Source organism: Homo sapiens, chromosome 6 (assembly GCF_000001405.40).
Source record: "Homo sapiens chromosome 6, GRCh38.p14 Primary Assembly".
Taxonomy (NCBI): domain Eukaryota; kingdom Metazoa; phylum Chordata; class Mammalia; order Primates; family Hominidae; genus Homo; species Homo sapiens.
Window position 1 is genome coordinate 164,778,720 of NC_000006.12, and position 72,089 is coordinate 164,850,808.

General features: G+C 38.2%; 1 long non-coding RNA gene across 1 annotated transcript, besides 2 other annotated features; it reads right to left on the minus strand.

Moving 5' to 3' along the window:
• Nucleotides 1-14,657: 14,657 nt before the first annotated feature.
• On the minus strand, nt 14,658-43,344 carry MEAT6 (melanoma-associated transcript 6). The gene is made up of 4 exons (NR_131926.1): nt 43,219-43,344; nt 26,977-27,010; nt 26,237-26,371; nt 14,658-15,433 (listed from the first exon to the last, which is right to left on the minus strand). It is a non-coding gene; the product is annotated as a melanoma-associated transcript 6 (long non-coding RNA).
• Nucleotides 17,581-17,750: an enhancer, noted in NCBI's record as "experimental_91179 CRE fragment used in MPRA reporter constructs". NCBI's record gives its function as "activates a minimal promoter by MPRAs in K562 erythroleukemia cells, with activity observed for the non-introgressed 6:165209874 or rs77895845 variant allele {active_cell/tissue: K562}" and the evidence as "EXISTENCE:reporter gene assay evidence [ECO:0000049][PMID:34662402]".
• Nucleotide 17,666: a transcriptional cis regulatory region, noted in NCBI's record as "Neanderthal adaptively introgressed variant 6:165209874 (GRCh37/hg19 assembly coordinates) or rs77895845 in the experimental_91179 CRE". NCBI's record gives its function as "modulates activity of the experimental_91179 enhancer by MPRAs in K562 erythroleukemia cells {active_cell/tissue: K562}" and the evidence as "EXISTENCE:reporter gene assay evidence [ECO:0000049][PMID:34662402]".
• Nucleotides 43,345-72,089: the final 28,745 nt, after the last annotated feature.

A 72,089-nucleotide genomic window follows, 5' to 3' on the forward strand; every position in this document is an offset into this window, starting at 1 on the left:
ATGGTAGAGTTCTTATAAAATATATATAGCTGGGTCTTGCTTTTAATAAAATCTGAATTATTTTTAACTGGTAGGTTCAAATCATTTGCATTTAATGTGATTATTCATATCTTGGATTAAAATCTATCATGCTGCTTAGTATTTTCTATTTTCCTTTTATTATTTTTTCCTTGTTTCCTCTTTTATACCTTCTTTTATATTATATGATTTTTTAAATTACTGTATTTTTAACTTCATTTATGCTTTATTTCTTACTCTGCTCTTCAAAATTTTATTGAGTATACTAGCATTTATAATATTAATCTGTAAGTAATCACAATCTTTCTTCAAATAATATCACAGTGCTTCATACATAATGTACAAAACTCATAACAATATCATCCCAATTCCCCCTCCCAAGCTTTGTGCTATTGCTTTCATACATTTTATTTTACATATAGAAACAAACAATATGTTGGTATTATTTATTCTATACACAGTCAGTTATCTTTTAGATTGATAAAAAGAGAAAAAATGAATTGTATAATCATTTCAATTTTACAACTTTCTTACTGCAATGCTTGTGGCTATATGACATCTTATTCTTTCTGCCTGAAGAGCTTCCTTAACCAATTTTACTAGTGAAAATTCAATAATATGAGATCTTTCTGTTTTTGATTTTTTGAAAAGCTTTAATGTCCTTTTGATTTCTAAGACATATTTTTTGCTGAATACAGAATTCTAGTTTGAGGTTTTTTTTCTTTCAGCATTTAAAAAAATGTCACTCATTGTCTTCTGGTATACATAGTATCTAATAAAAAGTCTGCTGTAATATTGATCTTTGACAACTGTAAGTAATGTGTCTTCTGACTGGCTGTATTTAATATTTTCTACCTGTATCTTTGTTTCTTGCTGATATTATGTGACATTCTTGGATGTGTGGTTTCATATCTTTCATTTTGATAAAAAAAAGAACAATCATTATTTTTTCAAATATTTTTTCTGCCTCATTCTTTCTTATCTTTATCTGGGATCTCAATTACACAAAAGAAGTTAGACCCTTTGTGTTATTGTGTTATTTCACACATCTTCTGTAGTCTGTTTTTTTGTTTTTGTTTTTTTGACAGAGTTTTGCTCTTGTTGCCCAGGCTGCAGTACAATGGTGTGATCTCAGCTCACTACAACCTCTGCCTCCCGGGTTCAAGTGATTCTCCTGCCTCAGCTTACTGAGTAGGTGAGATTACAGGCATGTGCCACCACACCCCACTAATTTTGTATTTTTAGTACAGACAGAGTTTCACCATGTCGGTCAGGCTGGTCTTGAACTCCTGACCTCAGGTGATCTGCTTACCTCTGCCTCCCAAAGTGCTGGGATTACAGGTGTGAGCCACCACACCCAGCCAGTTCTTTTTATTTTTTTAATTTTTAATTTATTTTACCTTCACCTTGTTTTTTAAATTGTGTCATTTCTATTGTACTATCTTCAAGCCAATGATTCTTTTTTCAAATATATCAAAATTTTATAATAAGATCATCAGGCATTTTTAAATGTCTGTTACTATATTTTATTAGATTACCTTAGTTTTTCATCTGTGTTTTTTTTTCTGAAGAGCACCATGTATTCCTATTGTCCTTTTCCATCATATCAGAGGTTGGTAAACTATAAGCCATAGACCTTTCAGCTGTTCTCATAAATAAATTCTTATTGGGATACAGCCCTGTTCATTTATTTATGTTTTTATCTATGGATGTTTTTAGCTTAATGGAAGGGTCAAATAATTGTGGCATGTGTTGCATGGCTCTCCAAACTAAACATGTACTTCTCCTTGAAGAAAAATTTTACCAAAACCTGCACTAAGCTAACTACTACACATATGAAGAAAGCCATTTAAGACCAATGAGACCTTAGCCAAGTGTTTGTTAGAACTTTCAGCCTATCCTTGCCTTGCAGTATTATTAATTAAGTAAATGTGTAATGATTTGGTTATGCAGCACAATCTGGCTGGTATACCAATGAGCAATAGTCAGATCACAAAAGTTAGAAAAATCAAGCATTTACAATGAAGTAGAAAGTAAACAACACGAATTGTGGGCCAGGCACGGTGGCTTACACCTGTAATCTCAGCACTCTGGCAGGCCAAGGTGCACAGATTACCTGAGATCAGGAGTTCAAGACCAGCCTGGCCAACATGGTGAAACCCCATCTCTACTAAAAAATACAAAAATTAACTTTGTGTGGTGGTGGGCACCTGTAATCTTGGTTACTTGGGAGACAACAAAAAAAATAAGAAGTTGTGTGTTGAAAAACCACATTTTTTAATGAATAAATGGACTAGTGGAATAATAGAATGAACTGACATGGATAAAAGAGACTTAAGAGACCTATCATCCGAATGCAGTGAATAAACTTATTTGAATCCTGGTTCATATGAATTGACTATACAATTATATTTTAAGAAACTGGATAAAATTTTATATGAACTTTTTTATAGATTATGATAAAGGAGAATTTTAGTTTGTTAGATGTAATAACAATTTAGGGCTTCTTAAACAAGTCTACCCATTAGAGGTACATACCATATTATTTAAGGATGAAATTATAAACTATATGGGATTTCTTTTAACATATTCTAGCAAAAACAACTGGGTTAATACTTACATAAAAGAACAGAAATATGTGGATAATTGTTGAATTTAAATTATTAGACACATATGGATTAATTATACATTTGCTTTATTTTTATATATGGTTAACAATGTCAAAAATAAAACTTCAAAAATTGTATATATATATTCCTACATATATACGTATATAGAATGGGAAAAAATGGAAAAAAGATTATATGGAATAAAGCCTGTAATCCCAGCACTTTGGGAGGCCAAGGTGGGTGGATCATGAGGTCAAGAGTTCAAGACCAGCCTGGCCAATATGTTGAAACCTGGTCTCTACTAAAAATACAAAAATTAGCCGGGCTTGGCAAGCATGGTGGCATGCACCTGTAGTCCCAGATACTCGGAAGGCTTGAACCTGGGAGGCAGAGGTTGCAGTGAGCCAAGATCGCACCACTGCACTCCAGCCTGGGTGACAGAGGGAGACTGTCTCAAAAAAAAAAAAATAAAAACCTATCTAAGGCGCTGGTAAAAGACTATGTCTTGAAAGACATTTTTAGCAAAGTATCTCAATATATAACTAGATCATCAATAAAAACCTAAGTTACAAAGCTCTCCAAACATTATCATGATCAATACACTAATGCTGTTCTTTTTTTTTTTATATACTTTAAGTTTTAGGGTACATGTGCACATTGTGCAGATTAGTTACATATGTATACATGTGCCATGCTGGTGTGCTGCACCCACTAACTCATCATCTAGCATTAGGTATATCTCCCAATGCTATCCCTCCCCACTCCCCCCACCCCATCACAGTCCCCAGAGTGTGATATTCCCCTTCCTGTGTCCATGTGATCTCATTGTTCAATTCCCACCTATGAGTGAGAATATGCGGTGTTTGGTTTTTTGTTCTTGCGATAGTATACTGAGAATGATGATTTCTAATTTCATCCATGTCCCTACAAAGGACATGAACTCATCATTTTTTATGGCTGCATAGTATTCCATGGTGTATATGTGCCACATTTTCTTAATCCAGTCTATCATCGTTGGACATTTGGGTTGGTTCCAAGTCTTTGCTATTGTGAATAATGCCGCAATAAACATACGTGTGCATGTGTCTTTATAGCAGCATGATTTATAGTCCTCTGGGTATATACCCAGTAATGGGATGGCTGGGTCAAATGGTATTTCTAGTTCTAGATCCCTGAGGAATCGCCACACTAACTTCCACAATGGTTGAACTAGTTTACAGTCCCACCAACAGTGTAAAAGTGTTCCTAATTCTCCACATCCTCTCCAGCACCTGTTGTTTCCTGACTTTTTAATGATTGCCATTCTAACTGGTGTGAGATGGTATCTCATTGTGGTTTTGATTTGCATTTCTCTGATGGCCAGTGATGATGAGCATTTCTTCATGTGTTTTTTGGCTGCATAAATGTCTTCTTTTGAGAAGTGTCTGTTCATGTCCTTCGCCCACTTTTTGATGGGGTTGTTTGTTTTTTTCTTGTAAATTTGTTGGAGTTCATTGTAGATTCCGGATATTAGCCCTTTGTCAGATGAGTAGGTTGTGAAAATTTTCTCCCATTTTGTAGGTTGCCTGTTCACTCTGATGGTAGTTTCTTTTGCTGTGCAGAAGCTCTTTAGTTTAATTAGATCCCATTTGTCAATTTTGGCTTTTGTTGCCATTGCTTTTGGTGTTTTGGACATGAAGTCCTTGCCCATGCCTATGTCCTGAATGGTAATGCCTAGGTTTTCTTCTAGGGTTTTTATGGTTTTAGGTCTAACGTTTAAGTCTTTAATACATCTTGAATTGATTTTTGTTTAAGGTGTAAGGAAGGGATCCAGTTTCAGCTTTCTACATATGGCTAGCCAGTTTTCCCAGCACCATTTATTAAATAGGGACTCCTTTCCCCATTGCTTGTTTTTCTTGGGTTTGTCAAAGATCAGATAGTTGTAGATATGTGGCATTATTTCTGAGGGCTCTGTTCTGTTCCATTGATCTATATCTCTGTTTTGGTACCAGTACCATGCTGTTTTGGTTACTGTAGCCTTGTAGTATAGTTTGAAGTCAGGTAGCGTGATGCCTCCAGCTTTGTTCTTTTGGCTTAGGATTGCCTTGGTGATGCGGGCTCTTTTTTGGTTCCATATGAACTTTAAAGTATTTTTTTCCAATTCTGTGAAGAAAGTCATTGGTAGCTTTATGGTGATGGCATTGAATCTGTAAATTACCTTGGGCAGTATGGCCATTTTCACGATATTGATTCTTCCTACCCATGAGCATGGAATGTTCTTCCATTTGTTTGTATCCTCTTTTATTTCATTGAGCAGTGGTTTGTAGTTCTCCTTGAAGAGGTCCTTCACATCCCTTGTAAGTTGGATTCCTAGGTATTTTATTCTCTTTGAAGCAATTGTGAATGGGAGTTCACTCATGATTTGGCTCTCTGTTTGTCTGTTATTGGTATAAGAATGCTTGTGATTTTTGTACATTGATTTTGTATCCTGAGACTTTGCTGAAGTTGCTTATCAGCTGAAGGAGATTTTGGGCTGAGACAATGGGGTTTTGTAGATATACAATCATGTCGTCTGCAAACAGGGACAATTTGACTTCCTCTTTCCCTAATTGAATACCCTTTATTTCCTTCTCCTGCCTAATTGCCCTGGCCAGAACTTCCAACACTATGTTGAATAGGAGTGGTGAGAGAGGGGGTCCCTGTCTTGTGCCAGTTTTCAAAGGGAATGCTTCCAGTTTTTGCCCATTCAGTATGATATTGGCTGTGGGTTTGTCATAGATGGCTCTTATTATTTTGAAATACGTCCCATCAATACCTAATTTATTGAGAGTTTTTAGCATGAAGGGTTGTTGAATTTTGTCAAAGGCTTTTTCTGCATCTATTGAGATAATCATGTGGTTTTTGTCTTTGGCTCTGTTTATATGCTGGATTACATTTATTGATTTGCGTATATTGAACCAGCCTTTCATCCCAGGGATGAAGCCCACTTGATCATGGTGGATAAGCTTTTTGATGTGCTGCTGGATTCGTTTTGCCAGTATTTTATTGAGGATTTTTGCATCAATGTTCATCAAGGATATTGGTCTAAAATTCTCTTTTTTGGTTGTGTCTCTGCCCGGCTTTGGTATCAGAATGATGCTGGTCTCATAAAATGAGTTAGGGAGGATTCCCTCTTTTTCTATTGATTGGAATAGTTTCAGAAGGAATGGTTCCAGTTCCTCCTTGTACCTCTGATAGAATTTGGCTGTGAATCCATCTGGTCCTGGACTCTTTTTGGTTGGTAAACTATTGATTATTGCCACAATTTCAGCTCCTGTTATTGGTCTATTCAGAGATTCAACTTCTTCCTGGTTTAGTCTTGGGAGAGTGTATGTGTCGAGGAATTTATCCATTTCTTCTAGATTTTCTAGTTTATTTGCGTAGAGGTGTTTGTAGTATTCTCTGATGGTAGTTTGTATTTCTGTGGGATCTGTGGTGATATCCCCTTTATCATTTTTTATTGTGTCTATTTGATTCTTCTCTCTTTTGTTCTTTATTAATCTTGCTAGTGGTCTATCAATTTTGTTGATCCTTTCAAAAAACCAGCTCCTGGATTCATTAATTTTTTGAAGGGTTTTTTGTGTCTCTATTTCCTTCAGTTCTGCACTGATTTTCGTTATTTCTTGCCTTCTGCTAGCTTTTGAATGTGTTTGCTCTTGCTTTTCTAGTTCTTTTAATTGTGATGTTAGGGTGTCAATTTTGGATCTTTCCTGCTTTCTCTTGTGGGCATTTAGTGCTATAAATTTCCCTCTACACACTGCTTTGAATGTGTCCCAGAGATTCTGGTATGTTGTGTCTTTGTTCTCGTTGGTTTCAAAGAACATCTTTATTTCTGCCTTCATTTTGTTATGTACCCAGTAGTCATTCAGCAACAGGTTGTTCAGTTTCCATGAGGTTGAGCAGTTTTGAGTGAGATTCTTAATCCTGAGTTCTAGTTTGATTGCACTGTGGTCTGAGAGATAGTTTGTTATAATCTCTGTTCTTTTACATTTGCTGAGGAGAGCTTTACTTCCAAGTATGTGGTCAATTTTGGAATAGGTTGGTGTGGTGCTGAAAAAAATGTATATTCTGTTGATTTGGGGTGGAGAGTTCTGTAGATGTCTATTAGGTCCACTTGGTGCAGAGCTGAGTTCAATTCCTGGGTATCCTTGTTGACTTTCTGTCTCGTTGATCTGTCTAATGTTGACAGTGGGGTGTTAAAGTCTCCCATTATTAATGTGGAAGTCTAATTCTCTTTGTAGGTCACTCAGGACTTGCTTTACGAATCTGGGTGCTCCTGTATTGGGTGCATATATATTTAGGATAGTTAGCTCTTCTTGTTGAATTGATCCCTTTACCATTATGTAATGGCCTTCTTTGTCTCTTTTGATCTTTGTTGGTTTAAAGTCTGTTTTATCTGAGACTAGGATTGCAACCCCTGCCTTTTTTTGTTTTCCATTTGCTTGGTAGATCTTCCTCTGTCCTTTTATTTTGAGCCTATGTGTGTCTCTGCACGTGAGATGGGTTTCCTGAATACAGCATACTGATGGGTCTTGACTCTTTATCCAATTTGCCAGTCTGTGTCTTTTAATTGGAGCATTTGGTCCATTTACATTTAAAGTTAATATTGTTATGTGTGAATTTGATCCTGTCATTATGATGTTAGCTGGTGATTTTGCTCGTTAGTTGATGCAGTTTCTTCCTAGTCTTGATGGTCTTTACATTTTGGCATGATTTTGCAGCGGCTGGTATCGGTTGTTCCTTTCCGTGTTTAGCACTTCCTTCAGGAGCTCTTTTAGGCCAGGCCTGGTGGTGACAAAATCTCTCAGCATTTGCTTGTCTGTAAAGGATTTTATTTCTCCTTCACTTATGAAGCTTAGTTTGGCTGGATATGAAATTCTGGGTTGAAAATTCTTTTCTTTAAGAATGTTGAGTATTGGCCCCCACTCTCTTCTGGCTTGTAGGGTTTCTGCTGAGAGATCCACTGTTAGTCTGATGGGCTTCCCTTTGAGGGTAACCCGACCTTTCTCTCTGGCTGCCCTTAACATTTTTTCCTTCATTTCAACTTTGGTGAATCTGACAATTATGTGTCTTGGAGTTGCTCTTCTCGAGGAGTATCTTTTTGGCGTTCTCTGTATTTCCTGAATCTGAACGTTGGCCTGCCTTGCTAGATTGGGGAAGTTCTCCTGGATAATATCCTGCAGAGTGTTTTCCAACTTGGTTCCATTCTCCCCATCACTTTCAGGTACACCAATCAGACGTAGATTTGGTCTTTTCACACAGTCCCATATTTCTTGGAGGCTTTGCTCATTTCTTTTTATTCTTTTTTCTCTAAACTTCCCTTCTCGCTTCATTTCATTCAGTTCATCTTCCATTGCTGATACCCTTTCTTCCAGTTGATCGCATTGGCTCCTGAGGCTTCTGCATTCTTCACGTAGTTCTCAAGCCTTGGTTTTCAGCTCCATCAGCTCCTTTAAGCACTTCTCTGTATTGGTTATTCTAGTTATACATTCTTCTAAATTTTTTTCAAAGTTTTCAACTTTTTTGCCTTTGGTTTGAATGTCCTCCCGTAGCTCAGAGTAATTTGATCATCTGAAGCCTTCTTCTCTCAGCTCGTCAAAGTCATTCTCCATCCAGTTTTGTTCCGTTGCTGGTGAGGAACTGCGTTCCTTTGGAGGAGGAGAGGCGCTCTGAGTTTTAGAGTTTCCAGTTTTTCTGTTCTGTTTTTTCCCCATCTTTGTGGTTTTATCTACTTTTGGTCTTTGATGATGGTGATGTACAGATGGGTTTTTGGTGTGGATGTCCTTTCTGTTTGTTAGTTTTCCTTCTAACAGACAGGACCCTCAGCTGTAGGTCTGTTGGAATACCCTGCCGTGTGAGGTGTCAGTGTGCCCCTGCTGGGGGGTGCCTCCCAGTTAGGCTGCTCGGGGGTCAGGGGTCAGGGACCCACTTGAGGAGGCAGTCTGCCCGTTCTCAGATCTCCAGCTGCGTGCTGGGAGAACCACTGCTCTCTTCAAAGCTGTCAGACAGGGACATTTAAGGCTGCAGAGGTTACTCCTGTCTTTTTGTTTGTCTGTGCCCTGCCCCCAGAGGCGGAGCCTACAGAGGCAGGCAGGCCTCCTTGAGCTGTGGTGGGCTCCACCCAGTTCCAGCTTCCCTGCTGCTTTGTTTACCTAAGCAAGCCTGGGCAATGGCGGGCGCCCCTCCCCCAGCCTAGCTGCCGCCTTGCAATTTGATCTCAGACTGCTGTGCTAGCAATCAGCGAGACTCCGTGGGCGTAGGACCCTCCGAGCCAGGTGCGGGATATAATCTCGTGGTGGGCCGTTTTTTAAGCCGGTCCAAAAAGCACAATATTCGGGTGGGAGTGACCCGATTTTCCAGGTGCGTCCGTCACCCCTTTCTTTGACTCGGAAAGGGAACTCCCTGACCCCTTGCGCTTCCCAAGTGAGGCAATGCCTTGCCCTGCTTCGGCTCGCGCCTGGTGCGTGCACCCACTGGCCTGCGCCCACTGTCTGGCACTCCCTAGTGAGATGAACCCGGTACCTCAGATGGAAATGCAGAAATCACCTGTCTTCTGCCTCGCTCACGCTGGGAGCTGTAGACTGGAGCTGTTCCTATTCGGCCATCTTGGCTCCTCCCCACTAATGCTGTTCTTCTAGACATGTTTGAAATAGGGGCATTGCTATAATGAATGGCTAGCAAGTAGGACAACCTATAAGAAAGGTACACAAAATTAATACTTTAAGGCTATATTGCATTTGGCAATGGCAGGTAATCTATTGGGTATGGGTAGAATACTACAAATAAGTGCTTCATTATTTTGCATGAGTAAAATTGTAAAAGCAGAAAAGAAGTCTTCACTGATCAGATTTTAGAGCATATTATATTTTACTTGTTTCTATTTTCTCCTTCTTGCAGGTGAGCCAAGTTTATCTGTTTCGTGAGGTTACACTTGGGTAGAGCATTGGTTGGTAAGAATCTCAATCAATTATGCTCACTGGAATGAGACAAGAACAGAAGTGTACCTTCCCCTGCCTTTTATAAATTCAATTATGTGTATTTGTTTCATTCCTAGTCCTTGTTTGAATGTGGACTATTGAATATAGGGCAACATTTAAACAACCAAGAGAGACTAAATTAATTTATATTTAAATCTAATGACGGTCAGATAGTCCACAGAATGAGAGCCCAGGTTTGCATGGGCTGTGTGAACCGCAGGTTTTCTGAGGATGAGGGAAATATAGGAGAGACATGAACTATTTCTGTGAAGATTCAGGGACATTCAGGTGAATAAAGGTGATTGTAGGTCATTTTTCTGTGAGTCATAAGTTGCTATTTTATTGAGAGGCCCTTGGTAAAGCTGCAGTTAACATTTAAGTTGCTGTTTGATTCTTTTGTTCGTATCATACTGGTTTTCTTTTGAATGTGATATTGTTTAGAGACAGGTTACAAGGTAGCCCAGTTTTATTCAACTTAGAGGAAAGGCTGTCCTCCTAGGTTCTGAGTATAGGTTATCTGTTGGTCTATGTTTAGGGTTCTTCTGAGTTCCTATTTTGTTGTATTGTCTTTATCCATCTTTTAATGAAAACTAAAGAGAGGCTGTTTTCCAAATGCGATTTTAAAACACAATTTTAAAGTGTTCTTCTCTAGCCTAGATTTTTTTCTTGCGATTTAAACCATAATCACAAAAATCTCCAAAGTCCTTCGCAAACAAACATTGTTTATTCATTTTCTAGTTACAGAACAAAAATATTAATGCTACTTTAAAACACAGATTTTGATTTTTTTTCTCAAAGCAAAGCCTATTTTGCAGATACCCCATCATAAATCACTGCTATTTGTAATAGTCACATCCATCATTTGACCTTTCTACTGTATATAACATGACAACAAAAATCATGCTCCAAAGAGATAATATTCTTATTAAATTCTGTGTCCTATTACAGTATTTGGTTTTTAAAATCAGTGAACTCTCACTTCAACATTTTACTAATAACAAGTGGCTAATGCTTGAAAACAACAGAAATGACCTTTTTCGGCCCCATGTTAATCCCTGTGTAAAGGACAAACAAGTGTTTTAGCATAAACCAATCCCAGAATGTAACCATGATCTAAAATATACTAACAATTAAACAATAATTCAGAGGCTTTGATTTTAAGTACTCTGTGTAACAGATTAAAAGAACGCCATCCACGTATTCCAGGAGAAAAACCAATTAAGCCAACCATATAATGAGCAATGATGCTCTCTCACATCTGCCAGCAAAAACAATCAACTTAGTCTATCATAGACTGGTATGTTTCTACTCAGTATTCTATATGGGTGACTTAAATCAACAAACCAAGTGCACAGAACCAACACTTGGTTATATGGCTGTGAAGTAACAGCTTTAAGAACCAAAGGTCTTTCAAATGGTTTATGGCTGGTGCTTTAGATCTTGGGTCAAAGTAAGAAGAAAGAAAATTTATAATATTTTTCACGCCATATTTTCTGGATATTTGTCCTCATCTTGTGGTCCTAATATTACCTTTTAGTCAATTTGAGAAAATGTTATAAACTTTTCAAAAAGTAAGTTGAGCTTAGGTGATAGGCACTGAGTTCCACATTTTCCTAATATTGGATTTTTTCCCTGAAAATTAAGACTGAAAGTATCATTGATGTGTTATCTGTTTTTCATTTACTCCAACACTTAGATATTTACGCAATCTTAGAACTAATTTTATTTAAATCTTTAAAATTATTTCTGGAAGACCATGTCATCTCTGAGTGACTTTTTTTTGTTGCTTTGGAGGGAGGTATCAGTACTCTATTAATAATCCAAATCATGATTCATAAGGAAGAGTCATTATTGTATCTTTAGGAACCAAAGAACATGTAAATTGGGGATATTTATATTTAGTCTTTCAGTTTCTCTGGGCCAAACAAAGAAATGAGAAATGAAACACGTAACATTCAGTCATACCCTTAATACCTTTGTTCCTCAGGCTCCCCAGGACCTGAAGGAAATAAATGGATTTCCAACAACTCCAATGAGGCAAATAAGAGCAAACTAAAATTAGCATTCATTTATTCATACTCTCAACAAATATTGAGTGCCTTCTGTATTCTCAGCACAATTTTGAAATAATGCACAAATGTGCAATGTTATAACTAGATTTTCATATTAACTTTTCCACTTGGTGTATGATTTTCCTTCCGTTCATAAATCTAAGCCTAGTTTTCTGGGCCAAATAACAAAAACCTAAGAGATTTCATGAGAAGTGTGCATGTGTGTGTGTGTGTGTGTGTGTGTAAAACATACAGCCCAAAACTTAATAGGTATATAAGTATATTCTTGGTTTCTTCATTTGGGAAACTGTCAATCATGGTAAAGATATATGAGCATTTTGGCTATAATCTTACAAACTTTATGTTAGCACTTTCTCATCAACTGATGTATTATATCAAATAGTATTTCACTGCATTAATGCTTTATGTATCTATTTCACATTTTTACATGATAAAAATACAACTTAAAAAAATTTATTCATTATTCATGATTATATCTTTAAGTATATGTATATTAAATATTTATCATTTTCCTATTTTTCTATAATCCTATTTAAGGGTCTGGCACATGTTTAATTTCACTCATTTGAACATTTATTAATGTATATATTTATTAAAATATTTATATTTATAGTTTATTCCTACTGATTATTTATAGTTTATTCTTAATTTATTCTTATTATTCTTCTTGATTAAGATGTTACATTTATTGATTATATCTATACATTTTGTAAATAGTTAAATACAAAAAAACACAACATATATGATCCATGAAGACACTGCTTCTGCCTACCTTAGTAATTCTATACAGCACTTCAAAAGCAACAACTTAAGGTCAAAATGAATAAGTTGATAATTGTTGTAGGACTTTTTTCAGTGAATTGTGGAGTATTCTGATAGCCAATAAAAGAGAAGATGAAAGCATTATATGTGTGTAATATTATGAGTGGCTGCAGTTATAATTTTGATTGAGAAAAATATCCAACAACATTAAATAGTTTTGATAGTATACAAGTCTCCTTTATAAACGTACTCATTCTTTTTTCGAACACTTGCGTGAAGTACACTAAATTTATAAGAAAAAATATTGACTATGGTTTTACTTTAAGTATTATGATGACTATTATTATATATGCTACATTTCATTGTCTATGCTAGGCAGGTGCTTTACATGCAATAACTAATTCATTAGTAAAAATGGTGTATTGAGAACATACTAGATTTTGATGAAGTTCTAAGGTCAAAGGAATATTTGGTAGTTTTTAAATTTTATAAATAATTAAAGCATTATTTAAAATAATGCTGTGGTAAGCATCTTTGCTATAAGCATTTTTGTACATATTATTTATATTTTTCTTAGAAAATATATTTTTAAAAGAATCAGCAGGGCCAGATTTATTTGGTGCATCACCACACCATATATGCTGCTTTGCCCAGTGCTGCTAAAGCATGCTCCCACACTAACATACTAACAAACAATCTCATAGTTTTAAGTTGGCACATTCTCCATTTTCTCTGTGATAGAAAATCTTTTTATATTCATGGCTAGCCTTATTTCTTTTTCTACAAATTACCTGTTCAAGTATTCTTGAGGTCTCATTGAGTAGTTAATTTGCAAGCAACCTTTATATTCTCAAGTAAATAATATTGTATAGTTTTTTGTTATAACACGTTCAAAAGAAAAAGAGAGCAGTATTTGAAATTATCTTGCATATATTTGTGATGTTATTTAACTAAAATCTTAAGATATCCTTTAAATTTCAAAAATTAAGCACAACCGGCTGGGTGCGGTGGCTCACGCCTGTAATCCCAGCACTTTGGGAGGCCAAGGCGGGTGGATCACGAGGTCAGGAGATCGAGACCATCCTGGCTAACAAGGTGAAACCCCGTCTCTACTAAAAAAAATACAAAAAATTAGCCGGGCGCGGTGGCAGGCGCCTGTAGTCCCAGCTACTCGGGAGGCTGAGGCAGGAGAATGGCGTGAACCCAGGAAGCAGAGCTTGCAGTGAGCCGAGAGCTTGCAGTGCGCCACTGCAGTCCGCAGTCCGGAACTGGGCGACAGAGCGAGACTCCGTCTCAAAAAAAAAAAAAAAAAAAAAAAAAAAAAAATTAAGCACAACCTTATATTACAATTTTTGTTTATATTTATTATAGTTATCAGGTTGTTATAGTTACATTATTTTAAGATGCTTTGTGTGTATATTTTTAACAATGAAACCAATTATTGATGTGTCTCATATATTATTTTTCAAATATAATAACTTAGCTGTAGTTTAGCTATAAGAAATACTGTATATGTCAATTGCATCTATTATGTTACATCTGTCACAGTCACCATGTCCTTAGCAATATAACACATGGATAAAGTACGATTACATAAATCTTATGGGCAGGGACATTTGTTTATAACTGTCTATTTTTGGTGATTTTTATTCTTGCCCCATATGGAGTGGGTACTGTCTATCAAGTGAGACTTGGCAGTAGCTGCAGGAGCAGCAGCATCAAGAGTGAGCACACTGATGAAAACAGAAGAGGAGCTGCAGATCAGATTTCTTCAGGAGGAGGAAGGAAGTAATAGGTCAAGGGAAGGAGAAGCAGCAGACAGAGAAAAAACTGGCCAGAGTAGTAGCAGAAGATCTAAGGAGGATGGGGAAGCAGAGGGCTTTACAAAAAGCATCATGAACAGTGTTGTATGCTGAAGGGAGACTGAATGCAGGGGAGACTCAGAGTGCCTGGAATAAGCAACAAAGAGGTTCATAAGCCAAGTGGAATGACTCAGTCATAAGACAGTAAGGATACCTGAAAGACCACACTCTTTGGAGAAGTATCCCAAAGAAGAGAGGGTGATATGGAATCAGGGAGAGAGACACTGGGAGAAGAGCCTCTCTTCTTGAAAAGGCACATGGAGAAAGAGGGAGGCATGGGTAAATATGGTTTATTTTTCCTGGGCCCTGGGAAGTTAAAGGAGTTCCCACCAGATGGTCCTGACTTAATGAGATAATTTAGTGGTGCGAAGGAAGGCTGAGAAGAACGTTGCAAGTCTGTGGATACTGAAGGGAAGAGAGAGGCCCCACAGCAGCTGAGAACCACGTGTAGTGAGCATGAATTTGTACTGGGCTGATTTTCGTGATTACAGGATGTTTTTTAGCATTGAAGAACTTAATGTTTAGTGTTCTGCTGTCCTGGAGGTAAGAATAGAGAAGGCAACGTGGATGTTAAGCTAGAGCTATGTATGAGAGTTATTGCAAACAGAGGAGGAAAGGCAAGTTTAAGTGAAATAGTCACTCAGATGGGATGACCAATCGTAGTGTCTACAACTGATAGGACTTGGAAATTGACTAAGGAAACTGATGACCTGGGAGGAAACAAAGTCATTCGAGGGAGCAGTGGTCTGAAGAAGTTTATGGGGAGTGAGAACTTGAAACTCACCTAACAGTGGGGTTGCAAGGCTATGGTCAAGATGTTGGACTCTGAGGTTCTGATGATGAGGTTCAGTGCCTTAGGCTGGGTGACTTAAGAGGAGTGGAGTTGGAGATCAGGAAATCACAGGCTGACACCCCAACGCCAAACTTCAATCCACAGCTCTAGGTTGGGTGGCACTTGCCTGAGGTTTGCGCTGACATCTTTCACAAAGCTTCTCATGTCCCTCCCTCTCCCTTGGCCACAGGTTGACTTCATCTCCTGTGTCCTCAAGATTTCCTGCATATTCCTGTTTGTTCTCATGTTCTCAAATCCTTAATTCCATCAAGCATCCAAGAACCTTGACATAAGAACAACAACAGAAAAACACATCAAACATTAGTTCAGGGACATTGAAAGAAAAACAACTTAAAAATTAGTTACGAATTACACAGGTAAATAATGGATGATACAGAAAGTTTTAACCATCTTCTACCTAAGCTAACAATTTAGATTTTTCCCTGTGCAGTGGTAAGTCTTCCCTGCCAATATTCATCCGGTCATCAAATTACTAGCTATGTTGAGTCTAGACACAGAAACCAGGACCTAAGTCCTAAGAATCTCACCATACGACACGCATGGTGTGCATCTGGTCCCCGCAAGATGATCCCAACCTGGTGGCCCATTACTGGCCATCTAAATGGAAGTTAATGTTTCCATGCCATTGTCACTATTCAAAGGACACATGGAGAAATTACAAATGGCTACAATCTTAAGTCATCAGCCCATCTTCTTTTAAAAAGTAAATAAGACTCTTTTTTTTTCTCCCAGCTGCTCAGTCACTTTTTGTGACAGAAATGCCGTGTCATTATCCTTCAATGTGAACTCCACAGGAAGGCTGAAAATGAACTAAAGAGCCTGGAAAATGTGGCTTGGTCAAGATCTACCTATCAGCAAGCACTCGAGCAATGTCTGAGTGGCCTGGTAATGGAGCCCCTCACAGAGCCTGTCACCAGCCAATCACAGGCATCACTCGGAGGCATTTTCCCTTGGACGTAGCCAGCATCCTGTTTCTTCAAGTTCAAAAACTAAAGCTTCCATATACCCCACCCTCTCAACGGAGAAGCTGAATGTAAACTGTCCGTGCTAGGAAATGTGGTAACAAGCAGTGAGTAATGAAGGGTCCCCTGCTTGCTGCCTCAGTATTTCCCTGACTATTCTTTTTTCTTTCTATCATCCCTTTCTTTTAACTGGCATTCGTTTTCTGAACTATTTTCCGTGACAGATGCTTAACCTTCACTTTGCTTTCCTGAAACGTGGCCTGGAGAATCAGGTCTTTTCAATATGCTCTATGTGTTTTTCCCCCTCTGCCAACATTAGTATTTGAAAAAAATTTGGGGACCGCATAAAGCTGGCAGGACAGAGCCATCCACACCATATTTCTTTGTTATTTGTGCTTAATATATTGTTGGCAGCCTTGTCTGTTTTAGCTTGTTGGCAGGATTTGGTCTCTCTTTCCCTGGCACTATTCCCTCGTTTTTGAACATGCAGGGAAATTTATTTAGAGAGCTTTCCAACAGTCCATTTTTAGACCCATGGATGTAAAACTCACCAGTCGACCCTGTTCCATCAAACGGCCAAGAAGCAGTCCTCATTGTAATTAATCATTACAATAATCATTAATAATTACTGACATGCACATAAGTTTTGAATCTTAAAAACACAACATATATTTGCAACTTGCATAATGTCTCAGTAAAAACCTTCAGAAGACACTTGTGGCAAAGTGCAGAATCTCACAGTGAACTAGCAGCTGAGAGGCCATGAGGAGGCAGAACGCATTTGACAAAACGCAAAACGCCTTGAAATGCAGAAGAGTTTGGCAACATGCAGCTATGACAGTGAACTCTAGTATTTGTTGCATTTGGTTTTAGCTCATTATAAAGAAAATGTGTTGCAAATCAGGTAGAAGAAGCTGCTCCCTAATAATTAAAGCATGTGTCCTAAACAGGTAGTCAATTTCTTGACCGGAGGCAACCTTGAGCTGATAGCACATGTCAGTTCAGAGGATGTAGTGCAAGGAGTGAATTTCATCAGTTCTATATAAAAAGAGATTTCACCTTGATCACTGCTGTCTGCTTAATGGTTGTTCCAGTTCACATCTCATTTGATTAACAGAAATTTAGAGAAAAAAAATTAAAACTGGTGAAAAAAATTCATCAAAATGGAAAATCAGTCACTGGCATCCCCTACAGCAGCCCCACTATACTTGAGCTAACAACTTACAGCCCCTCTCTAACCTATACATAAATCGTTCTTCAGAGTTTATTCCAATCATCAAAACCTGCAAGTACATGGATCATGTACTGCCAAAAGATTCTGCATTGGCATTTAAAATACGAATTTAAAAGCTTAAAAATATATACCGCATTAAGGATGTTTATCTCTGAGATGTGGGACTGTTTTCTTTTTGTATTCTTTTGCATGTAATCCTTTTATAATTGGATGAACAATATGTAATTTTAAGAAAGTAGAGAATTTCTTTCCTCAAGTATCAGGAGAATGAACAATCTTAAAATTAAAATCAACTTTTTGTGCAAGAATTTTCCAAACACTTGAGCAATTTTTGACTTAAATCCAAGGTTTCATGACTGAAGGTGTACTTAGCAACTATCCCATGGTGCACACTCCAAAAACTCTACTCCAATATGCCAGTGAGTGTTTTCTACTCCAAAGAATAGTGAACTATGTCCTGTGAGCCCAACTTGACTGGTTCCTTCTTTTCCTATGGCCCACAAGCACATAATAATAGTTTTCATCTTTTCAAAGGGTTTATTTTAAATGGTTATTTTAGTACCTACACAATCCCTTCTGCTTTTGGTATTTTTGTTTGACAGCAAAACCTAAAACATTTATTTTCTGGCCCTTTAAGAAAGAACTCACCAGTCACCGATGTAACAAAAAGTGGTCCATATTGAAAGAATTGTAGGATACAGTAAGTAAAAACAGGAAAACGTTTTTTCACTCAATCCCTCTCAAGGCTTTAATGTGCTATTAGGTATTATAACTATAACTAAATTATAACTATAACTATGCATCCTCCCCAAACTATTTGACCATTTAGAGTTTCCTTCTAGGCAGGCTTTATGATATATTCAAGGTTATTATGAAGTGTGGTGCATTGTTATTCAACTAAAGGAAGTTTGCTCTGTACCTTTATAGGAATTCATAAAGACAAGTTACTACATTCAGGTCCCAGATGCAGCTCTTTATGGAAAATGACATCATGTAAAACAGTGCCTCTGTCTGCTCAGAGTTCACAATCATTTCAAGAAATAAAAGACTGTTTTTTTTAAGTGTAGAAATGGTATGTCTCAAAGACATCAGTAATAGAAATAAAAGCCAGTAATTAAATTTGGATTTATTCTCTTTTTTCTAGCACACAGCCTTTGGGATGGGGTAGAGAAAGAAGTGCCCTTCCTTACAAAGACAGGAAATCAGGCATCTCAGTTTTAAGAATTGCGTCTCTTTATCCGCAGGGATTGGTAAACAGACTTTTCAAAGTGTTGCTAAGAACCATAAAACTCTTGTATCTTTTGTCTATCAGGCTTCAGAGAGAACGAGGAATGAAGAAGAGCTGAAAAGAACATGTGTAAGAGATCAGGAGAGGGTGGGGGATGTGATCTTGAAGCCCAGAGCATGGTCTGCAGAGTGTTCCAGGGACAGTAAATAGCCAAGTGTGCAGGGCCAGCGCACAGTGCAAAGAGGCACCTGCGAGTTCCAGAGCTGCCAGATAAAGCCCTGCACACAAGCAGTGGGGAAAGGATTCCCTATTTAATAAATGGTGCTGGGAAAACTGGCTAGCCATGTGTAGAAAGCTGAAACTGGATCCCTTCCTTACACCTTATACAAAAATCAATTCAAGATGGAATAAAGACTTAAACGTTAGACCTAAAACCATAAAAACCCTAGAAGAAAACCTAGGCATTACCATTCAGGACACAGGCATGGGCAAGGACTTCATGTCTAAAACACCAAAAGCAATGGCAACAAAAGACAAAATTGACAAATGGGATCTAATTAAACTAAAGAGCTTCTGCACAGCAAAAGAAACTACCATCAGAGTGAACAGGCAACCTACAAAATGGGAGAAAATTTTTGCAACCTACTCATCTGACAAAGGGCTAATATCCGGAATCTACAATGAACTCCAACAAATTTACAAGAAAAAAACAAACAACCCCATCAAAAAGTGGGCGAAGGACATGAACAGACACTTCTCAAAAGAAGACATTTATGCAGCCAAAAAACACATGAAAAAATGCTCACCATCACTGGCCATCAGAGAAATGCAAATCAAAACCACAATGAGATACCATCTCACACCAGTTAGAATGGCAATCATTAAAAAGTCAGGAAACAACAGGTGCTGGAGAGGATGTGGAGAAATAGGAACACTTTTACACTGTTGGTGGGACTGTAAACTAGTTCAACCATTGTGGAAGTCAGTGTGGTGATTCCTCAGGGATCTAGAACTAGAAATACCATTTGACCCAGCCATCCCATTACTGGTTATATACCCAAAGGACTATAAATCATGCTGCTATAAAGACACATGCACACGTATGTTTATTGCGGCATTATTCACAATAGCAAAGACTTGGAACCAACCCAAATGTCCAACAATGATAGACTGGATTAAGAAAATGTGGCACATATACACCATGGAATACTATGCAGCCATAAAAAAGGATGAGTTCATGTCCTTTGTAGGGACATGGATGAAATTGGAAATCATCATTCTCAGTAAACTATCGCAAGAACAAAAAACCAAACACCACATATTCTCACTCATAGGTGGGACTTGAACAATGAGATCACATGGACACAGGAAGGGGAACATCACACTCTGGGGACTGTGGTGGGGTGGGGGGAGGGGGGAGGGATAGCATTGGGAGATATACCTAATGCTAGATGACGAGTTAGTGGGTGCAGCACACCAGCATGGCACATGTATACGTATGTAACTAACCTGCACAATGTGCACATGTACCCTAAAACTTAAAGTATAATAATAAAAAAAATTAATTAATTAAAAAATAAAAAATAAAAAAATAAAAAATAAAGCCCTGCACCAACATTGTGGCCCAGGAAATGTCACCAGGGAGGTTTGCCTTGCCCTGGCTGTGGGAATAAATAGTGCTCTGCCTGTTCTTTGGAACTTGTTTGTTCAGTTTTGATCATCACATGAATGGAATCAATATCATGCACATATGTTAAGACATTGCCAACAAAACACAGGACAGACAGACAGCAAAACACAGGACAGACAGCAAAACACAGGACAGACAGATAGCAAAACAAAGGACAGACAGCAAACACAGGGAATTGTTCAGGTTTCAAGGAGCTGAACTCTGTGAGGTAAGTTTTACGTATCTACTCATTGTAAATAAAAGTAATGTTTTAAAAGATGTTTTGCCTTGACGCAGAACATAAGCAAGTTCCCTGACTCAAAATATTCTACGCTCCACTACTTCAATTGTTCAGTTTTCGTAACTCCCCAGATCCTTCAACAGGCATCCAGGTCTGCCCAGGATGCAGCCCAGAGATTTCTGGTTTGCCCTGTTTAGAAATCCAAAAAGTCTGGCTTTTTACCTTTAGATAGTTCCAAAACAGGAAAATAACCCTATTTCTTAAGTGTTAGTAATATGAGAGGTAATAAAATTGATTAGATGTTAAAATACACAAAGTATGAGATGGTTAAATCAGACACACAAGAATTGGAGATTTTAACCTGTATCAGATCTTCCTGTACACCAAGGGATAGACATAACTAACTTTGAGACACAATGAAGCGTGAAGTCTGAGACCACCTGGCACTCATACCTCACTGCGCCAGAATGTTCCCTAGCCCAAATTAAATACATGAGATCTCTAGATGATGTTACATAAGATATTATGATACATGAGATCTCTAGATGCTGTTACATAAGATATTATGTTACAAAGGGAACTATTTTGATCATAAAATATCTCCATGTTTTACCTTCGAAGATATATAACTGTCATTGATATTTTTAGTGGGTCATGCTCCAGAAATTCATGAATTTCAGTTTGGTTCACTATAAAAAATCTAAGTTGACCAGATATAACCTGCTAAAAGCATTCTTTCAATAATGCCTCTTCCTTATACTAGTAAATGCTATCAACAATTTATGTTAGCATGTTTTTAAAAAGACCTATTAGTAATTTTTTTCTTTGTATTCTCACTCTTGGTGTTCATATGATAGAAAAAAATAGGTTATAGGTCAGCTTCGAATCCTTTCTTTCCCATTCTTCACTTTCAAATATCATTTCCTAAGCACTTTATTATGCTAGCCTTTAAACTATAATAGCTCAGGCAGCTAAGAATTGGAAAATGGAAGCGAATTACAATTGGAGACATGGCATGGACATTAAGCCTGGAAATCAGAAAAAGGTGGACTTGAAGCCTAATTGCATGCACACTAAATGATATGAAAGGGTTATCATCTGCATAATGGAGACGATGATACATGGGCCTCATACATTTCCTTAATGACTAAGTAAAATAATATAACAAAAATTTTTAGCACAATGTTATACTCTTAGGAAAACCTGAGAAAAAGTTAACTATTATTTTGTTATAGTTTTGAAGGTGATAGGGCATGGTTATTGGTGACCTTGAGAGACAGAAAAATTCAGAAGAGCATAAAAGAAAGCAGATAACTACTGCTCATCAATATCCAGCTCTCCTCTATACTGGGGCATATGGGATTCTTGTACTCCTTCATCTCCTTGAAGGTAAGTGCATGTGACTTGTCCTGGCAGCTGAGATTCTATTTCTTAAGCAAGAAGTGACATAGCCATTCCCAGGTGGAAGCACCTATGAGCCGGTGCTCACCTCTTCAGCTGACTCTTCCCAAGATTCAGTGACCATGGAAGCACTTACTGATGTGGAGGTGCCTATCAGTAACACTCAACGGAAGCAGCCTAGAATATCCTGCTAACACATCTTGTGAATGTGAGACAGCTGTCCCGAGGATTCACAAGGTACAAAATGGACTATCTTTGTGTGAGACCACACTATTTCTGAGGCTACTTCACTGAGAGTGTTTATTATTACAGAATAATGTAGACTATTTTGACTCATACAACTTGTATCGAGAGAAAATTCAGCAAATTTCTATAATTAAAGTAAGGTTGTCTGAATTTATGTGCATGCATTTTATTGTCATTTACATTTCATGCTTCCCAAAGTACAACCCAGCATACAATGTAATGAAGGAAATGGCTAAACATGCATACAGCGAATAGCCAAATTTCTTCTTGCATTTTGTGATTTCAATAAAAGTGGTATAAATGTGGTATTGTACTTAGTGTATTAAGTAGCTGATTTTGCAGACTGATTTTCATCCACAATATGCCCCTTGCACAAAGAGAACACTGCTCAGAATACGTATTGACAAATGCCTGATCCTTTCTAGTCATGATGAATAGAATAGGTTGTCATGAAAAATTGCTATTTTCTAGAACAGATTTTGAAAATAAAAGCCAATAGAGAGAATGTCAACAATCCTTGGGCTTTTCAGTTGACGATAAGTAGAGATCAATACCTTGTATTTAAATGGACATGCATTACACCTGCTATATTCTTTCTACATTGATGTCAACTTGGCATTTCCCTAGAAATTTTTCTTACAAGAAAAGCAATATTGTATCCTTTTATTCCTTCTGTCCTGAGTCTATATGCATGCTATTTCTGTAGAAGGTTTCTACAGAAGAACCTTTCTATAGAAGGTTTTAACAGCCAGTGCTACAAACTAAAATTTGAATAAAAGAGAAAGTAATTTCTTGTTAATACATTACTTTTTATTATATTTGAGATGAGAAGTTTAATTGGAATATTTATTAAGAGAGGTAAATTGTCTCAGATCATTTCAACACCTTACATGAAATATATGTACATATTTATTTCTATTTTATGTGAATAGTATGATTAACTGCCAATCATTTAGAGTTATTTATACTAAATGCTAGATTATTTTTATGTAGTATTTAAATCTATTTCTTCAATCCTAAACCAAAAATATATATTTGATTTTCTTTCAATATCTTTGTTACTTATGACTCTTATTAAGCTCAGGATTTAATGGTCCTGGTTCTGTTCCTGACACCTTATCAAATTTGTGCTGGAATTTTTTCTTGAGCAAACTGCCACTATATTTCAGAATGCAATGCCCTGCCTCATCTCGTGGTCACTCCTGCAATTCCCCACATCTCACAGCTCCACCATCATTTGAAATGAGACTTTGCTAACTTCTAAAACAGTTTCACTGTTCTTTCATTCTTATCTTCCCACTTCTGGTCAAGATAATATAAAAGTTTACCTTTTACTTTTAGATTTTGAAGCGTTACACGATTCTAAAGAATTTTGTGTAACATATGTGCTGAGGGTTGCCCCTCATTGTGTCAAATTTTTCACAAATCTATTTTAACTTCAGTTTCAAGATGGCATTGTGTCCAAAGGGGCTGGGCATGTAAAAGAGTCATGCGACACTGGAGCATGTCGGGTAGAAAAAAAGCTCCGCTAGGACCATGATGTCTGGGGTCCCTGGAGGTCCTAGCAGAGAGTACGAGATACGTGTTACGGTCATTCATCCTCCTAGAGAAACACTGGAAAACAATATCATATCCAGAGAAAGGACTCGAAAGGAACCTAAAGATGTGGCCTTAAAGTCACTTCCTCTATGATGTGAGCATGACAGACTCTATCAGCTCTATTGTTTTAGTGCAGTTGCTATGAAACTATTCTATTAAATTAGAATAGAAATTTAATATTCTATTCTATTCTATTAAAAGCCAAGACCCTCATCAGCTGATGGGAGGAGCTGGGTCTTCTTCTATGTGCCAGAAATTTTAGCCAGAGAGCTAAAAGCTTCTCCCAACGCTCAGCAGGAAACAGAGGGCATTTCTTCAGCTTCTGTGCAATTGTGATGGGGGAAGGGGCAGGGAACGGAGTCACAAAACAAGTATACAACACAACCAGCCTACCCTCTAGGTTGGGTTGGGTATCCAAACAGCTAGAGAGAGGGAGGCCAGGGAGAAAAAATGGGACACTGACCCCAAAGAAGACACAGGTAAGGGCCACAAATCTAAGAGACAGAGGGAGAGAGAGGAGAGAAAGAGACCATTCACAAATTGAAGGAGTTTGAGTGTAACACACACACACACACACACACACACAAACATATCTTTCTAGGGATTTAAAAAACAAAAAAAATAAGATTTTCTTACTATATAATTCAGTAAATGCACTGGAGAACAGCTTGGTCACCGTTGAAACCAAGGTCTGCAAAATCAAGTTAAGAAACTATTTTGAGGCATACAGCATAAAAAAGGGACTTCTGAAGGACATAAAGGAAACTTGGAAGATAGTGTAGGGTAGTACCAGGAAAACAAAATGTTTATAATAGGAGCTTCAGAGTGAAGGATCGCATATACAACTATCATCATGAAAAAGAAAAAAATCTAACCTTAGAGTATGTAAAAATTCAATGAAGACATTCCTCATAGAACACTGTTTGAGAGAAAGCTCTAGCCAAATGAAGAAACAAAAATACAAAGCTAAAGAGACAAGGATTTGTGAAGTTCAGAGAAGAGGAAATATTGGAGAATATGATGTGGTTTAATATGACACTTGAAAATGATGTATTCTGCAACTGTTGGATGAGCAGTTCTAAAAATGTCAATTAGGTTAAGGTGACTGATAATGTCCTTAGGATCTACAATGAGTTATTTTTTTTCTCTAATTGTCCAATTAGTTACAAAGAAACATGCATGAATATCACCAACCATGTCTATTAATACCTCCAAAATGTGCTGTGGATTTGTCTGTTTCTCCCTTAAATCTTGACAGTTTTGGCTTCCTGTTTTAAAGCTCTCTCATTAGACACAAAATACAGTATTTATAACTTCTTTATGTTTTGGCAGTTTTATCATTATAAGACCTCTCTCTCTCTTTTTCTCTAGTAACATTCTTTGCCTTGAAATCTAGTTTGAATCTTATTAATATAATCTCTCTTCCTTTCTGATGTTTATTGTTTAAGGAAATATTATTTCTAATATTATATTTTCAACCCATTTATGTTTGTGTGTTGTAAACTCTTCTCTTGTGGACAGAATACAATTGACTTTTCCCAAATTTATCCTGATAATTCCTGTCATATGATTGGATTATTCAGTTTATTGCATATAATATCATTATTGATATGATTGTTTTTAGGTGTGCTATTTTGCCATTTGTTTCTTTTTTATTTTTTGTTTCCCTTTAGTCATTCTTTTAAAAGTTTTTTTGATTATTCCATTTTATTTAGTGTATTGAATTTTTAGCTATTTTAAAAATCATTTTTAGTAGTTTCTCTAAGAATTAAAATATGAATTTTTAAATTAGAGTCATCTTGGAGGTATTATTCAATTACTTCAGGTAAAATATAGGAAATTTCAAAGAAATATATTTTTATTTCACATTCCCATCTTTAGTGCTTATTCTCATGTATGTTATATCCATAGACATTATGAACTAAGCTAAACTAAACAAAAACACTTTATGCTTTAAAAAAATCATATATTTTTAAATGAGATGTATAGATGAGATGATAGGTGATTGATAAATAGATGACATAGATAGATGGCATAGATAGACAGATGATAGATAGATGACATAGATAGATAGATGATAGATAGGACACTAATGGCTTCAGTCAGACAGGGTTTGGTTTGGATTACTAAAGCAGACTTATAGGACCCCGAAGAACAGTGCCTATGAAACAAGTTTACTTTAGGAAAAGGATACAACATAGCAACTGCACTAAAGCAAGGACATGAACAGCAGCCAGAGGCTGCCCCACAAAGCAAGACCCACAGCACTCAGAGTGGGCCCTAAGAGTCCTCCCCTGAAAGACCTTATAGATGGATGCACTCTCTTATTCAAATCCAGAATCACTGACATGCACCTGGATACCTACAAGTCTCAGCTAGGGCATTTTAAACCTATATATTATTAGTTTTTAAGGCTTCAGTAAAAAAAAAAAGAAAAAAAAAGATTGAGTGGCTTAAATAACAGAAATTCATTTTCCCACAGTACCTGAGGCTGGAAATTCAAGGTCAAGATGTCAGCAGGGCCAGTTCCTTTTGAGACATTTCTCTTGGCTTGCAGATGACCATCTTCTTGTGTCTTCACATGGTCTTTCCTTATTGAACATCTGTGACCTAATCTCCTCTTCTTATAAGAAGAGATTCGTATAAGGATGCAGGTCATATTGAGTTGGACACTATCCTACTAACCTCATTTTAACTTATCTAACTCTTAAAGGCCCTATATCCAAATACAGTCACATTCTGAGGTACTAGGAAATAGAACTTCAACAAATGAATGTGAGGAAAACACAGTTCAGCCCAGAACACCCTGCTCATCATGTGGGCATAGTCTTGCTATCCAACCAGCCTCACTGCCAGAGCCCTCTGGAGACCTTACCTGGATCAGTGCAAATCCTTGATCCCATTACACAAACTACCTCCAACCCCACCTTGCCCCCATGATGATGAAGCACACTATTAATCAGAACATTTAGTGCCTTCACTAGGCACCAGTGCTGTGCAGGGACAACACTTATTTCAACAAAAGAGTCAGGTCAATTGAAGCCTTCCTGTTGTGATTAACCCTCAGTGAGGAGTGTGTGCATGTGTGCGTGTGTGTGTGTGTGTGTGTGTGTGTGTGTGTATGGGAGAGTGTTTGTGTATGTGTGAGAGAGAGAGAACACATTTCTAGATCAACACATTTCTAATTGTTACCCATGGGATGATTTGCCCAGCCACTCCACTTACCATGATCAAAAGCTGATCTTCAGTTTTGACTGACCTTGCAAGGTACAGGGGAGAGAAGAAAAAAAAAGCTCATCAGAATGGGAATTCCAACAGGAGATATCTAAATAAAGGTGGGACCCTATGGAGCTGGGTTCCCTGATAATGGATAATCCCATTTTAATACAACTTCTTCCCATTAGTCCTTTTCCCAGGTGACTACAAAGGAAGTTGCCTTATTCAGGGCAAACCAGGGGAGAACAAATACATGTATGTATGTTTGTTCTACATACATACAAATACAAATATATTTGTGTGTGTGTGTATATATATATATGTAAATATGGATAGATTTACAACCACAAGACTGTGTTTGTGCATTGTGAACACTTACTTATTTAATATAAGTGGTCCAAAACATCTGTGGCCATACGTTGAATTTAAAGTGGTTCCAATTTAAGATGTCAATAGGCACCAGGCAGAGACAAATTCAAATGTTTCCCAACTGATGACACCTTGTCCTGTGCCTTAAACAATCCCCACAAATAAAATTAGCAGCTAAGTAATTAGACGTCAAGGAATCAAGACACAATGACTGATAGTAATAAGAGGAAAACAGTTTAAAAAACAGATGTAAAACTCTTTTGATATGATATTTATCAGACATATATGATAAAGCAACTGTATTAGTCTGTTCTTACACTGCTATAAAGATACTACCTTAGACTGGACAATTTATAAACAAAAGAGGTTTAATTGACTCACAGTTTCACATGGCTGGAGAGGCCTTAGGAAACTTACAATCATGGTGGAAGGTGAAGGGGAAGCAAGGCACATCTTACATGGCAGCAGGAAACAGAGTGGGGGAGGGGTGAAGTGCCAAACACTTTTAAAACCATCAGATCTTGTGAGAACTTCCTGTCATAAGAACAGCATGGGGGAAACTGCCCCCATGATCCATTCATGTCCCACCAGCTCCCTCCCTCAATCCATGAAAATTACAATTGGAGATAAAATTTGGGTGAGGACATAAAGCCAAACCATATTATTCTGCCACTGGCCCCTCCAAAATCTCATGTCCTTCTCAAATTGCAAAATCAATTATGACTTCCCAAAGTCTTAACTTATTCCAGCATTAAGCCAAAATTCCAAGTCCAAAGTCTCAGTGGAGACAAGGCAAGTCCCTTCTGCCTATGAGCCTATAAAATCAAAAGCAAGTTAGTTACTTTAAAAAAACAATGAAGGTACAGGCACTGGGTAAATATTTCCATTTCAATTGAGAAAAATTGGCCAAAACAAAGTGGCTAAAGGCCCTACACAAGTCCTAAACCCAGATGGGAAGTTGTTAAATCTTAAAGCTCCTAAATCTCCTTTGACTCCGTGTTTCACATCCAGGGCATGCTGATGCAAAGGGTGGGCTCCCAGAGCCTTCAGCAGCCCTGCCCCTGTGGCTCTGCAGCATACAGCCCATGCAGCTACATTTGTGGGCTGATGTTTAGTGCCTGCAGCATTTCCAGAGGCAAGCTGTCAATGTATCTACATTTCTGGGGTATGGCCACTGTCTAGTGGCCCTCTTCTCACAGCTCCACGAGGCAGTGCCCCAGTGAGAAATCTGTATGGCATTTCCAACCCCATATTTATCTTCTGCAATACGCTTGCAGGGGTTCTCCATGAGGGCTCCACTCCTGCAGCAAACTTCTGCCTGGACATCCAGACATTTCTATACATCCTCTGAAATCTAGGTGGAGGCTCCCAAACTTCAACTGTTTTCTTCTGTATGCCCACAACTCTAACAATGCCTGGAAGCCACCAAAACTTGGGGCTTGCAGCCTCTGAAGCCATGGCTTGAGCTGTACCTTGGTCCCTTAATTAGAGTTCTCTAGAGGGACAGAACTAATAGGATAGATGTATATGTGAAGGGGAATTTATTAAGGAATATTGACTCACATGATTACAAGGTGAAGGCCCAAAATAGGCCTCTGCAAGCTGAAGAGCAATGAAGCCAGTCTGAGTCCCAAAACCTCAAAAGTAAGGAAGCCAACAGTGCAGCCTTCAGTCTGTGGCCAAAGGCCTGAGAGCCCCTAGCAAACCACTGGTGTAAGTGCAAGAGTCCAAAAGCTGAAGAACTTGGAGTCTGATGTCCAAGGGCAGGAACCATCCAGCATGGGAGAAAGATGAAAGCTGGAATACTTAGCAAGTTTACTTCTCCCATCTTACTCTGCCTGCTTTATTCTAGCTGCACTGGCAGTTGATTAGATGATGCCCACCCACATTGAGGATGACTCTGCCTCTACCAGTCCACTGACTCAAATGTTAATCTTCTTTGGCAACACCCTCACAGACACACACAGGAACACTACTTTGCATCCTTCAATCAAACTGACAATATTAACCATCAAAGGTCCACCCCTTGTCAACTTGAACTCATACACATCTCCTGAAATTATACATAATCTCCAAATAAAGACAATAATGAGGTGATAATTTGGCTAATAAAATACAGCTATCCCTTGTACAACCAGAAGCACATTAATCCTTAACCTAAATGCTATCACATAAAGTTAACAACACTTAAATGCTAATATGAAGTCAACAAATCTTATGTCACATGAAAAGGAAAAAGAAATGAGATAAAATTAAGATTTTTTTTAGTAGAAGTGTATACATGCACAAACCTATTCTTAACAAAATAAAAAATATATTCATGACAATTACAGTCCTTGTTTCTGCAACTGGTCACATTGTCATGGCTGGTTTTAATGACTACTTTCTTCTGCTACCCATTCTGTATTCCCTTTGCCTTCTGCAAGCACCTCAGGGGGTCATGCTTTTTTACTTCTGGTGGAGTGACCCAAACCTTCATGCCTGAAGAGTCTGGGCCATTTGTAGTCCTGCCTGGGTTGGGCCATTGTAGTTTCCCATGGACCTTAATCACAGGGCCTGGTAATACTAAGAGATGCCCTATGGAATCTCCTGTATTTTATACATACTCTTCCTTACTCCATTGTGGAATAGTAGATTGATTTCATCTTGATAGTCTGGGTCAATCTCCCTAACCAACACTGTAAGATATTTTCCTAGTACAAGTGTATACATGCACAAACCTATCCTTAACAAAAGAAAAATTATATTCATGACAATTACAGTCTTAATTTCTGCAACTGGTCACGTGGTCAGTTATTAGTTATTCCTCCTACCCTTAGGGGTAGGAGGAGCCCAAAGTGCCCAGGTGGCAATTGTAACTTTTGGTTTAATGGAATCATTGTTGTATCTCCTGGTGGCAGCATTCCTCTCTCTGAAACTAAGACTTTTAGGCCAACAGAACATAAAGTCAAGGAAACAGGAAGCAAAAATTTTGCTAGTGGGTCACTAGGGGTGATGGTGAGTGGCGGCACTTCCACTTCCACTCCTTGATTCCTGGACCCATGAATCCTGACTATGGGAGAAAAAGCACCATATATTGCATGCTGATTCAGAGCATACACAACCTCCTGGAGACCTTTGCCCCAGCCCTGCAAAGTATTGTTACCTAGTTGGCATTGCAATTGTGACTTTAAAAGACCATTTCACCAATCTATCAATCTAGCTGCTTCTGGATAATGGGGAACATGATAAGACCATTGAATTCCATGAGCGTGAGCCCACTGCTGCACTTCTTTAGCCGTGAAGAGGCAATGTTATGTGGAATACCATGATCATAGATAAGGCATTCTGTGAGTCCATGAACAGTAGTCTTGACGGAAGCATTGCATGCAGGATAGGGAAACCCATATCCAGAGTAAATGTCTATTTCAGTGAAGACCAACTGCTGCCCTTTCCATGGTGGAGGAGGTCAAATAATCAACCTGCCACCAAGTAGCTGAGTGATCACCCCAAGAAATGGTACCATATCAAGGGCTCACTCTTGGTCTCTGCTGCTGGCAAATGAAGCACTCAGCAGTGGCCGTAGCCAGGTCTGCCTTGGTAAGCGAAACTCCATGTTCCTGATCCCATACATAGCCTCTATTCCTGCCACCATGACCATGTTTTTCATGGGCCCATTGGGCAATGACAGGGGTGGCTGGGGAAAGAAGCTGAGTGGTGTCCACAGAGTGAGTCACCATTTGATTATTAAAATCCTCCTCTGCTGAGGTCACCCACTGATAAGTATTCACATGAGATACAAATATCTTCACAGTTTTTGACCACTCAGAGAGGTCCATCCACCTACCTGTTCCCCAAATTTCCATGTCACCAATTTTCCAATTATACTTCTTCCAAGTCCCTGACGATCCAGCCAAACCGTTGGGTACAGCTCATGGATTAGTATATAATCACACATCTGGCCATTTCTCTTTTCAAGCAAAGTGCACAACCAGGTGTATTGCCAGAAGTTGTGCCCACTGAGATTTCCCTTCACCACTGTCCTTCAGAGATGCCCTAGAGAGGGGCTGTAGTGCCGCAGCTCTCCACTTTTGGATGGTGCCTGCATATTACGCAGAACCATCTGTAAACCAGGCCCTTCTATTCCTCTGTCAACTGATCATAGGGAACTTCCCATGAGGCCATCAATGCAGGCTGGGGAGAGAAGGCAGGGTGGAATGAGTGGCAACCATGGGCATTTGAGCCACTTCCTCATGTAATTTACTTGTGCCTTCAGGACCTGCTTGAGCCCAGATCACGTATGTACCACTTCCATTTGATGATGGAATGCTGCTATGCATGCCCAATTTTGTGGCTAGATGGGTCAGGAAGCACCCAGTTTATGATAGTCAGTTCAGGTCGCATGATGACTTGATGACCCATAGTCAAGCGTTCAGTTTCTACCAAAGCCCAGTAACAGGCCAAGAGTGGTCTCTCTAAAGGACAGTGGTTATATACAGAAGATGGCAGGGCCTTGCTCCAAAATCCTAGAGGTCTCAACTGTGAGTCACCTATAAGTGCCTGCCAAAGACTCCAAACAGCATCCCTGTCTGCCTGAGGGATGCACCATCAGATTTGCTGGGTCATATGGCCCAAGTGACAGAGCAGCTTGCACAGCAGCCTGGACCTGTTGCAGAGACTTCTCCTGTTCTGGACCCACACAAAACTGACAGCCTTTCAGGTCATTCAACAAATAGTCCAGAGTAACACACCCAAATGAGGAATGTGTTGCCTTCAAAATCCAAATAGGCCCACTAGATGTTGTGCAACTTTCTTAGTTGTAGGAGTTGCCAAATGCAACAACTTATCCTTCACCTTAGAAGGAATATCTCAACAGGCCCCACACCACTGGACCCTTAGAAATTTCACTGAGGTAGAATGTCTCTGAAGTTTAGTTGGATTTATTTCCCATTCCTTGGCATGCAAATTTCTCAGTCCAGTGCAGTGCATTTGCTACATCTAGCTCAATGGGTCAAATTGGCATAATATCATCATTGTAACGGACCAATGTGATGTGTTTTGAAAGTGAAAAGCCATGAAGATCCTTGCAAACAAGATTATGACACAGAGCCAGAGAGTTGATATACCCCTGAGGTAGGACAGTAGAGGTATATTGTGGCCTTGCTTCTGGCAGGCATTATAGACAGGAATGGAGAAAAAGGCATTTGCCAAATCAATGGCTGCATACAAGGTACCAGGAGATATGTAAATTTGTTCAAGCAATAAAACTACATCCAATACAGTAGCTGCAACTGGAGTCACCATTTAGTTAAGCTTGTGATAATCCACTGTCATTTCCCAAGATCCAACTGTCTTCTTCACGGGCAAAATAGGAGAATTGAATGGGGACATGGTGGGAATCACCACTCCTGCGTCTGTCAAGTCCTTGGTGGTGGTACTAATCCTTGCAATCCCTTCAGAGATGTGATTTTATTTGATTTACTATTTTTCTAGGTAGAGTCACTCTAATGGCTTCTATTTTGCCTTTCCCACCATAATAGCCCTCGCCCTACCAGTCAGGGAGTCAACGTGGCGATTCTGCCAGCTGCTAAGTATGTCTATGCCAGTTATGCATTCTGGCCCTGGGGAAATGACCACAGGATGAAACTGGGGACCTACTGGACCCAGTGAATGTTGAACTTGTCCTAAAACTCCATTAATTACCTTACTCAATAAGCCCGTACTCTAACTGAACTGGAGAACCACAATGATGTTTTGGTTCCCCTGGAAACAACGTCAGCTCAGAGCCAGTGTCCAGCAGTCCCTGAAAGCTTTTATCATACCCCTTTCCCCAACGCACAGTTACCCTGGTAAAAGGCCAGAGGTCTCCTTGGGGAAGGATAGGAGAAAGATGAACAATATAAATTGTCGGTATGTGTAGTGGAGTCCTTCCTCAAGGGGACCCAACTTCCACTTCATTCAAGTGTTTCTGGGTCTGTAAACTGGTTCAAGTCTGGAAATTGATTGAGGGGTCGTGATTCTCTATTTTTATAATTTAAATTAGTGTTTTGTCCACTCGACCTGGAAGTTTTCTGCTTATACGAATTAAGTAAGAATGCAGTAGGCTTCCTATCAATTTCACTTCTAGGAACACCATGATTAATTAGCCAATGCTAAAGCTCTGCATGAGTCAGACTATTCTGATTGCTGCTTTATCTATGCTGTTCATTACAGTAACTACACCCACATTGCCCTTGATGATTGAGTGCCACCACTTGGCCCCTGCCAGCTTGGGATCCAATTATTCCCATTGCTTTTAAATTTTCGAATTGAGTAACTGTTGTTTCCACTATAAGATCTGCCATACACAGAAGAGCAATCACAGAGCTCTTCAAAAACTCAGGTGCTCCTATCAAAAATCAATTTCACAAGGTTATGATCATGGATATGTCTTCTGGAACCTCCCAGCTGGGATGAGTAGGTCTAAAGTGACTAATCCACATCACCATCCCAGTCTCCCTAAGCTTTGGATCTCTTCCTCTACATTAAACCAAGGGAGATTAGACATTCCTAGCTCACTCACAGTGGGCCATTTATTTATTCACATTTCAGCTAACCAAGCTAATAAACTATGATAACTTTTTTTTAACTCCCCAACCTGCAACATTAAATTCAGAGTCCATGCTAAGTGGGCCCATATCAATAAATTCAGCCTGATCCAACTTTATGTTCCTTCCATCATTATCCCACACCCTTAATATCCATTCCTATGCCTGTTCTCCAGATTTATGCTTATATACATTAGAAAACTCAAGAAGTTCTTTTGAAGTGTAGCACACCTCCTCATGAGTCACACTCTGAACCTCACCTCTAGGAACCTGCCAGGACTTGAGTCTAGTCTATAAGCAAATAGGTGTGTTGAGGGTGAGTCCTGAGGAGAATCACCTGGCAACTGCCTCAGAGGAGGCCATCACTGTTGCCTCAAGCAGTGCATGGTTTATCTTATCAGACTAAGGTGAAAAGGCTGATGGCAGCATGGGTGGGGAGGGTATGTTTCCACCACTGGGGGTGGGGGCAAAAAAGCTCCTGTTTCCTCTGGCAAAAAGGCCTCATTAGAATTTACAAGCTCAGTGTCTTCAACTTCATTAGGGTCTTCCCACACACCCCCATTTCAAGTTGCAGGGTCCCATTCTTTTCCAACCAATGCCCTGGCGAGACTGAGAAAGCACTTTTCATTGATGGTCAGCCACTCGCATGAAAAGAGCTTGTGTCTGATCTTCCACAATTTCAGTCCTTTGTCTACAGGAAATAAGACTCTCACTCAAGGCAACTGTAGAAGACTGGAGGCTCAGTATGTGCTTCTGGAACTGGGCGTAAGAATCCCTGAGCTCGTCCTTTTCTTTCATAATTTTCTTCAGCAAATTTAGGAGCAACTAATCAATTTCATTATATTCCTTGGTTCTCCACATACGGTTGAAGGTACTATGTATACAGTCACTAAACTTCTTGCCTCTCAAGAGTGGTAAATCAGAGGTTTTAAATGCATTTATTTTGAATAACTCTTTAAACAGTTCATGTCAGGAACTGTCAGTGTTCTCCATACTATTAAAAGTAGAGACCCTAGCATTTTGGGTCTAATTAGATTAAGCAGCCAACTTCAGAAATCCCAAAACCAGCAACAAAAAAATCCACTCTTAAAATTCTGTTCCTCTAGAACCACTCCCAGTGCCAAAATCTGTATTAGTGTCCTCTAGAGGGATAGAACTAATAGGATAGATGTATATGTGAAAGGGAGCTTATGAAAGAGAATTGACTCACAGGATCACAAGGTGAAGTCCCACAATAGGCTGTCAGCAAGCTGAGGAGCAAGGAGGCCAGTCCAAGTCTCAAAACCTCAAAAGTAGGGAAACTGACAGTGCAGCCTTCAGTCTGTGGCCAAAGGCCCAAGAGCCCCTGGCAAACCATTGGTTTAAGTCCAAGAGTCCAAAAGCTGAAGAACTTGGAGTCTGATGTTCAAGGCAGGAAGTATCTAGCACAGGAGATAAATGAAAGCCAGAAATCCCAAGAAGTTGACTTCTCTCACCTTCTTCTGCCTGCTTTATTCTAGTTATGCTGGCAGCTGATTGGATGATGCCCATCTACATTGAGGGTGGGTCTGCCTCTCCCAGTCCACTGACTCAAATGTTAATCTCCTTTGGCAACACCCTCACAGACACACTGAGGAACAATACTTTGCATCCCTCAATCCAATCAAGTTGACAGTTAATATTAACCATCACAGCCCCTTTTAGTCACAGATGGAGCTGGAGCAGCTGGGACGCAGGTCACCATGTCATGAAGGTGCACAGAGCAGTAGGGCCCTTGGCCCAGCCCACAAAACCATTTTTCTCTCCTAGGCCTCCAGGCCCGTGATGGAAGGGGCTGCCACTAAGGACTCTGACATGCCCTGGAGACATTTGACCCATTGTCTTAATTATTAACATCTGACTCCTTGTTATTTATGCAAAGTTCTTTGGGCTTGAATTCCTCCCAGAAAATGTCTTCTTTTTTTCTTTTTTCCACATGGTTAGGCTGCAAATGTTTCCAAACCTTTATGCTCTGTTTCCCTTTTAAAAATGTGTTCCAATTTCAAATCATCTCTGTAAATGATGCATAAACCTGAATGTGTTCAAAATTAGTGCTTTGCTGCTTAGAAATTTCTTCTGGCAGATATCCTAAATCCATGTCTCTCAAATTCAAAGTTCCATAGATCTCTAGGACAGGGACAAAATGCTGCTAGTCTCTTTGCCTAAGCATAGCAAGCATGACCTGTGCTTCAGTTCCCAATAAGTTCCTCATCTCCATCTGAGACCACCTTATCCAGTACTTCATTATCTATGTCACTATCAGCATTTTGGTTGAAAGCATTCAATAAGCCTCTATGAAATTCTGAACTATCCCACATCTTCCTGTCTTCTGAGCCCTCCAAACTGGTCCAACCTCTGCCCATTACCCAGTTCCAAAGTTTCTTTCATAATTTCAGGTCATTTTTATAGCAGTACCCCACTCCCAGTACCAATTATCTATATTAGTTCATTCTCACACTGTTATGAAGATACTGCCTGAGCCTGGGTAATTTATAAACAAAAGAGTTTTAATTGACTCACTGTTCCGTATGGGTTGGAGAGCCTCAGGAAACTTACAATCATGGTGGAAGGTAAAGGGGAAGCAAGGCAAGTCTTACCTAGTGGCGGGAGAAAAAAAGGGCAATGTGGGGACTGCCAAACACTTGTAAAACCATCAGATCTCATGAGAATTCACTCACTATCATGAGAACAATATGGACAACTCCACTTCCATGACCTAATCACCTCCCACTTTGACACATGATGATTACAGTTTGAGATGAGATTTGGGTGGGGACACAGAGCCAAACCATACCAGCAATTATCTTACTGTGATTGAATAAATGTAAATTAACTTTGAAAGAATTTCAGAAAATAGGGACTTATTAAAAATGTCTTAGCAATCCTGCAAAAACACTAACCAGAACTTCTGCAAATGAAAAACGCTAAAAATGAAGTAAAATCTTATATATATTTTTTAAAACAGACACAACCGGAAAAGAAATTATTGGATAGAAAAATACAACAAAATAATTTATTTTGTCCTCTTTGTAGCATAGAGGGCAAAGAGTCTGAAATGGAAAATAATAAAAAACAATGGAGATAAAATTAGAAAGTCAGACATAGTCTATTTCCCCAGTAAGAGACTAAAGATAGAAAAGGTGGTGGATGCAGTATTTGAAGAGAAAAAGACTAAGGAATTTTCGAATTGATAAAACAGACTGATTCACATTATCAAAAATACTAATCAAATCAGTAGGGTATTTGTATGGAAGAGGAACATTATGGTTCTTAATAATTATTCTACTTCTTCTGGTATTTTCCCATTCTTCTTAAAGTAATATGACCATGTGAATTGCTTTAGTCAATGAAATACGAGCATAGATACTGAGTGTGTCTCCAGGCAGAAACACAAGTGAGTGCTTCACCATGTGTCCCTTCTCTTTGCTGTGTGATAGTGGAAGGATGCATGTAAACAGAGACTGCTTCACCACAGATCTCAAAATAGGTGCATCACATGTGCAGAATGAGCAGCAAATCTACATTTGTTGGTGTAAAACAAGGACATTTTGGGGTGTTTGTAAAACATGATAAGCTAGTTGACTGCTACTGAAACATGAAATTAGAGAAATCAATCAGTGAAACACATGTGGATGTCAGTATGTCACACAGGCATTAGCATAATTCAATCAAAAATCAATAGATTCTTTAATGAATGGTATTGCCACAGTTGGCTGTCTGTCCAGAAGACACATACAGGGATTCTACATTCACACATATCTTAAACCATATTCTAAAGCACATTTTAGATAAATTAAAGGTGCTGAATGTTAAAAAAGTAAATGCCAACAGAAAAGTTAATGCTTACAGAAAACCTAGGGGACTAAAAATAAGGGTCGGAGCGATTCTCTTTTTAACCAAGGCTTGAAGCCCAGGCATTTTTAAAAGGAAAATTGGCATATTGAATTACAGAAAAATTTAAACTTTTATATAGCAAAAGTTACTGTGAAAAATGCCAGTAGAAAAACATGTGAGCTGGAAAAATTTATTATGAAGATGATAATGTGTTACTAGTTATAATATAAAATGACAACTACAGATTTACAAGAAGGAAACAAATAATGCAAGAGCAACTGAAACATAATGATCAATAGAAGTGCAAATTGAAAGGCCATGAAACATATGAAAAGATCAAATTCACTAGTATTCAGACAAATGTAAATAAATATACAATAATATATAACTTCGTATCAGTCAGTCTGAAAATATATAAGCTACAAAAACTATTTCCAATAGGGTATGTGTGGTAAAGAATACTTTCAAACATTTCTGATGAAAGTGAGAAACGATACTACTTTTGTTTAGAAAATAATCTGACAACATCTATCAAATTATAAAGAATAATATATATACACATATATTTTAACAATAAAACTTCACTCTTCAATTTAACCTATAGAAATTAAAGTACTAGAACATAAAGAGGTTTCTTGCAAAATTATTTGAATTAGAAAAAGAATAAACAAAATGAATATGTATACAAATATAATCTATATACATATATATATATGAAGTACTATATATATAGTACATAAGTGAAGAGAGAAAGAGAGACTAATTCATTGGGAATAGCATGCCAGGAGGGATTTCCATGAAAAAAATTAATGAGAGAATGATGATGCAAAAATCTATAAGCCTCACCACCATGGGCTAAGATGCAATGGGGCCTCAAATAAACTTGAAAGGCAGTCTAGACCACAAGGACTGCAACACCTAAAGCAAGTCCTAGGGCTGAACTGGGCTGAGACAATGGACCGGGAGAGTACATGACCTACTGAGATACCAACTGGGGTGGCTAAGAGAGTGCTGGCATCTCTCCTCCCCTAACCCCAGGCTGCACAATTCACAGCTCCAAAACAGACCCTTCTTTCCTTCTTGAGGAGAGGATGTCAAAGAGTGGGTATGAGTTTGTCTTGCATCTCGGGTACCAGCTGAGCCACAGCATGATAAAGCACCAGTCAGAATTGTGAGGCCCCTGTTCTAGGCCCTAGCTCCCAAATATTTGTAGACATACCCTGGGCCAGAAGAGAACCAAAGGAAGGAATTCACTGTCTTGAAGGAAAGAACTCCCCTCAGGAAGGATCCATCACCTGCTAACTGAGGAGTCCTTGGGCCATGAATAACCAGCAGTGACACCCAAGTATTATGTTGAGGGCCTTAGGTGAGATGCTGAAACTTGCTGACCTCAGGTGAAACTGAGGACATTCCCAACTAAGGTGGTTATAGAGTAAGACTCCTTCTACTTAAGAAAAGCAGAGGAAAAAGTAAAGGGGACTTTGTCTTGTACCTTAAGTACCATCTTGGCCACAGCGGGGTAGGGCAGCAAACAGGCTTTTAAGGTCCCCAGTTCCAGAACTTGGCTCTTGGATGGCATTTCTGGACACACTCTGTCTTAGAGAGGAGCCAGGGTGAGCCCCAGGCCAGGCAGCATTCAACACGAGCTAACTGAGGAACCTATGGGCCTAAAGGGAATGTCAACGGTGGTTTGGCTATACTTCTTTTTTTTTTTTTTTGAGATGCAGTCTCGCTCTGTCACCCAGGCTGGAGTGCAGTGGCACGATCTCGGCTCACTGCAACCTCTGCTTCCCAGGTTCAAGAGATTCTCCTGCCTCAGCCTCCCGAGTAGCTGGGATTACAGGTGCCCGCCACCATGCCTGGCTAATTTTTTTGCATTTTTAGTAGAGACGGGGTTTCACCGTGTTAGCCAGGATTGTCTCGATCTCCTCACCTCGTGATCCACCCGCCTCGACCTCCCAAAGTGCTGGGATTACAGGCTGAGCCACCACGTCCGGCCGTTTGGCTGTACTACTAATGGGCCTGAGGTGGTGGTCGCCATGGGCTGAGGCTCTTCTGCCTTTGGCAAGGGGAGGAACGAGTGGGAAGGATTGTGCCTTGTGGTTTGACTGCCAGCTCAGCTGCAGTACAGCAGAACACCAGATAGACTTCAAAGGTATTTGGCTCTAGCTCCTGGCTCCTGGTTGGCACCTCTGTATGCCCCTAGGGCCTGGGGTAACTTTCTGTCCCAAAGGGAAGGACATAGGCCTGACTAGAATTGTCATCTGCTGATTTTAGAGTGCCAGGGTTTTGAGCAACCATAGGCAGTAGTTAGGGAGTCATTAGAGCAGGCTTTGGGCAAGACCCAGTGCTGTGCTGGTTTCAGGTCTGACTCAACTCAGTCTTAGGGGTGATGGCCACACAGGTGCTTATGTCACTCCACCCCTAGGTCCAGGTAGCTCAGAATAAAGAGAGACTCTGCTTGCTTGGGAGAAAGTAAGGGAGGAGAACAAAAGTCTGTCTGGTAATCCAGAAAATTATTTTGGATCTTGTCCAAGACCATCAAGGAAGTACCTCTACAAGTCTGCTGGAACCACAGCACTTCTGGATTTGGGTTTCCCCCTAAAGCAGATACAGCTTAGATCACAATAGCCAAGTCCTTTAGAATTTCTGGAAAGTTTTCCCAAGAAGGGCAAGTAAGCCCAGACTGCAAAGACTAAAAGAAATCCCTACTTCTTCAATGCCCAGACACTGAAGAATATCTACTAGCATCAACACCATCCAGGGAAACATAACCACACCACATAAACTAAATAAGTCACCAGGTACCAATCCTGGGGAAACAGAGATATGTTTCCTTTCAGACAGATAATTCAAAACAGCTGTGTTGAGGAAACTCAATGAAGTTCAAGATAACACAGAGAAGGAATACAGAATTCTATCAGATACATTTAACAAAGAGATTGCAATAATTTAAAATACAGGAGAAATTATGGAGTTGAAAAATACAACTGAAGAATGCATCAGAGTCTTTTAATCACAGAATTAATCAAGCAGAAGAAAGAATTAGTGAGCTTGAAGACAGGCTATTTGAAAATACACAGTCAGAGGAGACTGAAGAAAAAAGAATAAAAAACAATAAAGCATGCCTACAGGATACAGAGAGTAGCCTTAAAAGGGCAAATCTAAGAGGTATTGGCCCTAAAGAAGAGATAAAGAGATAAGGGTAGAAAGTTTATTCAAAGGGATAGTAACAGAGAACTTCCCAAACCTAGAGAATAATATTAATATCCAAGTACAAGAAGGTTATAGAACACCAAGCAGATTTAACCTCAAGGTATTTAATAATCAAACTCCCATAGATCAAGGAGAAAGAAAGGTTCCTAAATGCAGCAAAAGAAATGAAACAAATAAAATACAATGGAGCTCCAACGCATCTGGCAGCAGCAGAATTTTCAGTGGAAACCTTACAGTCCAGGAGAGAGTGGCATGACATAATTAAAGTGCTGAAGGAAAAAAACCACACACACTTTACTCTAGGATAGTATATCTGGTGAAATTATCCTTTAACATGAAGGAGAAATAAATACTTTCCCTGATAAAGAAAAGCTAAGGGCTTTCATACCTCAAGAAATGCTAAAAGGAGTGCTTCAATCAGAAAGAAAAGGATATTAATGAGCAATAAGTAATCACCTGAAGGTATAAAACTCACTGCTAATAGTAAACAGAAAAGCACAGAACATTATAACACTGTAACTGTAGTGTGTAAACTACTCTTATCCTAAGTAGAAAGACTAAACCATGAACCAATCAAAAATAATAACTACAACGCTTTTCAAGACATAGACAGTACAGTAAGATATAGTGACAAAAAATGTTAAAAAGAAGAGTAACGAAGTTAAAGTGATGAGTCTTTACTAGTTTTCTTTTTGCTTGTTAGTTTGTTTAGGCAAACAGTGCTAAGTTATTATCAGCTTAAAATAATGGGTTATAAGACAGTATTTGCAAGCCTCACGGGTAACCTCAAAACAAAAAACATGCAATGGATACACAAAAAATAAAAAGCAAGAAATTAAATCACATCACCAGAGAAAAATCACCTTCACTAATGGAGGACAGGAAGGAAAGGAAAGGAAGCGAAGACCACAGAGCAACCAAAAACAAATAACAAAATGGAAGGAGCATGTCCTTATTTATGAATAATAACACTGAATGTAAATAGACTAACATCTCCAATCAAAAGACATAGAGTGGCTGAATGAATTTTAAAAAAAGAGAGAGAGAGAGAGACCCACTGATCTGTTGCCTATAAGAAACACTCCACCTATAAAGACACACATAGACTGAAAATAAAGAGATGGAAAAAGATATTCCATGCCAATGGAAACCAAAAAAAGACCAGGAGTTTTACTAACATCAGACAAAGTAGATTTCAAGACATTTATTAATATAAGAAGAGACAAAGAAGGTCCTATACAATGATAAAGGGGTCAATTCAGCTGGAGAATACAATAATTGTAAATATATGCACCCATCACTGGAGCACCCAGATATATAAAGCAAATATTATTAGAGCTAAAGAGAGAGATAGATCCCAATACAATAATAGTTGCACATTTCAACACCCTGCTTTTAGCACTGCACCGATCTTCTAGACTGAAAATCAACAAAGAAACATCAGACTTAATCTGTACTGTAAACCACATGAGTCTAATAGATATTTACAGAACATTTCACTCAATGGCTGCAGAATACACATACTTTTTCTCAGCACATGGTTCTTTCTCAAGAATAGATCATATGTTAGGTCACAAAACAAGTCTTAAAATATTTTTAAAAATTGAAATAATATCAAGCATCTTCTTTAATGACAATGGAATAAAACTAGAAATTAATACCAAGAAGAATTTTGAAAAGTACACAATTACATGGAAATTACATAATATGCTCCTAAATCACCATTGGATCAATGAATAAATTAAGAAGGACATTGAAAAGATTTTTGAAACAAATAATAATGGAAACATAGACCAAAACCTATGGGATACAATAAAAACAATATAAGGGGAAAGTTCAAAGCTATAAGTGCCTACATCAAAAACGAAGGAAAACTCTAAATAAACAGCCTCACAATACATCTTCAAGAACTGGAAAAGCAAAAGCAAAAGCAAACCAAACCCAAAATTAGTAGAAAAATGAAATCATAAAGAACAAAGCAGAAATAAATGAAATAAGGAAAATAATACAAAAGATCAATGAAACAAAAAGTTGGTTTTTTTGAAAAGTTAAACAAAATTGACAAGCCTTTAGCTAGACTAAGATAAAAAGAGAGAAGATTCAAATACATAACATCAGAGATGAAAAAGAAGACATTGCAACTGATACTGCAGATATTCAAAAGATAGTGGCTACTGTGAGCAACTATATGCTAGTATATTGGAAAATCTAGAACAAATGGATAAATTCCTAGACACATACGACTTACCGAGATTGAACCAGGAAGAAATCCAAAGCCTGAACAGACTAACAAGTGAAGAAATTGAAGCTGAAATAAAAATGTTCCCAGTAAAGAAAAGCCTGGGACCCAATGGCTTGACTGCTGAATTCTACTAAACAGTTAAAGAAATAATAGCAATACTACTCAAACTGTTTCAAAAAATGGAGGGGGAAAGAATACTTCCAAACTCATTCTATGAGGCTAGTAGGCATATGAAAACATGCACAATATCATTGATCATCACACAAATGCAAATCAAAACTACAGTGAAATATCATCTCACCGCAGTTAAAATGGCTTGTATCCAAAAGACAGGCAATAACAAATGCTGATGAGGCTGTGAAGAAAAGGGAACCCTCATACACTGTTGGTGGAATGTAAATTAGTAAAACAACTATGGATAACAGTTTGGAGGTTCCCCAAAAATCTAAAAAGAGATCTACCGTATGATCTAACAATCCCACTGCTGGGTATATACCCAAAAGAAAGGAATTCAATATATTGAAGAGATAACTGCCACTACTATGTTTGTTACAGCTCTGTTCACAATAGCCAAGATTTGAAACCAACCTAAGTGTCCATCAACAGATGAATGGATAAAGAAAAGGTGGTCTGTATACACAATGAAGTACTATTCAGCCATGAAAAAAAAAGATTCAGTCATTTGCAACAACATTGATGGAACTGGAGGACTGGTGGTCTTTATGTTAAGTGAAATAAGCCAGGCACAGAAAAACAAACATTGATTGTTCACATTTATTTGTGGGATTTAACCATTAAAACAATTAAACCCACAGAGATGGAGAGTAGAAGGATGGTTACGAGAGGCTGGGAAGAGTAGTAGTGGGGGGTGAGAGGGAGTTGAGGCTATGTAAAGTGTACGAAAAAATAGAATGAGCTGGGCGCGGTGGCTCACGCCTGTAATCCCAGCACTTTGGGAGGCCAAGGCAGGTGGATCACCTGAGGTCAGGAGTTCGAGACCAGCCTGGCCAACATAGTGAAACCCTGTCTCTACTAAAAATACAAAAATTATCTGGGCATAGTGGCGCACTCCTGCAATCCCAGCTACTAGGGAAGCTGAGGCGAGAGAATTGCTTGAACCGGGGAGGTAGAGGTTTCAGTGAGCCGAAATTGCGCCACCGCTCTCCAGCCTGAATGACAGAGCGAGACTCCATCTCAAAAAAAAAAAAAAAAAAAAAAGAATGAATGAATGAATAATGCTTAGTATTTGACAGCACAAAGGGTGACTAGAGTTAATAATAATTTAATTGCACATTTTTAAAATAACTAAAAGAGTGTAATTGGATTGTTTGTAACACAAATGATAAATGCTGGAAGGGATGGATACTCCACCTTCCATGATGTGATGGTTACACATTGCATGCCTCTATCAAAACTTCTCCTGTACCCCATACATACATATACCTACTATGTACCCACAAAAATTAAAAAATAAAAATGGGTTCATGCTATATATACTGTTTCATAATCTGGTTTATTCTATTGCATTCATCTGTGTTATTTTTATTAAAGCACTTATAGGAAATTATCTTGCACTCACTAGTAGGTAAGCTCTGTGAGAATAGAGAATTTTAACTGTCTTGCTCACTACTTTATCCTCAGTAGCTAGAAGAGTTCCACACACAAAGCAGAGGTTGAGTAAATATAAATTCTGAAAGAACAGTTATTTTTCATTTAATTTGCTCTATGTAACTTAGTGGTTAGAAGGTATATCACTATGAAGAAATACAAATTTATTCAACCACTGATCCAGTGTTTTATGTTTGATTTTGTTTCCAAAGTTTTCACTACTGACACAATGCTCTACATTCTTGTAGCTAATCTTGGTACCTATCCCTTAATATGCCCTTGATTTAAATTTCTAGATATGAGATTAATGGGTCAAAGGGTATGCATATTTTAAGTATTTTTATTTACTTTTCCATATTGAGATCTACAACCCTTTTTTCTCTTCTATCAGCTTTGCATGAGGACTATCTTGAATCTTTGCCAACACTGTGTATTACTGTTTACCAATGCCAGTTTGAAAGATGAAAAATGGCTTCTAATTTTTTATATTTGCATTGCTTAGGTTATTAACAATTTTGGACTTTATCGTGGTAATTTATGAATTGCTCTTTATATATTTGTTCAGTTTTAATGCAGTCATTGTCTTTTGCTCACTGATTTCATGAAGATTTTCAAATTATAAAAGCATTAATCATTTTCCTCTCATGTCATAAATATTCTCCCCAGTTTTTAATTTCCCTTTTACTCAAACTGATAATTTTCTAATGATCTTCAAACTTAGTTTATCAATTTCTAGCATCTCAGAAGCTCATGTGAAGAAATCTCAAGTTTAAAATAGTTTTCCTTTTACTGCCGATTTTTTGTTGTGTTTCTTGTATGTTCTTTTGAATTAACTTCTTTAAAGAAATACAATTAATTTCTGTGGATTTATACAAAATATTTGGAAAAAATCACAATACATAATTTTGAATATAACATAGATGTCAATGGAATAGTGAGGTTAGATAGCACTGCAGTTTCGCTCATACATGAGCAGTGTTGATAGATCACATTACGCCAACTCAGAAGCAGTCATCTTTACCTACTATGTGCACTTTATCCCTGATCATGCCGGTTTCTGACAACTGCTAATTAAAGTGCTAACGACATCAGAGATATGCACACAAATCTATGGGTGAAACTGAGGTAGAAGGCAGGACTCGGCACAGGAGGTAGGTCTTGACTCCAGAGGTGGGGCTCAGACATCAAACCAAATTGAGGACTAGCTAAAACAGGGACACAGCAAAAGCAGCTTTCCACAAGACACTCCCATTCGTGTGCCATGTCAGTTTACCATGGCCATGGCAACATCCAGATTTTACCACCTCTTTTCATGGCAATGACTTGATGACCAGAAGTTGCTACCCTTTTCTATAGATTTCTGCATAATCTGCCCTTTAATTTGCATGTGATTAAAAGTGGATGTAAATATGACTGCAGAACTGCCTTCGAGCTGCTGCTCTGGGCACACTACCTGTGGGGTAGCCCCACTTCACAAGGAGCAGGACCTCTCCTGCATCAAAACCAAGCTGAAGAGGACAGCACATTTACATGGACAGCAAGATTTCAAGAAGATTTTCATAGACTGTATCACAAAACAATAATAGGATGCTTTTCTGACTCATCTCCAGTGAAACTGCATGTTAATAGGCACCTACTGTGTCCATATTCCAAAATTAGGTATGATATTCACCAGGTTGGACTTCCAAAGGGGTCCCAGAAACCTGTTTTGTACATTCTTAGTCCTCACTACGTTAAAGATACATGAGGGTAGGAATAAGTGATCAGAAGGATCATTTACTTAAAGAAAACGTCCCCTCTGTTTCCTCTGCAGTGCCCCTCAGCAAGGAGTGCCTCCTGTAAACATTTATGAACAGAGGTTGCCAGGACCCCTTTGCAGAGGTCAATATTGCATTCCCTGGAATCTTATCTATCTGACAGTGTCATGAGGTAGTGGATGTGAGAGAGAACTTGGATTTTCCCTGGATCTTCTCTGGGTAAAATATTTGGAATGGAAAGATGACCTCAACTGACGCATGGACCACAAAAGACTAAGGCACACATGGCTGGGTCAAGAATGCTGAAGGCAAAAGCTCCTCAGCTGTGGGCTGCAGGGTTCCTGCAAGACTCACAAATGAGCAAAGAGAATGAGTCAGTAGATTACGTGTCAAACCTAGACAGAGGCACCTTCAGGTGACAATCATGTCCAGGAAGGTTTTAGGACAGGATCCGTTTCCAGCCCATTCTCTACTTTTTTCTGTTCTACACCCGTAACTTTACAGGAATCAGAAAACAAAGTTCTTAAATAGGGTGGGGAATATTAGACCACAAAATCCCTTCCCTAACAACAGGATCCCTGTCTTCTAGCAAGCTTAAACCAATAGAGTTCATCTCCAATGAATTTTAGATGTTTTCTTTCTTCACCTGAATTAAACATTCTAATGATGGAACTGAGGCTATTCATGGACAGATAGAAATGACTGGAAAATTGTCTATCACTAAAGAGTGAACTGAAAATGTTTGCCTCTGTGCTCCACTTCGTTCACACGCAGGAGAAAAACTTGTCCCACGGAGTGGGTTTGAAAGCTCAGCGGGAACAGAAAAAGAGTAATTGTTTTCTGATCTACTGCAGATCCTTTTTTTTTTTCCAACATGATGGATATAATTATAACCACAGACTCAAATCAGTGAGAGTATATTCAGAAGAAAAGATTTTAAGGATGGCTACCACATCAGACACCCCATTCGGTAAAAATTGCAAGGAACTGAATTGTGGTTCATGAGTGTGTTGATTTAGGGATAATCATTGAACTGTTTAGTTATGATTTGTGTGCTTTTCTGTTTATAATGCAATCCAAAAAACTTTAAAAAATTACCTGGTTTGACAAGTCTATTTGAAAATGACTTTATATCGGCCGAGCGCGGTGGCTCACGCCTGTAATCCCAGCACTTTGGGAGGCCGAGGTGGGCGGATCACTAGGTCAGGAGATCGAGACCATCCTGGCTAACATGGTGAAACCCCGTCTCAACTAAAAATACAAAAAATTAGCTGGGCATGGTGGCAGGCGCCTGTAGTCCCAGCTACTTGGGAGGCTGAGGCAGGAGAATGGTGTGAGGAGTAGGTTTCAGTGAGCCGAGATCGCGCCACTGCACTGCAGTCTGGGCGACAGAGTGAGACTGTCTCAAAAAAAAAAAAAAGTAGTGTGCCTGGTGAAAGTTAAAACAGCTCTAAGTTCGCTGTGTTTGTGAGTGACACTCAGATACAAGGGCAGCTAAGAGCCCCTCACAGTTATCACATTCCTCGTGCTTAGAAATGTCCCAAAGTCTCACAATAGATATGCACATTGAAAAGGGGCTTCTATCACTGTAAGTTACTCGGATGTGCTCTGGTCAAGGAATAGGCCGAGGTGAATATCCGGGCCCACATGACTCAGAGAGTTTGGCAGGGAGGAGCACACCTCCACTTGTTATATAACCTCTTTGTGTAAGTTTGTGCTTGGCTTGGAGCCACTATTGTCTGTAGAAGGTATAATTGCCCTGCTGATGCTGTGCACAGGGCTTGGCTCAGTTCAGTGTGGCTTGACGTGGCAGGCACACTGGCACCCAGAGAAAGAGAGAGAACCAGAGCTGTCTGTCTTGCAGATGGACAGAGGGGAGCCAGGGCATGGGTCAGCATGACACAGCACAGCACGGCTTGCACTCATGCCCAGAGAGAGAAAGAGTTAAGCTGCTGACCCTGAAGGCAGAGGAGAGCTGGCCGCGCAGCCGTGTGTAGGAGCCGCTGTCTCAAGGAGCCAAGACAGGGTACACAGTGTAAAGAGCTAGTGTGAGAAAGCTGTTGATGAGAGCTGACGCTGAATAAAACCATATTCACCTGCAGACGACCTCCCTCTCCCTTCCCCAGTGTTCTTTCTGCCCATCCACCCACTCCCTTCAGACCACAGCATGGGCTGGACCTGGACCCCGGGATCTAACAATCAGCAAAAAAAAAAAAAGTTAAAAAAACAAACTTAAAAATTTCCAGTTAGGAACCTTGCAAGCATCTTTCCCAAATCATACCTGCTTCATCAGCACTTAAACGCCAAGAAAATCTGCAGCAATCAAAGTTAAAGCACCTTTTCTCTCATCTGGGCTGCTTCTCTTTCTGTTTCTCTTGCCCCTCCTCTGGGCAAATCAAGCTTCACTAAGTGAAGCGGGAGTCCCGCCTTCTAGCAAACAGTCTGTAGCTATAGCCAAGGAGAAATATAGCCCCAGGGATATAGATGGGAAATGAAATCACCTGGCCCCTGACTCAGTCCATCTCCCAGGCTAACTGGGAGCTACTGGATACAGGCATCAGGAAGGTGATGTGAAAGATGCCGCAGGTGAAAGAGAAGAAGAACGCGGAGCACCTGAGCAGCTGTGGAGCCTCGGATTCGTTGGAAGGCACATTCTTGGAAGAATAGGTGGGCTTCAACTGAATGTCGTCCTAACAGAATCAGGGCTCACCTTGGTGTACATTGTGAGTTTTTAGAGAAGCCTGGATTTTAAAGCAGTCTGGATTTTTTTTATTTGTATAAACTTATTGGGTACAAGTGCAATTTTGTTCCATGCGTAGATTGTGTAATGTGTAAATCAGGGTGTTTGGTGTAATAACTAACTATTAAAGTAATTTCTCATCATCCAACCCCTCTCACTCTCTCACTTTTCTGAGTCTCCATTGTCTATGATTCAACTCTCTGTGTCCATGTGTACACATTTTTTAGCTCCAATTTAGGAGTGAGAACATGCAATATTTGTCTTTCTGTATTTGACTTGTTTCACTTCAGATAATGGCCTCCAGTTCCATCCATGTTGCTGCAACAGACAGGATTTCATTTATTTTTATGGTGAATAGTTTTTATTGTGTATATGTAACATTTATATTTTATATTTATATTTCCTTTTTTTTTTTTTTTTTTTGAATGAGGTCTTGCTCTGTAACCCAGGCTGGAGTGTGGTGGAGTGATCACAGCTCATTGCAGCCTCAACTTCCCAGGCTCAAACAATCTTCCCATCTCAGCCCACCAAGCAGCTTGGACCACGGGCACACACCACCATGCCCAGCTAATTTTTTTTTTTTAGAGAAAGGTTTCCCTGCATTGACCAGGCTGCTCCCAAACTCCTGGGCTCAAGCAATCCTCCTGCCTTGGCTTCCCAAAGTGCAGGGATAACAGGCGTGAGCCACTGCCTCCAGTCACCATTTATATTTCTTGACGTTTAAATGTTGTCACCTAATTTAAAAAATGATTTGGTCCAGTGTATGTGGGCCACACTGTCATCTGTAGGTCAAATGTAGCCATGAGTGCCCAAGTTTTCATCTCACAATGCTGAAACTTGATTCAGTTGACATAGAAAAGCCTGAATTCAGCATACAAAAGATATTTGTGCCAAAATAGAATGTAAGAAATTATAAAATGTAGGGGTAGCACAGATCCCAGATGAGTCCTCCCCTACTTGTCTACCAAATGATGTCTTAAGCCAGCAGTTCTCAAAGTAAAGGCTATGGGCCCTTGAGAGTCCCAGAGACCCTTTTATGGTGTATTTATTTCTATTTCTAAATTTTCGATTCATGTCAAACAAGTTACTGCAAACTTTTTGGCTTAACACAGCACACATTTATGGTCTAACAGTGTCCATGGGTCAGGAGTCCAGGTAAAATGTGAACAGTCCCTGTCCTGGGTCTCCCAAGGCCACCATCAATGTGTTGGCAGGTCTGCCTACTGGATATTCCAGGGGAAAGCCATGTGTAGCCTCATTCATGTTGTTTGCAGAATTGGCTTCACACAGTCATAGGACTACAGTCCTGTTCCCATGCTGGGTGTTGATCCAGGGTTGTTTTCCACTTCTAGTTAGTTCTAGCATCTTCTAGTTGCTGCCTGCCTTCCTTGGCTATGACCTCCTCCATCTCCAAAGCCAGCAACAGTGGGTGAAGTTCTCATGTTTCAAACTTTCTGAGATCTGCTCTCCTCTCCCGTCCACAGCTCCTGTAATGAGATTGGGCACATCCAGGCCATCTTCTATTTTACTGTCCGCATAACACAATCCAGGAAGTGAAATCTCAGCATGTTCACAGATCCTAAGGACTCAACTATGGAACCATGGGGGCTGCCCATAGAAACTCCACCTATGCACAAGGGTGATGTGCATCAAGACTAATTTTATAGTAATGATAAGTCATCACCTTTTTATTAACACTATGTTGCCACTTGCCCTTGGAAGCAGTCGCAGTGAATTTGCCCATCCCTTAGAAGCAAGAATCAAGTTGGTAACACCAAACGAAACTCAATGAATTCTCCATGGCCACAACCCATGATTCAAGAAAATGCTAAATGTCTTTGATAAAGAGTCAAAATGTATCAATTTATTAAATCTCAATCCTTGCATCCCATCTTGTAATACTGAAAAATGAAATGAGAAGTATGCCTAAAGCATTTGTCGCAAGGTAAAGCACTTACAGAACAGTTTGAGAGGCAAATTGAACTGCCTGCTTTTTCATGAATACTTAACCGAATGACCCAGTCGCTTATTGCAGGTATTAATATTTGACTATTTAACTGGCATTTTGTTTAATTCGTATGAAAGTTCTTATCAAAGGAAAACAACTGATAGTATTTACTGCCAATGATAAAAATTGAGCCTTCAAGTTTAATTTAGTATTTTGGAAAAGAACTATCAATCCACCTCAGCTTAAATACTTCTTAATATTTCAGAGATTTGATAAGACCTGTGGTGATATTTAACAAATGTGATTTTAAAAAAATATTCTACAATAAAATATACCATGTTTTAAAGATCTGTAGACCTAACTAAACCAGTATTTTCCAAATGATCAAAATCATGCATAGGTAAAGATCCATTGAAATTTACAAGATAGACCAAAATAAGAACAATAAATGAGAAGCTTGTTGAAATTGCTATATATTTTACATTGCAATTCAACTTTGAGAAACTATGATTTGCTGAGTTTTGGTGTAATATTAAAGAAGAATAGTCACAATTTTCTAGGCAAGCTACATATACTTCTCCCTCTTTCAGATACATATCTGTGTGAGACCAAATTTTCCTTATAAATTTCTACTAAAACTACATATTTCAATGGAAGAAATGCAGAAGCAGATGAGAATCCATCTGTCTTCTATTATGACAGATATTAATAGATTTCAAATGGAAAACAATGCCACTTCTCTAACTGCTACTTTCTTTTAATAAAAATAGTCATTTTTCATAAAATAACCTGATGTCAACAATTATTATTGCTATTTTAAAATATATTAATAAATATATATTTTACATTTATGTTTGAATTTCAAATACAGTATTTATTAAGAAGTATAATCTTCAAAAACAGAAATTGCTTGGTGTTCTAAGTAACTTTTAAAACCAGAAAGTGTCCTGAGACTAAAATATTTCAAAAGTGGTACCTGAAACCCATTAGACCTCTCACACTAACTTAATAACCAATAAGCTACTCTCTCTTCCAGGAATTCTTCTCAACAAATTCCTCTCAACTTCTTGCAAATAGCCAACTCTTTGTGGATAGTCAAGACTCATCTTTTACATTTTATTCTGCAGAAAGCCTCCTGTGATGGTTAATATTGAGTGTTAACTTGATTCGGCTGAAAGTATGCAAAGTATTGTTCCTGGGTATGTCTGTGAGGGTGCTGTCAAAAGAGATTAACATTTGAGTCAGTGGACTGAGAGAGGCAGACCCACCATTAATCTGGGTGGGCACCATCCCCTTGGCTGCCAGCATGGTTAGAAAAAGCAGACAGAAGAAAGTGGAATGAGCAGACTTGCTGAGTCTTCTGGCCTTCATCTTTCTCCTGTGCTGGATGCTTCCTGACCTGGAACATCAGACTCCAAGTTCTTCAGCTTCTGGACTCTCGGACTTACACCAGTGATTTGCCAGGGCATCTTGGGCTCTTGGGCCTTCAGCCACAGACAGAAGGCTGCACTGCCAGCTTCCCTACTTTTGAGGTTTTGGGACTCAGACTGGCTTCCTTGCTCCTCAGCTTGCAGATGGCCTATTGTGGAATTTCACCTTATGATCGCATGAGTCAATTCTCCTTAATAAATTCCCCTTCATATATACATCTATCCTATTAGTTCTGTCCCTCTAGAGAACCCCGACTAATACGCCTCACATTCTTCTTTCCCCAAACAGCAAAAGGCATTTCTCTTCTGTGTTTTTTTTAGCATATTATTTATAAGTTAAATCATAGTACTTACCATAATGTGCTTTAATTATTGCGTGTTTGAAGGTCTACTCCACAGGACTGAAAAGTATCTGGTGGTCTGGCCTGATTTGCTTCAGGTACAGGAATTAGAACTTTTCTATGTCTATACCATCAATGTCTAGCACTGTCCTCTCACTCCATGTGGCATGTACTTAAAATATGGCATAAAAGGATAAATCTGATTTTTGTAGAATTTCCTAATAGTGTGAAAATGCTGGTGTGTATGTTATCATACTGAAGATATGTTTCTTTCATGACAGCTCTCATTCTCAGAGGACTGTGATGGTATCATGATATATTTCTAATGCTATCTGTGGTAGTAAAGATGTGTCAAAGAGGCCCACTGTTTGAATTCTTGCACCCAATGAATTGTTACCAATTTTCTGTAGTTTTGTGTGAAAAGCACTCTTACTTTGTTATTATTTCCATGATGCTACTCATCAATCTAATGCTACAGGCCCAGTTTAGTAGTGAAATGCTTAAGGTCCCATCTCTTTGGACTTTGTTTATCTTTATCTGCAGTTCATTTTCCTTATTTTAATTGTTTACCTTGCCATAGATCATCAGAAGCTAAGATACTGGAAAAGTGACTTTAAGTCCTTAATCAACAAATTATTTGTTATCAAATCTGTTGCAGCGACATTAAGTGTCCACTGCATTGACAACCTCCCAGAAGCTGCCATCTCGACGAATTTGTCCTTCACTGAGTACTTTCACAAATGTCACTCCTGACAGCGTGCACAGCAGCTATTTCAGTAGAACAGACACATATTGTTTGGAGCACAGTGGTAGCCTCGGCTTTGAGTTCTGTCGTTATTTAGGGTTCTGCCTCTTGGATGGCTGCCTTTCTGGACGAAAATGAATCATTCCTTCTCACAGTGCTGCCTGGCACACTGATGCATGCCTGCTGCTGCAGCTCTGTCTGAAGACATGGTTCCATAGGTCACATGCCATTTTTTTAAACTCATGCTCCTGAGGTGACCCCCACCTTCATCTGATGACACACAGGAGTAGCTCAAATGTCATGTTGTCAATCATCTTGTGGACATGACTGTGTCAGGATGCCCAGCCTCATTGCTTCAGGATCTTCCCACTATTGATCTTCTCTTGCCACTTGCTGTTAAGCTTCATGCGTGAGGGACTCTGGGAAAATTTCTTAAGAAACTAAAGGTCACATCAAGACAGATTCAAGTCTTGAAGGAAAAAATGGTTAGTTTTCTCAAGACTGTTGGATGTAGGAGTTTCCTTAATGTTTGTTTTCCACTTCTTAGTTTTTTTCTTACTTGTCTGAATGAAAAAGTAAGAGAGCATAATTTTGTAGCTGCTTTAAAACCATAGTATCAGAGAACTTCAGTTTTGAAAAAGGTATGTCATTGACTTCAACCTCCCATTCCCACATGAGAAAACACAGAGAGACAACGAGAGAGAAAGGAAGTGTACCATGGAAAAAATTAACATAATAGCTGCAACGTTCTCCATGAATTAGTTTGATTTGTCATTTGCAATCTTAATGAAAAATTTACAATTTTTACATGATTGTCCAAAAAATGCAATTATGCTGTGTATCAGAATTTATGTAGTGAATGATCTGAGTTTTATGGGATATTTATAGTGTTTCTTCCAGATTCCTTTGTATTTACTTTTGGATATTTAGAACCTATATTCAGATCTTCTGGGTTACATGTGATTTTCCTTCTCCCATTCAGTCTGTGCTGAATGTGTGATTGTGTGTGTGTGTGATGTGGCATAGGGTTGAGAATCTGACGTACACTTGCATTCTCTTCTGTAATAGGTAGCTTACTTGTTTTAACCAGTCTCTGCATTTTCATCTGTAAAATGGAGCTATTAATATCATCATTCCCCTCCCAGAAGCCTAACACTGCCTTTAAAAAATACAAATTCTGGGCCGGGCGAGGTGGCTCACACCTGTAATCCCAGCACTTTGGGAGGCCGGGGCGGGTGGATCATGAGGTCAGGAGATCTAGACCATCCTGGCTAACACAGTGAAACCCCGTCTCTACTAAAAATACAAAAAATTAGCCGGCCGTGGTGGCGGGCGTCTGTAGTCCCAGATATTCAGGAGGCTGAGGCAGGGGAATGGCCGTGAACCTGGGCGGCGGAGCTTGCAATAAGCGGAGATCCTGCCACTGCACTCCAGCCTGGGTGACAGAGAGAGACTCTGCCTAAAAAAAAAAAAAAAAAAAAAAAAAAAAAATATATATATATATATATATATATATATATATATACACACACACACACACACACACACACACAAATTCTATAAAATTTGGATTAAATTGTATATATGTATATATAGCCATCTATAATATTTATAACAAATTTAAGAAATTAATACTAGCTCCAAATCTATGCCCCTGCACTTACCACTTGGCTCCAAAGGCACCTATACAATGTGATGTAAATGCTGGGACTTCGTAATATGTTTTAATGTTGTTTCTAGAAAAGTCTATTTTGCTATTAATAGGCTCCAATGTAACCCCTAAATGTACTCAACTGTTTATATGAAAATAAGTAGTGAGGCAGAAAATTGCCTTTTTATAACTCTAGGAATGATGATTCTGCAAGTCTGTAAACCACTGGGAATATTATAAACAAGAAAATCCAAGAGATAGTTTTAGTACATTTGGATATATGCAAATCTAAAGAATAGCAATTTTAATTTCCTAATAAAATTCTCAAACTATAGAATTTATTCTTCTCCAAAAAAAATGCAAAAATCATGTTTTTAAGAACCACATATAAATATTAGTTAATAATTAAAATTTCAGAAATTACCATGTTAAGCCATCTGAAACACTTCTTATTATTACCTATCATCAAAAAAGCTCATTAGTGCCCACAGTATGTTACCATCAAAAATACAATTTAAATAACTTTGCTACATGAATATTTAAACAAAAACTTCTTCAACTCTAAGTTGTTGGTGGGAAAATAGCTCACATGGCTTGGTTATGACTTATTCCTTAAAAACTATGGACTTCAAACTTTTCTTCTGTGACAAGCTCCGATACAGCAAGAGGGGAGTACACACCCCACTCCTGTCTTTGAACATTTTAGCCTCTCTTTTCTAATTTTCTCTTGAACAAGAAAAATGAGAGGAAATGACTCATGTAGCTTTGAAAGATGAGAGAACAAACAAACATACAAAACAACACATAATAGATGTGAATTCTAGAAGTGGTAGAAATGGGTTATGATCAGCCTCGTTCTGATTGTTTTAGTCCTCATAGCTCTTTAAACACAGGAAAATGCTTGAATTTAGGTATTTGATTCTGGACCGTGGAGCGACTTTAGTTTTAGCCAGAGCTGATGTGAACAAAAGAAAGAATGGAGGAAAAGTAACAACAGTGAGTTGTCCAAGGGAAACAAGAGAGAGAGAAAGGCAGGGCATTTCTGAGTCCAGGGACAAAGCAAGGGCCCCTTTTCCATATGCCATGTTGTCCTGGAGCCTTGAAATGGGGGTCCACAGTTGTGAGTCATTTGTGTTAGTCATTGTGACTATGCGTCGGGAGAAAGAGGACAGTTTGCTTACAGGGCCACCCCAGGGGCACCAGTTCTTGCTGGGATCTTCAGGTTTGACTGCACCCAGGTTTAAGTGGCATTTGTATATAAGAATAGTGAAGTGTTCAAGATGTGTTTGAAATCAAAATCCAAGTGGAACAATATTGTTAGCTTTACCTGCTCTTGCTCTCTCTCTCTCTATATATATAGTCTGTACCTGGCACCTGGTATATATATATATCCCATCTCACTGATTGTTTACTTGTACTTCAAGATCCTTCAGATCAAATGTCACCTGATTCACTCACTCACCCTCTCATTCACTCACTCTACCATTCACTCATTTACTCTGCCTGCAAATGAGTAACCTGAAGTAGTTGTGTCAGTCTGTACAGGCTTACAGGCTGCTATAAAAGGATACTACAGACTAGGAATTTTATAAAGAGAAAACATTTATTGCTCACAGATCTGAATGTTGGAAGTCCAACATCAAGGCACCAGCAGATATTGTGTTTGATGAGGGCTTATTTCTCGTAGACAGTGCCTTCTTGTTGCATCTTTACTTGGTACCAATATCTTCCTTCTTTTTTTATTTTATTTTTTTAACTGCAGGAAGCCCTTTACCTTTATGACCTAATCACCTTCCAAAGTCCTTACCTCTTAATGCTATCACCTTTGGGGCTAGGTATCAACACATGAATGTGGGGGAAGGGGACACAAACATTCACACCATAGCAAGTTGCTAGTGTAAAAGTTGTTGGACTCACGAAGTCACTTGTGTTAAAACCCTGACGAATGGAGCCGGGAAAGGCCATGATGGAGGGTTCTCATTCATGTATGCCTGATAATAAGAACTCTGCAAAAGCCTCTGCAAAAACCACAAGCTTGCACAAAGGTCACTGCAACCTTACACAAAATAATATGTCTGCGAGGACATCTGCCCAGCAACCTCCTGTCCAACCTCAGACTGGTGCTCCCCTTGGTACCGATTCTTGCACCCAAGGATAATTATCCAAAAACAATTATGTAATCCTCCTCATGTCTCCTTTCTAAACCCTCACCTTCCTTTGCTTCCCTCAATATACCCATTGTATTCCCATTGCAATGCTTACTCTGGAATACAATACATACCGTTTTCTTTTCAGGAAACTATTTCTCTCTCCATTGTTCAGGGTTTTCATGAGGAATTCAAATGGGAGAATATACAGCCCTTTCTTTAAGGACATAAAAAACAACTAGGGAAGACAGGCAAGTAAATAATTAAAACAGTCCAATATGACATTTGTTGCAAGAATAGAGTGCTCACGTATGCAATAAGAATAATCAGGCGAGATAATCACACAGTGAAATATTGCTGGTCATTTTCCCCAGGGACACTCCAACACCATGCCCTGTTTCCCCACCTCCTGTCCATGCCTCCAGGGAAGTATTTGCTGGGTCATCTTTTAATCATCCATAGGATTGTCTCATTCAATGGACGATTAACCTCTTGAGAACACAAACTAAGTTTGGCCATTTTTTTATTGTCTCTACACTGAGCACAGCTCCAAACACATTTGGTAAATGAGTAAGTAAAGCAAAGGACATTAGCTGGCCTCAGTTCCCTTCAGTTAATCTCATATGCCTCTTTAAGGCATTATTCTTTGAATCTTCCCTTCTCAAAATTACTATACCTTTGACAAATGTGAAATGCAATGTGCGGCACAAAATCCTTCATACTATAGCCAAAATTAATGTACCTGGGCACTGTTCATAATTTCATCTCAGCAGAACACTGGAATTATTTCCAAAGAAACTGTTTGATTCTAGTCCGTATTAACTCTACATTGGGAGAGCTCAAATTAGGATAGAATTTAACATAAGACATGCAGCCATGAAACATCTTTCTCTCTCATCACTAAATCACTGCTGCTAAATTTATCGACCTGCTGCTCTAAGTCTGCCATCACACAAATAAAGTAAAAAGGCACTAGCTAATCCACCCTATATTAGTTTCCTATTTCTGCTGTAGAAAATTACTACATCCTTATGGCTTATAGCAACACAAAGATGTCATTATACAGTTCTGCATGTCCAAAGTTCAAATGGGTCTCAGCAGGGCTGCATGCCTTTCTAGTGGCTCTAGGAGTCCATTCATTCTCTTGCCTTTTCCAGCTCTAGTGGCTGTCAACATTCCTTGGCTCATGGCCCCCTTCCATCCTCAAAGCCACCCACAATGTCTGCTTGAGTCTTTCTCAAGCTGCACCATTCTGAAACTTATTGTTCTGCCTGTCTTTCACTCATAAGGACCTTTGTGACTACATCAGGACTGTCCAGATCATCCAGATGGTCTCCCCATCTCATGATATCTGATTAGCAAATTTAATTCCATATGCATTTTTAATTTCCTTTTGCTATACAGCATAATATTTTCAGAGTCCAGAAATTCTGATGTGGACATTTTTGGGTAGTTGAGGCTATTCTGTCTACTACACCCCCTTTCTGTGCCTGATTAGGTGTTATTTCCACGAAAGCCTGTCTGGACCTCCCTAATATATAACTTCTCACCTGTGGCATCATTGTGTTGTTAACAACAGGAGAACGGGTTAGTTCTTAGCATATTCCAAAAGAAGATAAGAGGGGGTCTCTAATAATAGAATTTGATACTGTCTTTTTATAAGGTAATTGTTTATTCCAAAAGAGAGGGCTGAGTTTGCACATGCTTGTGTATGCTTCCCCAGGACTGTCCCACATCTCCCCACATTCCCTGGGTGAGAGAAGCACTTTGTGCTTTTGCTGATACTTCAGATCTCTCAACCATGAGTGCTTGCACAGGAGTGTTTTTGGTCTTTCTCAGCTCCCATAGAGTCTTCCCATGTGTCCTCATGGGGCTTCAGGGTTGTTAGCTGCTCCTGTCCTCACCTCCCCCACAGCAGCTCTAGTAGGTTTCTTCCCAGTGCGCTATCAGAACAAATGTGTCAGCACTTTGTACCAGATGGTTGCCTTCAACAGTGAACAAAGTTCCTTAATATATCACACAGACTTCAAGAAGTGCTGGGTGCACATCTCAAAGACCAGCTGGCTGCCCTGTGAAATACAGGCAAGGGAGAAACAATTGCTGCCCATGGATGCCTGTGGCAGAGCCAAGGCAGGAGGCTGCAGAGAGCCACAGCCACTGCCATGCCATCCTTTGCTGAATTCAGCCAAGAAAATGGCACATTGTGATGTGAAAGGATCCACTCCATACCAAAATCTTAGAAGGCTAAACTTCCCACTGGTTGTCATAATAAAAACTCACAACTAGATAAGAGATCCATTTTACCTAGCTGTTTAATTGTGTTTGACTTGGGGCAAATCTCTAGAATTTTGTTTTGTTTTGTTTATTCTGTCACACAGGCTGGAGTGCGGTGGTGCAGTTTCAGCTCACTGCAGCCTCTGTATCCTAGGCTCAAGTGATCCTCCCACCTCAGCCTCTGCATCCTAGCCTTAAGTGATCCTCCCACCTCCCATCCTAGGCTCAAGTGATCCTCCAAGCTTCTGAGGAGCTGGGACCACAGACATGTGCCATCACACTCAGCTAATTTTTGTATTTTTGTAGAGACAGGGTTTCACCATGTTTCCCAGGCTGGTCTTGAACTCCTGAGCTCAAGAGATCTGCCCACCTCAGCCTCCAAAAGTGCACTAGACTTTTTTAACTTACATTTATCTAAGATGAAGAGATGGCTACCTTCTAAAGTTTTGGAGAAGAGTTTTTTGGAAAGTTGTTGGAAGGTGGTAGAACAACCAGCAAACACAAGGAACTGTTGTTCTGTTGTTTCTATCAAACATAAAACTGCCAGGCCTGATTACATTAATCTGAAGCTTGATATAAATTAGCCAGTGGTTCCCAATAAGGTGTTAAATTATTTCAAAATGTATGAGGGGATTTTGAAAAGTTTGTGGAAAATGGAATTAATAAATAAAAGGGAAAAATATAAACTTATTTCTCAACATAAGCTTCATCAAGTTCAAAACACTTTTGTAAGCAATAATACCAGTGGAGGCTCCTGGGAATGAATCATATCAGCACAGTCTTTTTTACATTATTAACTGAAGAAAAGTGAGAACACTTTACAGATTTATGTTTTAAGATTAGGAAACAAAAAGGAGCTGAAAGGAGCTAAATCAGGATGGTAATGATTGGAGGTGGAGGCCTAATGATTTCCCATTAAAACTCACAAAATTGCCCTTGTTAGATGAGAAGAACGAGCAGGAATATTGTCATGGTGGAAAAGGAGTCTCAGGTAAAGCTTTCCCAGGTGTTTTTCTGCAAAAGCTTTGGCTTTCTCAAAACACTTTCAAAATATGCAAATGATATTGTTTTTGGCCCTCCAGAAAGTCAACAAGCAAAATACCTTAAGCTTATAAAACAAAACAAAGAAAATCTGTTGCCATGAACTATGTTCATGACTGGTCTGCTTTTGCTTTGATGGAACCACTTCCACTTCTCAGTTGCCATTGCTTTGATTGTGCTTTGTCTTCAGGATTGTACTGGTGAAGCCAGGTTTCATCTCCCATTATAATTCTTTGAAAAAATGCTTCAGGATCTTGATCCCATTTGTTGAAAGTTTCCACTGAAAGTTCTCTTGTCTGCAACTGATCTGGGTGAAATGGTTTTGGCACCTATTAATTGGAAAATTTGCTCAGCTATAATTTTTCAGTCAGAATTGTGTAAGCTGCATTAGTTGAGCTGTCTATGGTGTTGGCTTGTGTTTCTGTTGTGAATCTTTTGTTCTCTTCAGTTGAGGCATGAACAAAATGATTTTTTTTCTCACAAATTGATGAGAATGATCTACCACTATGGGCTTCATTTTCAACATCCTCTTGTCTCTTTAAACAAGTTATCCATTTGTAAACTGCTGATTTCCTTAGGGCATTGCCCTGTTAAACTTTTTGTAAAGCATCAATGATTTTACCATTTTTCCACTTTAGCATCACCGTAAATTTATGTGTGTTCTTTAATTTTAGCAGAATTCATGTTGCTTTGATAGGGGCTCTTTTCAAACTGATGTCTTATCCTTCTTAGTGCCTCAAACTAGATCCTGCTTAGACATGTTATAACAAGTTAGTATGAGTTTATTTGGGTCCAAAACAATTTTAGAATCTCTTCTTAGTTTTTTCATAAAATGCATTTTTTCACAAACTTTTTGAAGACCCCTCCTATGAATGATTTTGCATTGTCACAAAGAAAAGCAATGCACTGAATATAATTGGTTGGGTCCCATCAGTGAGATTTACTGAAATTCACAGGACAGCCCTGTACAATAAAAAGTTTTTTAAGTTTTTTCTACTGGAAAATCAAATGTCCCATTAATATTCCTATTGGTGGATGATTGAGCATAAAACCTAATACTCTTTTGAAACATAAAGTGTTTTTTGCTGGGATTTAATATTTATGGGATTATTCAGAAATAAAATTATCATGTAAGTTAAATAAAACATATACTTTGGCTCAGACTTTTGTTAAAAGTTGTTTACAATTTCAAAAAATCTTAACATCAATAGCCACACCTTTCATGGTATGTCACCAATCCAGCATACTTGTATCAATCTATATTTGTAATTGCAATATGCATGACATGTTTTTATATAAGGATATCCTTATTTATGCCTCATTTCAAAATGTCAAAACCAAAGATAAAATGGATTCTAATAAACTAAAAGCTGTTTTCTCTTGTAAATTTAGGTAGGTGTGAGCATACAACTATGCCATGAATGCAGGTTATATTATCCATGCATTCTTTTACAATTATAGGTTAATTAGCTTATTGTTTAAAATATATTTTTTGAGAAGGAGAAAACTATAACGCCCAAAGGAAAAAAATATAGAATTAGGCAGAAATGAGATTAAATTTGATTTTCATATCTAAGTAACTATTTTCTATGAGCTGTCATTGACCTCTTGAAACTCTGTTTCTTAAAAATATTGTAACAATTGTGGTAATGAGATAGAAATTATGATATACAGAAAATCTTGTTTTTAAGGTAGTTGGATTTATCCATATTTTTATTTATGGTTTGTATTTATTAAGTCTTATTTAAGAAATTTTTTCCAAGTACAAAGGGTTAAAAGTATTCTTATATATTGTTTTCAAAAGAATATTAAATTTTGCTATTCGCATTAAAACTCATGATCAACATGGAATTCAATTTTTACTGATCACATATTACTTGTACTACCTTTTTAAAAAACACTTCTTATTTTCAAAGAATTATAGAGCTACAGAACAGTTACAAAACCAACACAGAAAGTTCGCTTATTTTCTTCTTCAACCTTTCCCTAATGTTAACATATTATAAATCCATAGTATAATTATAACAACCAGAATATTGATGTCATTATAATACTATTATCTAAAATCAAGACTATATTCAAATGTCAGTATGGGATAAATTTTTGCTTATCAATTGAAATGGGGTCTGTTTCTCATTTCTTACTTGAATAGTCAATTGCTTTCCCTTTATTCTGTGTTAACTGTCTTTCCCGCTGATATGACACAAGAGCTCTGATATTTATCAGGTTTTCACATATGCATGAATCTGTTTCTGGAATATGTTTCTTTTATCTTCCACTGGTGTATTTATTGATCCCTACTTCAATACTGCCTATAAAATGCAATATAGCTTTACAACGAGGTGAATATGTAATAGGACAAATCTTGTCTTGTGTGTTCTTCTTTTTCAAGGAGTGTCTTGGTTATTCCTGGTCCTTGATCCTTCCATATAATTTTGAAATATGAGATATATGGAATCTAAAGACCATAATAGGTACTCCATAATTATCTAAATAAAATATTGAGGATGAAATAAGTACACATACTCCCTGACTTAGGTTGGGGTTACATCCTGATAAATCCATTGTAAGTTGAAAATATTGTAAGTTGAAAATGCATTTAATATACCTAACCTACTGACCATCATAGCTTAGCCTACCCTACTTTAAACATACTCAGAACACTTACTAGCCTAGAGTTGGGCAAAATCATCTGGCATCACTACCGGTTGTTTACCCTCATGATCCTGTGGATGACTGGGAGCTGAGTATTTATTGCATATTGCTAGCCCAGGAAAAGATCAAAATTCAGACTTTGAAGTATGGATTTTCTGTTGAATATGTATTGCTTTCACACTGTAATAAAGTCAAAAAATCATAACTCAAACCACCATAAGTTAAGGACAGTCTGTACGAGTGTATATTAATATTTAATTTTTCAGTGGTTATAATCATTTCAAAATAGTGGATGTACATTAAAATATTTCTTATAGTGTATTATATCTTCCACTGTGTATATTACATTTCATTTGACAACAAATTGTTTAGTTATCTAGTTTTATTACATCCTTCTGGAGTTTTTCAAAATCTCTTAAATTCTTCACTAACCAAATATTTTGTATCTTCAACAAATTTTGCTTTTATAGGTATTCAAATAACCTGTTACTCATCATTAATACAGCACAGTAAACAGAAATATAAAAATGAAAACAAATCTAAGTTTTAGACTAATCAGATATGACCACTTAATTCTACTGAATATTTATTTTTTTATCTAACCAGGTTTAAATGTGTGCTGTTCTTTTATTGATAACAAGTCATTTTTTCAACATGTAATACTTAAACATTTAAACTTTATGGTCATTTCAACAATTCTCTCATTTATTTACAACAATTTAATAATACTGACACTATGCTTTAATAAAACTGAAACTTTTACCAATTTCTCAAAAACCTTAGTTAATATCAACATTGAAAAACTTTATACATGTGTCTGCATGAGGGTAATTGATGTAAAAAAAAAAACTTTATATAATTAATACATTGAATAAAAATATCAAAATGCAATGATATTTTGGCTTTCTCGTTTTTCAACCAAAAAGTATTGTTCAAAATATTTATTTGCATTACATAATTTTGGGTGAGCTTTTTGATCTCATCTTAATATAATGAAGTATAACAATCATAAATGTACAGCTAAATGAAATTTCATAAAGTGAATAGAATACATTCTGATAACCATGAAATTTGGAAAATAGAATATTACCAGCACCCAGAGCTATCCTCAGCATCTTTACTGCCCCTACTACCTTTCCAAAGGAATCACCCTATTAATTCATACACTATCAATGAGTTTTACCTTTTAAATATGTTTATTAATGACTTGGTAATCTTTTGTATGTGACTTCTTTTACTCAACTATATATTTATGAGAATCCTTGTTATTTGTTGTTGTCGTATAATATATCATTGTGTGAATAGGCCATCAATTTTTTTTATTTTCTATTATTTTCTGAGACAGGGTCTTGCTTTGTTGCCCAGGCTGGTGTGCAGTGGTGCAATCACAGCTCACTGCAGCCTCAACCTCCCAGGCTCAAGTGATTCTCTTGCCTCAGCCTCCCGAGTAGCTGAGACCACAGGTGTGCACCACCATGCCCAGCTAATTTTTATTTTTAGCAGAGCCAAGGTCTCGCTATGTTGACCAGGCTGGTCTCGAACTCCTGGGCTCAAGCAATTCTTCTGCTTCAGCCTCCCAAATGGCTAGGATTATAGGTGGGAGTCATTGTGTCCAGCTTAGGCCATTATTTATCTATTTAGCAACTAGATCTTTATAATTTTTAGTTAGTAAGAATAGTGCTGCTCTACATGTCTTTGGTTCTACATGTCTTTGGTTCATATTACTGAAATTGTATTGGGTAAATCGTAGATTTCTGAGTAATAAGGTATAATATATCCAACTTTAGTTGATACAAAGTGTTTTTAAAACTATAAAACATCAGCTCCTATAAGAAGTTTGTGAAATGACCAGTTACACCATAGCTATGCCAGCCCTTCATATGTTGTCTTTTTCATGTTAGCAATCTTAAATATGGCATATTTAATCATCTTCAGTTCAAAATAGTTTATCAATTCCATTGTCATTTCTTAATTAATTTATGGGTTATTTACAAACATACTAATTATTTTTCTAACATTCAGAGCTCTACTTGCTACTTCTTATTGATTTCTAGATTAATTTTACTGTTTTAGACAATGTGCTGTGAATGATTTTCATTGTTAGGTTGAAAGAGTTTTTATGGTCCAGCATGTGGTCAGTTCTATGCAGCGTTCTCTATACGTCAATTAGATCAAATTTATTGATATTTTTCAGATCTTTCAAATTCATACTGATTTTGTTTAATCTCATCTTTCTGTTGTATAATAAGAAAGGTACATTAAAGGATCCCAACTTGGCTATGATTTTTTTTCCTTTCTTTTAGTTCTATCTATCATTATATTATGATGTAAAACTATAATGGTAGGTTCATTCAAATTCATAATTGATCTCTTTCTTAGTAAGGTGATATATAACTTTATAAAAGATTATTCTCCATGTTATACTAATTTTACTTCCCTTGAAGTACACTTTGATATTGTTAAGCTATACCAGATTTCTTTGAGGTAGTGTTTGATTAGCTTATTTTTCCTTACTTCCAAGCTTTATGTGACTTTTGTATTTAAGAGTAGCTCTTGCAAGTTATATTTATCTGGAAATTTTTAATTTAGTCTGATAAACTTTACATTTTAATTGAAGTATTTAATCTATTTGCATCTACATTTAAATTACTAACATTTCTTTTAAGTCTCTGTGCTCCTTATGTTCTATATTTCTTTTTTTCTTCCTTGTTTTGTTTTAGATAAAAAACCAAAATTCATGTTTTTATGGTGGTACAGGCCTGTAGTTCCAGCTACTGGGGAGGCTGAGGTGGCAGGATCACTTGAGCCCAGGAGTTTGAGGTAGCAATAAGCTATTATCATGCCACTGCACTCCAGGATGGGTGACAGGGTGAGTCCCTGTCTCTAAAACTAATAATAAAATAAAATAAAAAATTTTAATTACTTTTATTATATCACTCTACCCTTTCATCATTTTATTGGTTACCTTATTAGCATGCATAAATTGGTAAAATCTAATATATATATACGTCAGTGTTTTTTCCACCTTCAGGGTTGAAATTTAGAAAATTTTAAATGTTTATGTTCTATGATTTTTGCCACTGAAGATTAAACATTAAACAGATAAAATTATGATTGTTTTATATAGTCAATATTCATTTAGATTTACTCCATGTGTAACCTTTCCTTGGTTGTTAATTATCCCTGCATTTCCATGATACCCCTTTTCCTGAAGAAAAACTTTTAGTATTTCTTTAGGTACACTGCTGTTGGCAGCAAATTCTTCTGGTTTTGTTTTTTTAGAAAATTATAAGTGTCCCCTTTACTTTTGGATTGTTTGTTTTAGGATGCTGTGCCATATTTCCTTGTGTAAGTGCATGTATGTGCCATTACAATGGGATGTCCCATGAAAACTTAATGGGCTCAGGAACAGGTCTAACGTTTTCATCTTAATCTGCAATATAGGAAGAATTGCCAATGGTTGTTAACTTCTAAGTTAATAAGCCTATGTATATTGAGGAAAACTTAATTTTACTTTGAAAGTACCACTACAGTGTTCCTTTTATTATTTAAAACTAGAAGATTTATCCACTTGTAGTTCTTCTAAGGAAAATAACCACATTTTATTTTCCTTTGTTTAGAGGACAAACCTTCCAATAGAAAAAAATAAATGATGAGTGTTTCAAGGGCCATCTGTTCTCTGTCACAACTGTTCAAGTTTGCTGTTGTCATGTGAAAGCAGCCATAGACAAGACTTGAGCCAAGGGAGAGGCTGTGTTCCAGGGAAACATTAATACAGAAACAGGTTATGGGTCAGATTTACCCTCCAGATTTGGTTTTCAAGCCCTGGTCTAAGGCCTAGTGTCTAGAAAGATCAATGAAGACAGATATTGCTTCTTTACAACGTGCAACTGTTTGCATCTATAGAGATGCAGAAAAATCATTTGGGAAGATGGAAAGTGGGGTCCGGACATCTTGTCTTTGATGTTTAAAACCATTTATGCATTTTTACTGGAGTGGGAATATGAACTGTTGGCAGAGGGTCAACCCTAAAGCTGGAAAAGCTGAGAAAAATCTTTATGGCAGATGCCAAAACTTCTAAAGATACAATGATTGTACCATGTTGGCTCTGCCTTGGGGAAAATGGAAGTTAAATACATAGCTTGTGATAGTATGATAGACTATCCGTGCAATTGCTTTTCTTGTTTGCACGTTGTGTGTGTGTGTGTGTGTGTGTGTGTGTGTGTGTGCAGAATATGTTAACCTCATTTCTGATATCCTTTCGGTATTACTTGTAGAACAGCTACTAGTAACCATTCCATTTCTTTCTATTAGTTTTCCTCCAACTGAAATTTCTTCACCATTCGCTCTGGATAGGAAACAATTTCTGTGTTTTTCTTTATCTTATGTTCATTTGTTTAAAACACCACCATTTGGGTGGTTTTTAAATCTCAGTTTTTATTGTTGTTGTTGTTGCACTGGATTGGGTATGTCTCACACATGTTTGGTTCAGGGATCAGCTTAAGGCTTGTGAAGATTCACATGCAGAAATATGAAATCCTATTCCCCAGACCTCTCCCTTCTTGATCTTCCCTCTTAAATTCAACTTATGGTACCTCTTTCCCTGGTTCTCTAACCAGAAATATAATGCAATTTTTGCACCACCATGTTGCTTTGCAGAGGTCTGTCTTTGGGCAAAGCCACAGGAAGTGAAAAAATGAGAAAAATCTCTCTGTTTGTGTCATTTGTCTCAAATGATGACTCTTTTCAATAATCTGCCTGCTTGTGTTTACTTTTCAGAGTCTTTAATCTGTCCAGAGATTATAGAGGTCATCAGGGAAGGGATAGATAATAGAGACTTGTACTGTTGGTAGTCACTGATTTTTTTTTTTTTTGAAAGCTATTTTCACTGGCAATCAAACTCCAGTTTGATAATTATTTTATTTTAGAGTTTTAGATATGGCATTTTACCATCTTGTGTTTTTCACTCTTTCTGTTAAAAAGACAGCTGTCAGTCTTATTTTTGCTCTTTGAAGGATGATGCATATTTTTTCCCTCTGGCTGCTTTTAAGATTTTTGTCTTTATTTTGGTTAATATGTGTAGATGTATATTTATTTTCTTCTTTGGAATTTGTAATAGTCCCTGAATCTATGTCTTAATATTTTTGTCAGTTTTGGAACATTCTCTCCTATTATCTCTCCAAATATTTCTCATTATTTATTTTCTACACAATTTCTAGGACTGCAGTTACAAATACTTTACACTTTTCTCCATGTCAAATATGCCTCTTGCACGCCTTACATTTTCAATTTTTTTCTCTTTATGCTTTTGACAGTATGCTTTCTACCAACCCCTAATCCTTACTTCAACTGTGAATACTTTGCAGTTAAAACAATTATTCATTGAACTCTTAATTTTGCCTTTAGAAGTTTCATCTGAAGCTTTGATATAGATTACAGGCAAAATTATCCCTATTTTCAGTCTTTTTATTGAATATGTTAATCAGAGTTATTTAAAGCTCAAGTCTGATAAACTCAATATTTCTATCACTGGTTTCTGTATTTTATTTTCTCTGAGTTCTGTCTCTTGCCATGCTTATAATTTTATTTTTTTTGAAAGTTGGACTTTATGCATCTTAAAAATGTAGAGTTTCTGGATGGTATTTTTATTTTTTGGTAAGAGACTTAGTTGAGCTTACTGCCAGTATTAAATGAGGGAGAAAATCACCCTAACCCCATCAGGAGTTGTCCTGATTCTCAGTGGGAGTCGGTGTGAGTGCTGGTCCATTTCTGCTTCCCACTTCCTTCCGGAGTCCCAGCCTCCAGGGTTGTCAACTGGCAGGATACATGTTTCCCAGGGTCATTCCACATGGCAATCCCTGAACTGCAATTTGTATCTTTCCAGTGCCATGAAAATGTTGGTAATTTTATTGAGTATCTCACTCTGTTTGCTCCATGTTGGCAAAGCTGAAATGAAGCTCGTAAGTCAATGCCAAAAGTGATCGGTCCACTGTCCTATGTCTCTGTTTCCTTCAGTGCCAGCAGACTTGGGCTTTCTTCTGGGCTAATTTTATTTCTCTGTTTAGGCAACTGTGAATTGGCAAATACATTGAAGGAGAAGGTACATAAAATATGAACTCTCTTCAATGAGTTTTATGAAGGTACACGAAATATTGAGCTCTCCTCAACGAGTTTTCTTTCTCTCCAGGACTTTGGTCCCTAAAGTCCTGGGTGCTTTTGCATCTTTTGGATGCCTTTATGCAGATGAGATGATTTCCTGTGCCTGTATTGTATGCCGCTTTTCTCCAGCCTCCCATTATCCAGAGGATTTGCTGCAAACTAGGCCCTCATAGCAGAAGTGAAACAGTGTGCTTGCATTACACATTTATATTGGCAAATTACATGTCACCTTCAGATCTATAACTTTTTAATTTACAAGGAACAAAGAAACTCAGAGGGATCATAAATTTATCAATTTGGTTTCATATGTAAAATAGAAAAGGCTGGCTTAGTCAACATTACATTTTCAGCACTTACTGAAGGTGTGTGTTTATGACATGTCCAAACAAATTTTCGTATGGTGCCTTCGGATGTTCACTAGCTTCATTTTATCTTCCTTTTCGTTGTTATCAATGACACTATAATCTCCCCAGTGGTAGGTAATCATAAATCTCTAGGATGTGTCAATTACATATGGAACGGAGGGGACAATTCTCCAGTTCAAAAGCAGAAATAGTGAGCATGTGTTCAACCAGCACTGTGTGAAGAGGCATTACAGGGGAAGCAATGTTCTGGGCCAGCGGAAGGCAAGCACACATCCCTACCTCCAGAAGCATGAAAGCGTTCACTCACAATTAGCGAATTGCCACTTCACATGATAAATACCACAGTAAAGGAGTGACTAGCACACCGTGGAGGGAGTGATCCCCACAGAGGATAAACTGATCAAGAGCCCTTAAAAATGCCCGAAGACTTCTCATGGAAGGATCTAGGTGAGCAGAGGCTTAAAAGGCACTTAGAGGTTTTATCTGTTGGACAATTAAGATAAAATGTTTTTGAGATAGAGGAAAGAGAATGTGCATCATGACAGGGAAGTAAATATGGGAAACGGCAAAAGAGTTGGTATGGCCAAACATAGGGTACTTAAATAAAAATGGGATAGGATGTCAAGTGTAAAAGACAGGGTCATGGTGTGTCTGCCATGATGGGTCATTTGGGCTTTATATAGCAAGCAATGGGAGAAAGATAAATGACTTAACAGGCAATATTACGTGATAGGTGGCAGATCACACTGACCTGCATCCACAAGTGACAGATTAAGAGTTATTTTGATATGCCGTAAGGTTGCCTCAGCAGCCTACCCCCTTGATGCTAAAGAGTTTGAATTTATCAGAAAACAGCATTTTATGTTATACCAAAAACATGATATAAAAACATGAATGAAAAAATAATTCATCTTCTCTGGCTAGGAAAAGATAGGAGAGACTCAATAGTGCCATAAGATTCAGATGACACATGACTAAAAACAATTTGCTCAAATAGCATTTACAAGTTACATTAAAAGAGAGGTGCCTTATGAACAAAGTCTGTTGATCCCACACGCAGCGCACAACCAAAGAATAAACAAACAGGCCCAGCATATGACTTTAAAGTCAAATGGCTCGGCCAGGCGCGGTGGCTCATGCGTGTAATCCCAGCACATTGGGAGGCCGAGGCGGGCGGATCATGAGGTCAAGAGATGGAGACCATTCTGGCCAACATGATGAAACCCTGTCTGTACTAAAAATACAAAAAATTAGCTGGGCGTGGTGGTGTGTGCCTGCAGTCCTGCTACTCAGGAGGCTGAGGCAAGAGAATCACTTGAACCTGGGAGGCGGAGGTTGCAGTGAGCTGGGATCACGCCACTGCACTTCAGCCTGGTGACAGAGCGAGACTCTGCCTCAATCGAAAAAAAAAAAAAAAGTCAAATAGCTGAAAACATGTTGGAAAAGTGGAAAGTACACATAGAAGAATAGAATCTCACAGTAAAAAACTGATACAAATAGAAAATTTAAAAACCAATATCAATTTAAAAATTCAGAACTGCACAGAAAACTTGATTGGAGCTGGACAAATGCCAAACATAATGAAGATTCATCATATATACTGGAATATTTTCAGAAACACAAATTATATTTTTATACCTGAGAGTTTGCTTTATTTGGGAATTTGGTAAATTGATTTCTATGGAAGAAATATTATTTTCAAAGATTTTAAAATTCATATTATTCATCAAAACAAATCTTCACTTAACTCCAGATTTGGGTTAGGAACAATACCAAATCCTTACCCTTTGATGACACACAGCTGCTATACCCATATCAGCCCACCTAGTTGGTTGTTATGCTAACTGAATTTAGTGAATGCCAATGCATTTAACGCAAATACTCATGTTGTTTTTGTTTTGATTCCATTTACTGTGAAAAAAGCAAGTATAGCTTTTTCAATTTTCACCCACTTACAATCCATGTAAGAAGAAATTGTGTGATAAGGAATATATTATTGTTTCTTCATGTTAGACC